The sequence below is a fragment of the Triticum urartu genome, chromosome 3 (genome assembly GCF_003073215.2).
Source record: "Triticum urartu cultivar G1812 chromosome 3, Tu2.1, whole genome shotgun sequence".
In the NCBI taxonomy this organism is placed as follows: Eukaryota; Viridiplantae; Streptophyta; class Magnoliopsida; order Poales; family Poaceae; genus Triticum; species Triticum urartu.
In genome coordinates this window covers 528,180,630-528,252,718 of record NC_053024.1, presented here as the reverse complement: position 1 = coordinate 528,252,718, position 72,089 = coordinate 528,180,630, and positions in this window count along the sequence as shown.

The following is a 72,089-nucleotide window of genomic DNA, read 5'->3' as shown; positions in this document are numbered from 1 at the left end:
CATGCTTGTTGTTTGTCTGTGATAGAATACCCGGAGTGCGCCGCCTGTTACTTCGAATCTCTAGGTTTCGCGGATCATCTGCAAGGCAAGTAACACTTTGATCATACCTTTTCTACAACCCAGTTTTATTGCATTAGGTCAATCCTCACACATTGCATGATTAGGATCTAATTAAATTGTGGGATGGGAAGTAGATGAGGTAGTACCTATTACCTGTTGATTATCAAACCTTTGGGAGTTACTTCTACGTTTGCTCATTATGCCATGCTATGCTAGTAGACGTGGATTGGGTGAGTGATATCCATGACAGATGTGAGATTGTTAATTAAGGGTTTATCTAAGGTGGCAACCTAACACACATCTGGGTGGATTGAGGCACTTGGGGTTCCCAGGACTTGCCTGTTTTCTTGGACCGCCACCCAGGCCCAAAGGGATCATGAGATTATTCATACTAGAAACTTCCGTGTGCAGCCACAAGCCATTATGGGCTCTGGCATAGTTGACTAAGTTGTGCGAACTCTTACGGGTAGACTAGCAGATGTAGGGGAAAGTAGGTGTACCGGTCTACCCACATGTAAGGTGCTAGCGCTTCTGAAAGACTGTGTCTCGGTCATCCGTTTCTCAAACACCCTGCAGTGCGAGAAACCAAACGGAGGAGATCGAGTCTTGTGGGGAAAAATGCGCAAACCTTTGCAGAGTGTAACAAACTAATCATGGTTAGCTGTGTCCCCGGTTATGGACATCTTGAGTATCTAGTACCTGGATTTTCATGTGAATCTCAACATGTTACCCTAAATTAATTTTGTGGGAGTTTAATGATGATACTTAATTGGGATTGAGGATGCTGTCAACCATTCTCAATGTTTCACAACCACCATGATAGTAATTAATTTTATTCCTTTGTAGTAGGGAAAAATTGGCTTTACGCAAAAATTGTAACCATAGAGCTTTCCACCAGCCAAATATGCATATAGTATAGCCATTGCATTCCATTATTCTCTATGTGTTATCTTGCCAGCATATTCCATGTGCTGACCCGTTTCGGGCTGCAACGTTAATGTTGCAGACTTTTCAGACGACGATTAAGGAGTCTTTAGGTCGTGGTTCTATACTCAGTGATGCCGTTGGAGTTGATGGACTCACTTATCTTCCAAGCCTTCCGCTGTTATCGTTATTAGATGGCCTTAAGCCATATTTATTGTAATAAGTTCTCTTTTGAGACACTCGATGTAATAAGTGTGTGATTGCTACTCTGCTATAAATCCTCCGAGTACTGTGTGGTGTCAGCATTACTGATCCAGGGATGACACCGGAGCATAGAGATCAGACTGTTTGAGGTCTGGTCGCTACAGAGATGGTATCAGAGCACACGCTGACTGTAGGACACGACCACTAAGCTAAAGACCTAGAACACTCTCTTCTCTTCTGACTTCTCATCTTTTCTACTCTTTAGGATGGCGGATGCAACGAACAAGTTCACCCAACCAGATGAGGATACACCCTTTGGACGCCACTTGAAGGAAGTCACTAGATACCTGAACATAGGAATACCAAGCTTCACGGGAACCTACAACGCCACTTTACCTGAAGAAGAGCGCTGGATGATACAAGTTCAAGTTCCAGGAAGGACGTTCATGCCAGTCACTGAGCCCATAGAGTTTTCTTTTGATGCACCAACTTGGAGTCCAGGAAAGAGCATGGCAGCTCACATCGCCATGGGACGCATTGAAGAAGTCTACCGCAAGGATCTCAAGGATACTATCTACCAGATTTGCGGACGCCAAGATGAACACTGGGAGATGATCAACACCAGGAAAGATAGATCAATTGCAGCTTTTATTCAGGAGTTAAACCAGCACATTCGACGCCAGGAGAATCAGATGTGCGCCGACATGATAGATCTGAAGAAGGCTAAGACTAGAATCAAGGAACTGGAGGAAGAACTCAAGGCTACACGAGAAGGTTATGAAGAAGAAATTGAAGTATTGGTGGAGAAGAATGACGATCTGATCAAGAAGATTGGAATATTTATGGGAGGCCCGACACCAGTAGATGAAGACGAGGAACCCAAGGAGATTAGTCCGGAAGACTACATCATCATTGACGCCACCGACTCGGAACAAGATAGTAGCGATGATGACTATGTGGATGAAGCAGGAGCGGACATCATGGAGTCTACAACCGTAGAATATTTTTAGTAGACCACCTCATCAGTAGTAGCAGTCCACCATGTAAATATAGTAGTCCGAGCACTTTTGCGATAGTTAGATCGATTGTATGCCTTTGTTTGATTGATTGAAGTGAATTGTGTGTTTTTGCCTCATGTGCATATGGGTAGTGTTTTCCCTTTAGACCCCCTCTATTCTTATATCTCATCTTCTCTAAAACCCTCAGATGCCTCCGAGACGTGACCCCGGATTTGCCTTTCCGCCGGAGCTCACCCAGTTGCTCCAGCAACAGAACACCTTGATGTAGTTGCTAGTTCAGAATCAGAATCAAGGGAACAACAACAACAACAATCCACCACCACCACCACCTGTTGTCCACTTAGCCCGTTTTCTTAGGCTGAATCCGCCGGTGTTTTCCAGTAGCACCGAGCCGATAGTAGCAGATGATTGGCTCCGCAAGATATCTAGGGAGTTGACCACAGCAGAATGCACAGATGTGGAGAAGGTTAAGTTTGCCGCACATCAGTTAGAGGGACCCGCAGCATCTTGGTGGGAGAATTTCACAGCCACTTTCCCAATCGACACTGTCACATGGGACCAGTTTCAGCAAGCTTTTCGTACTGCCCATGTTTCAGCAGGAGCAATGGCCATGAAGAAGCGTGAGTTTCGTAACTTGCGCCAAGGAGGACGGACAGTTGGCCAGTATGTGGAGGAGTTTAGTAAGCTAGCACGTTATGCCCCAGATGACGTTGCTACAGATGCAGCTAAGCAGGAGAAATTCCTGGAAGGATTGAATGATGAGTTGAGTATGCAGTTGATGGTAGCCACCTGCAACAACTACCAGGAGTTGGTAGATCGTGCTCTTATGATTGAAGGGAAGCAGCAGCAAATTGAGAACCGCAAGAGGAAGTATGGACAAGGAAAGTATAATTCAGGAGCTCAGCAGAAGCCTCATTTTACCCCTAGACCAGGAGGACATTTTCAGCATACCCATGGAGTAGGTAGCTCGCACAATCACAATGGCACCAAGAATGGTAATGGGAATGGAGGAAGTAATGGACAGAACCGCAGCACCCCATCAACCCCAGCCAAGAAGGATTTGAGCCACGTCACTTGCTATAAGTGTTCGAAGTCAGGACATTATGCAAATGACTGTCCTGAAGGACAAAACGGAAATGGAAGCTCTGGAAAGAAGCCGAACCCTTTCAATAGGGGACAGGTGAACCACGTTAGCGTGGAGGAGGTTGAAGCTCAGCCCGATGCAATAATAGGTAAGTTTTTGGTTAGGTCATTTACTGCACTCGTTCTTTTTGATACTGGTGCATCGCATTCATACATATCAAGGGGATTTGTGGAAAAGTATAGCCTGCCCACTAGGATTCTTAAAACACCTATGCTAGTAAGCTCACCAGGAGCGGAGTACATGGCCAGACAAGGATGTTTTCAAGTGCCATTAAGTATAGGAAGGCATGTTTTCCCAACGGATTTAATTATTTTGGAATCCCAAGGTTTGGATGTGATTCTTGGTATGGATTGGCTGTCGATGTATGGAGGAAACATCGATTGCGCCAGTAAGACAATTTTGCTCAGAACGCCAGAAGGAAGAAGGATCAAGTATGTATCCCGGCATGCGCCGAACAGGACACAAGTAAATTCCCTATCAGGAGTTGTGCAGGAGGAAGTACCAGTGGTAAAGGATTTTCCAGATGTAATTCCCGAAGAGTTACCAGGCATGCCACCGGATAGAGACATTGAGTTTTTAGTTGAGCTTTTGCCAGGCACTGGGCCAATATCGAAGAGACCATATAGGATGCCAGCAAAAGATTTGGTGGAAATTAAGAAGCAGATTAAGGAGTTACTAGATAAGGGATATATTCGCCCAAGTTCTTCCCCTTGGGGATCGCCAGTACTTCTAGTGGAGAAGAAGGATGGATCGTTAAGGATGGTTGTTGATTATCGAGGATTGAATGAAGTAACGATCAAGAACAAGTACCCACTACCAATGATCAATGATCTGTTTGATCGATTACAAGGAGCTAAAGTGTTTTCCAAGATCGATTTGCGATCAGGATACCACCATTTGAATATTCGAGAACAGGATATACCTAAGACAGCTTTTACCACCAGATATGGGCTGTATGAGTATACCGTTATGTCATTTGGACTGACTAACGCGCCTGCCTATTTTATGAACATGATGAACAAAGTGTTTATGGAGTTTTTGGATAAGTTCGTCGTAGTGTTCATTGATGATATCCTGGTTTATTCGAAGGATGAAGAGGAGCATAAGGAGCATTTGCGTTTGGTACTTGGAAAGCTCAGAGAACATCAATTATATGCCAAATTCAGCAAATGTGAGTTTTGGTTGAAGGAAGTAGGATTCCTCGGACACGTTATATCTGGAGAAGGTATACCAGTAGATCCCGCTAAAGTTGAAACCGTGACCAAGTGGGAAGCACCAACAACAGTTGGAGAGATCCGGAGTTTTCTTGGACTCGCAGGATACTACCGGATATTCATTGAGAATTTCTCAAAGATCGCAAAGCCAATGACGGAGTTGTTGAAAAAGGATACTAAGTTCAAATGGACTAAGGAGTGTGAGGCAAGTTTTCAGGAGTTGAAGAAACGTCTGGTTACCTCACCAGTGTTGATTTTGCCAGATCAAACCAAGGATTATGAGGTGTATTGCGACGCTTCACGTCGAGGACTTGGAGCAGTGCTTATGCAGGAAGGGAGAGTTGTTTCGTATGCTTCACGACAACTGAAGCCTCACGAATTGAATTATGCCACGCATGATTTGGAGTTAGCAGCCATAGTGCATGCATTGAAGACATGGAGACATTTCCTCATTGGAAATCATTGTGAGGTGTACATAGATCATAAGAGTTTGAAGTACATTTTCACGCAGAAGGAGTTGAATCTCAGACAAAGGAGATGGTTGGAGCTTATCAAGGATTATGATATGAAATTGCATTATCATCCCGGGAAGGCTAATGTAGTAGCGGATGCATTAAGCCGCAAGAGCCATGTCAATACACTAATGACGGAAGAAATACCTAAGGAGTTAGCAGAAAATTTCCGTGAACTATGCTTGGAAATAGTTCCGAGAGGCTATGTAGCAGCATTGGAAATTCAGTCAACTTTTATGGATAGAATCAGGGAAGCTCAGAAAACTGACAAAGAGATTGCCGCTATAAAGGAGAAACTGAGCAAAGGAAAAGCTAAAGGATTTCGTGAGGATGAGCACGACACCCTATGGTTTGAAGACCGCGTTTATGTGCCCAATGACCCGGAGATCCGAAAGTTGATTCTGCAAGAGGCACATGATTCACCGTATTCGATTCACCCAGGAAATACCAAGATGTATTTGGATTTGAAGGATATTTTCTGGTGGACCGGAATAAAGAAGTATATTGCGGAGTATGTAGCAGTTTGTGATGTATGTCAGAGAGTAAAGGCAGAGCATCAGAAGCCAGCAGGATTGTTGCAACAATTGCCGATACCCGAATGGAAGTGGGATAAGCTAGGCATGGATTTTATCACGGGATTACCAAGGACTCGTTCAGGCTATGACTCGATTTGGGTTGTAGTTGATCGATTGACAAAGGTAGCACATTTCATCCCAGTAAAGACCACTTACACAAGTGCTAAGTTGGCAAAGATATACATGACCAGGATCGTATGTTTGCATGGAGTTCCGAGGAGCATCGTATCAGATAGAGGAACCCAGTTTACCTCAAAGTTCTGGAAGCAGTTCATGAGACTTTGGGTACTAGGCTAGAATTTAGTACAGCTTTTCATCCGCAGACAGATGGACAGACTGAGAGAGTCAATCAGATTTTGGAAGATATGCTGAGAGCTTGTGCGCTAGATTATGGATCTAGTTGGGACGATAATTTGCCATATGCGGAGTTTTCTTACAATAATAGCTATCAGACCAGTTTGAAGATGGCCCCTTTCGAAGCTTTGTACGGAAGGAGGTGCAGGACACCGTTGTCATGGGACGAAGTTGGAGACCGCCAGTTGTTTGGACCGGATTTTATTAAGGAGTCTGAACGGAAGGTGAAGTTGATTCGCGATAGGTTCAAGGTAGCCCAGTCCAGGCAGAAGAGCTACGCAGATTCTAAACACAAGGAGACAGTTTACGAAGTTGGAGATAGAGCTTATCTTCGAGTATCCCCACTTCGAGGGATTAAACGCTTTGGAGTTAAGGGGAAGTTAGCGCCACGATTTGTAGGACCATATCGAGTTTTGGAGCATATGGGAGAAGTGGCCAACAAGTTGGAATTGCCAGAAGGATTGGCCGGAGTGCATGATGTGTTTCACGTTTCTCAGTTGAAGAAGTGTCACACGGAGATGGCTGACATACCATTGAGAGACACAGTGCCATTGGAAGCAATCCAGTTGGATAACAATCTGACCTATGAGGAGAAACCAGTCAAGATCCTCGAGTTTGCCAGTCGAGTTACTCGCAACAAGGTTATCAAGTTTTGCAAAGTCCAGTGGAGCCACCACACGGAGGATGAAGCCACCTGGGAGCGAGAGGAAGATTTGCACAAGGACCACCCTCACCTATTTTCTAGCCAACCCGAATCTCGAGGGCGAGATTCATCTTAAGGGGGGTAGGTTTGTAACATCCCAAATTTTCAATTTGGAATGTTATACACTAGGTCATCATGCATATCATATTTTATTTTGCTTTTGGTTTTGATCCTAGAAAATCCTAAGCAACTCAAGGACCCACGGAGAGAGTTGGGGATTTCATTATTTACATATTTGAGTTTTCTCAAATTATGTAAACAGGATCGCTAGATTTTATTTATTTTATCATCAGTTATTTCTATTACAAAAATATGAGAGCGGGAATAAAATGACTTTCCCAAAATATAGAAATATTGAGGATTTAATGAAAAAATCAAAAAAGTTTTATTTTGGAGTTTTTCGGTATTTTTATTTGAATTTAGGAAAATGCGCGTTTTTCAAAGTTGTAGTTTGGGCCCTGATAAATGTTCACTTTATCAGGCTTGATTTTAGGAACCCGGCAAAATTTATTTCGCGATTTTTGGAGTCCGTTTAGTATTTCTTTTTATTTTTCTACCGAGCGGATTAAAAAAAACCGGAACCGACTCCGGGCTGTACCCGGCCAGGACTCCCTGGCCTGGGGCCTTTATAAGCTGCCCGAGCCGGCCTGAGAGAGAGAGAGAGGCCCGCCGCCAGCCAAACCCTAACCCTAGCCGCCGCCCCGCTGCCGCCGTCGCCGGAGCGCGCCTTTCGAGGTTCGCCGCCGCCTCGTTTTTCTGTGCAGTTTAAAAAAAATTCTGTTCGTCGTTTTCTCCCCTCTTTTTCGTCGGATTTTCCGCGGTTATTTTCTGATTGCGATTTCTGATCCGATTTTCGTTTTAGTATAACTTTTCGCTCGTTTATCGGAATCAGGCGATTCAAGCGCCTGGAGTTTTGTCTCGAAACCCTCTTTCCGAATAATCAACTTAAACAAGTTTTTGCTACTGTAAAATTTCCCCAAGATCTAGATTACTAGAACGGAGTTGTTTTCTTTCGCCGTTTGATTTCTTTTGCTTCGTTCGATTTGATTCTTTTTGCCAACCGGAGTTCTTAAGTTGAACCTTTCTGGTTAGATCTCTTATTTGAGTTTTACCTGTGCATTAGATGAGTACTTGTTGCATGCTTGTTGTTTGTCTGCGATAGAATACCCGGAGTGCGCCGCCTGTTACTTCGTATCTCTAGGTTTCGCGGATCATCAGCAAGGCAAGTAACACTTTGATCATACCTTTTCTACAAACCCAGTTTTATTGCATTAGATCAATCCTCACACATTGCATAATTAGGATCTAATTAAATTGTGGGATGGGAAGTAGATGAGGTAGTACCTATTACCTGTTTATTATCAAACCTTTGGGAGTTACTTCTACGTTTGCTCATTATGCCATGCTATGCTAGTAGACGTGGATTAGGTGAGTGATATCCATGAAAGATGTGAGATTGTTAATTAAGGGTTTATCTAAGGTGGCAACCTAACACACATCTGGGTGGATTGAGGCACCTGGGGTTCCCAGGACTTGCCTGTTTTCTTGGACTGCCACCCAGGCCCAGAGGGATCATGAGATTATTCATACTAGAAACTTCCGTGTGCAGCCACAAGCCATTATGGGCTCTGGCATAGTTGACTAAGTTGTGCGAACTCTTACGGGTAGACTAGCAGATGTAGGGGAAAGTAGGTGTACCGGTCTACCCACATGTAAGGTGCTAGCGCTTCTGAAAGACTGTGTCTCGGTCATCCGTTTCTCAAACACCCTGCAGTGCGAGAAACCAAACGGAGGCGATCGAGTCTTGTGGGGAAAAGTGCGCAAACCTCTGCAGAGTGTAACAAACTAATCATGGTTAGCCGTGTCCCCGGTTATGGACATCTTGAGTATCTAGTACCTGGATTTTCATGTGAATCTCAACATGTTACCCTAAATTAATTTTGTGGGATTTTAATGATGATACTTAATTGGGATTGAGGATGCTGTCAACCATTCTCAATGTTTCACAACCACCATGATAGTAATTAATTTTATTCCTTTGTAGTAGGGAAAAATTGGCTTTACGCAAAAATTGTAATCATAGAGCTTTCCACCAGCCAAATATGCATATAGTATAGCCATTGCATTCCATTATTCTCTATGTGTTATCTTGCCAGCATATCCATGTGCTGACCCGTTTCGGGCTGCAACGTTAATGTTGCAGACTTTTCAGACGACGATTAAGGAGTCTTTAGGTCGTGGTTCTATACTCAGTGATGCCGTTGGAGTTGATGGACTCACTTATCTTCCAAGCCTTCCGCTGTTATCGTTATTAGATGGCCTTAAGCCATATTTATTGTAATAAGTTCTCTTTTGAGACACTCGATGTAATAAGTGTGTGATTGCTACTCTGCTATAAATCCTCCGAGTACTGTGTGGTGTCAGCATTACTGATCCAGGGATGACACCGGAGCACAGAGATCAGACTGTTTGAGGTCTGGTCGCTACATTACCTCTCAACCCACCTCTATGGTCAGGAGGCGAGGAAGGTTTTCATACAACACCCATGGTTCAATATTGAAGTGTTCCTGAAGAGGACGAAGGACGGACGGTCAATCATCCACATGCACTGGCCTAAAGTTGCAAAGACCTTCAACATGAATGAAGGCTCAATATTCGCCTCCCGCTTCAACAGTTTTCCAGATGAGATGCATCTGTCTATATACCATCTATGATGCTAATTTCGAAAGGTTCTACATGTTGCATATGAAACTTGGTGCTGGTGCAGTTGTGTAATGGGGTAGCTGTGTGTTGAAGCTATATCATGTTGTACTCTGGTGTATTTCAATTATGAAATTCCGCTTCCTTAATATGGAAATGAAACATATTATGTGCTTAATATGAATGTCAATTAGAGTAATAAATGGATTATTAATAATAGGGAAATTAGCCTGCTAATGACGAATTAGCCTGCTAATTGGGTTTTGCTATTGCAAACGGTTGTTGAAAAAATACCGTGGGTGATGACCTCAGGCAACACACACAGTTTCTAGGAATAAACCGTGTTGGATCAATGAACAATCACACATGACTTTCTCTTGAAAACTGTTTGCGTCAGGCCACCTTGTGCAAACGTTTACCACATAAAAACTATGTGTGATGGACAGCCTTTGCCACACAATTTCTTGTATGGACCGTGTGTGATACATTCAATAACGCAAACGATTTAACAGGAAAAATTGTGTGTGATGTACCTGTGAACGAAAACATTTTCCTTGGAGTGACTGTGTGGGATGTACATACGAACACAAATGTTTAGCGGGGACTGACTGTGTGGGATGTACTTGCGACCGGAAACAATTTTGCCGTATAATTGTATTTTTAGCTCTACTGTACGTATTTCTGTATTTGAGCTCACCGGTTGCACACAACCTCATTTTGCTGAGCATGTGTGCCAGGAGGGCATATCCCCGACGGTTTTTGGGTCGTGTGGGAAGGACCCCCCCTATCGCCCACACTCACTTGGCGACGGTTCCAAATGCCGTCGCGGAAAGGGGTTGATAAACGTTTGTTTAGGACCGACGCATACCAGTGATAGGATCTAAATTTATGACAAGCAAAAACCACTGCTAGAAATTATTTTTTAGTAGTAGCATAATTTCTTTATGCACTGTCTAGAGTTTTACTTGTGTAGTGAATAACATTCAAGCTATGTTTGATAGCAAAGTATTGTAAAACCAAAGTATTTAGAAACTGCAGTATTTTTTTCTATAGGCGTACGATACCACAGTAATAACATACTCGAGTATTTTGAAGTATTTGCAATACTGTAGACCTGTTTGGCTAGAACTTATATGTAATGTAAATTTGCAGTTAGCCATTTGTTAACAAGTCGCAAACACGCGCGTACGCAACTTGCTGACCGTTGCATACTGAACAACCAGCCGCATCCACAAACTTGAACGGACATGCACTAAACATCTATGCACTAAACTAGCTTACAATAAGATTAGGCAGCTGAACTAGTCTGAGGTACCATTGCATGCTGCCTGCAACTGGGCGGTCTTCAAACTCTGGAATGAGCTGTCACCGTCGAGAGGCACCAGTAGATGCACATCGAGAGACAAGGCACAGGATTGTGTATGGAGTTGTTTTTTCAGCGTGCTCAGTTTTAAAAAAAGAGGTCTGGAGTTCTTTTTTTAATACAGAGAAAAAACTGCGGTTTTGCAAATACTACAGTATTGGAACCAAAATTTTTAGAGGTGACCAAACAGCTTACTGTAATTAAAGCTGTGGTAATCTAAAAAACTGTAGTATTCATAAAATACATAGAAAATACTTTGTTATCAAACAGGGCCTCAGTTTCTTATCAACTCTTTGTCCTAGAACAACACCAACAACATAATCACTAGCATCATACATAATTTAAAAAGGCAAGTTCCAGTCAGGTGGTTGAACAATAGGTGCAGAAATTAAGGCTTTCTTGAGTGTTTTGAAGGCTTCTAAACAATCATCATAGAAAAGGAATATCCTTTTGCAAAAGATTTGTAAGAGGCCTAGAAATTTTAGAAAAGTCTGATAAATCTCCTATAGAAACCAGCATGACAAAGGAAACTACGAATACCTTTGATATCTTTAGGACATGGCATTTTCTCAATTGCATCAACCTTAGCTTTGTCCACCTCAATACCTCTTTCAGAAATTTTATGTCCCAAAACAATACCTTCGTTAACTAAAAAGTGGCACTTCTCCCAATTCAAGACAAGATTTGTTTGCTCACATCTCTGCAAAACTCGATCAAGATTTCTTAAACAATCATCAAAAGACTTCCCATAAACAGAAAAGTCATCCATGAAAACCTCAACAATATTTTCCCAAAAGTCAGAGAATATAGCAGTCATACATCTTTGGAAGGTAGCGGGTGCATTGAATAAACCAAAAGGCATACGTCTATAAGCATAAGTTCCAAAAGGACAAGTAAAAGTGGTCTTTTCTTGATCAGGTTGAGAAACAGGTATTTGTGAAAAGCCAGAATATCCATCAAGGAAGCAAAAATGTGTGTGCTTAGATAATCTTTCTAGCATTTGATCAATAAAAGGTAGAGGGTAATGATCTTTACTAGTTGCTTTGTTTAATTTTCTAAAATCAATTACCATTCTATAGCCTGTAACAATTCTTTGTGGAATAAGTTCATTCTTATCATTAGGAACAACAGTAATACCTCCTTTCTTAGGGACACAATGGACATGACTTACCCATCTACTATCATCTATAGGATAGATTATACCTACTTCCAGAAGTTTTAACATTTCCATTCATACCTCTTATTTCAACTTCGGATTTAATCGACATTGGTGATCAACAACGGGTTTAGCATCAGGTTCCATATTAATCTTATGCTGACATAGAGTGGGACTGATGCCCTTAAGATCATCAAGAGTATATCCAATGGCAGCTCGGTGCTTCCTTAGAACTTTCAATAATCTTTCTTCTTCATGTTCTGAAAGGTTAACACTAATAATAACAGGATAAATCTTGTTCTCATTGTGAGATAAGCATATTTCAAAGTGTCAGGTAACTGTTTTAATTCAAACACAGGATCACCTTTAGGTGGAGGAGGACCTCCTAGAGTTTCAATAAGCAAATTGTGCCTAAGCAGAGGTTGTTGTTCGAACAAGATTCTATATATTTCATTTCTTTCGTGCATATGCAAATCATTTTCATGGTCTAGCAGATTGTTCTAAAGGATCAGTAGGAGGTACAACAATAGAAGCAAGACCAATAATTTCAACCTTACTAGGCAATTCTTTTTTATGAGGTTTTCTACTAAACTTGGAAAAATTGAACTCATGAGACTCATCACCAAAGCTAACACCGATAGTTCGTTTCTCAGAATCTATTTTAGCATTAACGGTGTGCAATAAAGGTCTACCAAAGATAATGGGACAAAAGTCATCCTGTGGGGAACCAAGAACAAGAAAATTAGTAGGGTATTTTATTTTCCCACACAAGACTTCAACATCTCTAACAATCCCAAGTGGTGTGATGGTGTCTCTATTAGAAAGTTTAATAGTAACATCTATGTCTTCTATTTCACCGAGTGCTTTGTCATTCATAATTTCTTGATATAAGGGAAAAGGAATAGCACTCACGCTAGCACCTATGTCACATAAACCATGATAACAGTGATCTCCTATTTTAACCGAGACAACGGGCATGCCAACAACGGGTCTATGTTTATCTTTCCCATCGGGTTTGGCAATTCTAGTAGCTTCACCAACGAAGTAAATAACACGCCCATCAATATTATTGACCAAGAGATCCTTAACCATTGCAACAGTAGGTTGTACTTTGATTTGCTCAGGGGGTTTAGGTGCTTTGATACTACTTCTACGGACCATAGTTGAAACCTTAGTGTCGGTGTCAAAACCAGCGGATCTCGGGTAGGGGGTCCCGAACTGTGCGTCTAAGGTTGATGGTAATAGGAGGCAGGGGACACGATGTTTTACCCAGGTTCGGGCCCTCTTGATGGAGGTAATACCCTACGTCCTCCTTGATTGATATTGATGAGTATGAGGATTACAAGAGTTGATCTACCACAAGATCGTTGTGGCTAAACCCTAGAAGTCTAGCATGTATGATTGTGATTGCCTCTACGGACTAAACCCTCCGGTTTATGTAGACACCGGAGGGGCCTAGGGTTATACAAAGTCGGTTACAGAGAAAGGAAATAATACATCCGGTCGCCAAGCTTGCCATCCACGCAAAGGAGAGTCCCATCCAGACACGGGGAGAAGTCTTCTATCTTGTATCTTCATAGCCCACTAGTCTGGCCCATGTTACATAGTTCGGACGCCCGAGGACCCCTTAATCCAGAACTTCCTCAGTAGCCCCTGAACCAGGCTTCAATGATGATGTGTCCAGTGCGCAGATTGTCTTCGACATTGCAAGGTGGGTTCCTCCTCTGAATACTCCAAAACGGCCTTCGAATACTGAAAACATGTATGGCTCTGCAAAACGAGTACCACACACACACACACACACGTAGAGAGTATAATATTTCACGAGTCCAATCCACTAACAACTTTTCTAGCGTGACATCACATCACTGCCCGGTCATTATTCGGAGCTGTGGTTTTATTGGCACGTCTTGTCGAAGCAGAGATCGTGTCCCCTTATTGCGGGATTCTCATCAATACAAGCGTGGGTAATCCAACCAAGCCGTCTGCACGACGCTTGGGGAATAGGCGAGTTTTAAGGCGAGTGGGAAGGCGCTTGATATTCGCAGCCTTTATAAAGGGATAAGGATTTCACCCTTTCACCCACGCCTTCATTCTCTCCACCCATCCATTCTCGAGCTCCAGCGCCCAAGCTTCCATCCTTTCCACCTCAAAAAAGCACTCCAGCCATGTCCGGATCTAGAGCGCAGGGCAAGTGGATGGTTTCCTATGTCAAGGAGAAGGACATCACCAAGCTCCGGGAGGCCGGGTACTTAGCCAAGGAAATCGCCCACCGGCTTCCAGCAAAGGGGCAAATCATCCCCACCCCGGAGCCCCATGAGAGGGTAGTATTCATCCCCCACTTCGTCCGCGGATTGGGATTCCCTCTCCACCCATTCATCCGCGGACTCATGTTCTACTACGGGCTGGATTTCCACGATCTAGCCCCCAACTCCTTCCTCAACATCTCGGCATTCATTGTCATGTGCGAGGCCTTCCTCCGCATCCCACCCCACTTCGGATTGTGATTAAAGATCTTCAATGTGAAGCCGAAGGTGGTGGGTGGTCAACACGTAGAGTGCGGATGCGGCATGGTGAGCAAGATGCCCAATGTCTCATGGCCCAAAGGTACCTTCGTGGAGACCGTCAAAGGGTGGCAACAGCAGTGGTTCTATGTCACAGAGCCTCGCGATGCCACCTGGGCCGCGGCTCCCGAATTCCAGTCCGGAGCCCCGATGCGGCTCACCTCCTGGCTAGAGAAGGGCCTGGACTGGTCTTCGTCGGACGAGCTGACAGCGCTCCAAACGCGCGTCATGAGCATGGGTAGACAAGAACATCAAGCCTGTCAATGTGATCCAGGTGATGCTTGTTCGCCGGATCCTTCTGTGCCAAAGCCGGACTTGCCATTTTTGGGAGTTTGATCCGGCCAAGCACCATACCTTGCAACAGTTCTTCGGCACTACGCACAAAGACATCTGGAAGGTGCTCTTCAAGGCCAACGAGACGTGGCCGACGGATACCGAGGACCGTGGGCACGACCTGGCCCATCCCGCCAGTTCAGTAAGTTTTCCGTATTTCAAGGTGTATCCTTTACTTGCATAGTCAAGGAAGAAGCCTAAGCTTCCCTGTTTGTTTTTTCAGGGCTGGACAAAGAAGGCCGAGCAGATCCAGTGTCCGGCTTCGCTGCCCAAAGACCCAGCAATCCCTGTTCTGATGAAGATGCTGGTTTCGGCGCCCTACCAAGCGCCGGAGAAGAAGGCCAAGAAAACGGCCAAGGAGACCAGGAGTGGTCTCCGCCGTAAGGGCACTTCGGACGTGACGTCCGAAGACGCCGAGACCCACTCCTCCCACACCGAAGACGAGGAGGAGGAGGAGGAAAACATCTCGCCCCCGGAGGGGGGAAGGAAGAAAAGGGCGGCCTCCATGCATCTGGAGGCAGAGGCGTCCAAAAAGGGGAAGGTTTCCCTCACGGACAACCCCGCATGGGACATCGACAATAGCTCCGAGTGGCGCCCCAGGGATAAGCCCCTCGCCGAATCGTAAGTACTCAAAGACGCACACACATATCCGGCTCCCTTACTTCATGGTTTTAAAATGTTGAATTATGCGTTGCAGTCCGACTCGTTCCGACCTCCAGCGATCCTCATCTTCGGGGAACTCGCTGGATCCGAAGGTGATGGATAGCGGGTCCCTTCCAGCGGCCTATTCTCCCAAGGCCATGGATAACACCGAGGTGCTGTCCCGAAGGACCTCCCCAGGCCAGGGAGAGCCGTGGAGGCCGTCAGGGTGGCGCCAGAGGGTGAACCCTCGGCCGCCGAACACATGGGGGAGCAAATCCCCATGGAGACCGGTGATGGGGGCCATATCCAATCCGACCCCCAGCCGAATACAGTTCTGGAGACCTATACGGATTCGGAATCCGGCAAGCAGCCTCCTTCGATAGAAGGAGGTGCACCGATTCCACCGGTGACCTCTGTCCATCCAGAGGCACCAGATACTCTACTGGAAGCACCGCGAAGAGCTTCCGTTGTTGAGGAACACTGTACCCTCATGGGTACGGTGGTTGAGAGGATTCAGTCCGTGAAGAGCGGACTGACCGAAGCCTGTACAAGCCTTCTAACAGGCTTTGAGGTATGAAAATGCAATTTATGCAAAAGGAATGTCATAGTATAGACAGTAGCCCTTGAGCCACTGTCCCGTGTTTGAAAAGAAAGGCCGGACAGAGGATCAACTTAATTTTCGCAGGAGACTAACCATACATGTCTATGTGAATAAGCATGCATCTTTCCTGGCTGCGACCCTCAGAAGGTCTCCTGACTGAAGCAAAGTCTGGAGCGGACCGAGGAAGAGCTCGGCCGCGTGGAAAAACATCTGGAAGACCATCAAGGTATGCAATGACCTTGTGTAGATTCAGAAAGGATGAATAATTTGTGTTGACCATAGTGCCATAATATTTTGTAGGAGCGGCGACCGAGGTGGAGACCCTCAAGAAGGTGCTGGATAAAGCCCAGGAGAGAGCAGCGAAGGAACAAGCCGCTCGCGAGAAGCATGAGGACAGGGTTGGTGAGGTCCAGCAGGAGCTCAAGGACACCATGAAGAAATGCGAGTCCTTGGAGCGCAATATTTAGGATCAAGAGTATGAACTTGCCAAGGCCCGCCAAAGCGCACACGATGCCCAGGTTGAAGCCCAGGGCGCCCTCCAGGAAATCCAGGAGGCCAGAAAAATCGCGGCGAGTAAGGCCTTTATTATGCAGAGCAAGGATGTGAAGAAAAGGTTCCTGTTACTGACCCAGATTTGGAGTTCTCCAGGGGCATTTGCGGATCTACCACGTAGTGTTGCCGATGCTGCAGAATTTTTCTGAGCCGAAGAGGGAAGCTCAACAGAGAAGCTGCTCTGGTCGCAATACCTTGCGCCAGAGCATCCGATGCCCTTTAGCAATCAGCTGAAACAGCTGACCGAACTGCATAGGGTGGCCAAAATGGCCATGAAGGATTTGATAATCCGTCTATGGCCTACCGACGCCATACCCAGCAGCAACTTCGGGGTCATGAAGCGGCTGGTCAATGCCTGCCCTCGGCTTGACGCCATCAAGAAGTCGGTCTGCATTGAAGGTGCACGGATGGCCTTCGCCTGTGTCAAGGTGCAGTGGGCGAAGATGGACGCCATCAAGCTCGCGACGGAGGGACGCCCGCGGGCAAGGAGCACCGCACGCCCGAGCGGTATTTTGATGATGTCCTAAAGGGATCCCGCATTGTAGAGGGCCAGTGTTCGAAAGACATTATCTTTGAAAGAAGTCATTCATGTTATCCCTTCCTGTATTATGAAAAAAAGCCGTTATGTAATATAATGTTTGTTGTTTTGAAATTTTATCTCCTATGCAGCCGTTTTGTTAAATCTGAGAGTTGGCCAGTCGTCGGCTTTAGCCCCCACGTAGGTAGTACGGGGGTGTTCAGAATGGAATCTAAACACTCTTGATACAAGAGTTTGGTCCTTGAAGGAGGTGTTTAGCGCAACGAACCAGGCAATCGGACTATGTGGCTTTATCACCCTCACTTAGCCATAGGAGTTTGACAATAGAAAAGTAGGCGCATCCCCTAGTTAGTATTTAATACGGACTAGGGTGCTGTAGACACTTGATCGGGTAAAGGACGATTCGTCGCATAATGCAGAAAAAATCATAAAAGATTTGTAACCTCCCAATAGCTGACTAGCTCTCGCCGTATCATGACAGTCAGTTTTTGGCTTTCTCTACTGAGGTGTTTGCTCGAATAAACCAGAAACACAATCATAGTAGTTCTCCATTTACTACCCTAGCCGATACGACGAAACGTAAGGTAGCAAGCACTGGAGCCGGGCAACCCAACTATTGACCAAAGACATGATTTGGAGCCGATGCATATAATGCTAAAATTCGGGGTGCCGAACTGTACTGTAAAAAGTGTTCGGACTTTGTTGCTGTAGTATGGAGCACAATGAAGCCCCTGGCGAATTAAAGCGTACGAAAGTGTACGGGTGCAATCGATAAGAATAATAAAATGAAGTAGTAAGCTAGTGCCACGTAAGTTGGGCTGCAAACTGTTTCCATTATAATTTGATTGATACGTCAAAGCGTACTTATACAAATAGTGCGATAGGAAGCCTGGCTATTTAACATGCCAAGACCAAGGGGGAGCTGCGTGCGGGTCCTGAAAACAGGTGGGATGATCGTCAAGAAGAACATCTAGGGATTCCCCCACACATCTGTGCTCCTTGCCGCCTTGGTATATCCGTCCTTCGAAAGGACCGGTGATCAGGCCATCGAGGGGGGCCTGTAGAGATGAGACCAAAAAAATGGTAAAAAGGAAAAGGAAAAATTATGTGTGGGAGCCGTATGATGGACCACAATCAAGTTACGCCTCTGAGGGAGTCCTGGATTGGGGGGTATCCGGACAGCCGGATTATATCCTTTGGTCGGACTGTTGGACTATGAAGATACAAGATTGAAGACTTCATCTTGTGTCCGGATGGGACTCTACTTGGCGTGGAAGGCAAGCTAGGAAATATGGATATGTATATCTCCTCCTTTGTAACCGACCTTGTGCAACCCTAGCCCCCTCCGGTGTCTATATAAACTAGAGGGTTTTAGTCCGTAGGACAACATACAATCATACCATAGGCTAGCTTCTAGGGTTTAGCCTCTCCGATCTCATGGTAGATCAACTCTTGTAATACTCATATCATCAAGAATAAATCAAGCAGGACGTAGGGTTTTACCTCCATCAAGAGGGCCCGAACCTGGGTAAAACATCGTGTCCCCTGCCTCCTATTACCATCCACCTTAGACGCATAGTTCGAGACCCCCTACCTGAGATCCGCCGGTTTTGACACCGACATTGGTGCTTTCATTGAGAGTTCCTCCGTGACGTCGCCGTAAGGAAGGATGCCTCGTCTCGTTGTTAAAAGCAACATTACCACCGGGGGAGCTCTGGCTGTCGGCCAAACTCTCCGGCTAGGCAGCTTCGTCATGACTGCCTGTTCGGCCGCTGCACCGACGATGACTTCTCGGGTCATCAAAAACAACCTCCACATCGGCTTGGAAGTTGCCGAGAAGATGGATCCAATGGAGCTCTCTTCCCTAAACGAACTCTTGGATCACATCGCCACCTTGGGAGTCGCTACAAACTATGATCGGATTGGGCTTAAACCCGATCAAAGGGAGATTAACTCTCCACCTGTCACCCATCACGTTGCGGTGGTGGAGGAACAATGTGGCAACTCTTCCTCTATTTTGAGGACCAACTATGTCCGGATTCCTGAGCTCTCCGAGCCGGATACCCGCTTACGGGAGGACATTACCCAAGCCCTGAACCTAGAATCAGGCAGTGGGCCAAACTTATCGGGTAACACTCCGGAACCCGAACTTCCAAGATTGGAAACTCCTCGGCCCCTGGGTCTCAGATCGGGTAGGGGTTCGGACTCAAATCCACCCACCCACCCAGACATAAACGATCTTTCCCACATCAGGCAAGAGCCCCATGAAGCAGTACATCATTATTGGGCGAGATTCCTCCTTGTGATGAACAAGGTTAAGGACTGTCGCGAGGAAGATGCAGTCTCACTTTTCTGCAATAATTGCATGGACAAGGGAATCCTTAACGCCTTAAGTCGCCGTGACATATCACACTTCGCTGACTTGGCGTCCATAGTACGAAAGTACTGTGCGATGGAAAGCGCCTGGAAAACCGAAACGAAATTTTGGGATAATCCGGCTCCAAATATACACCCAGTCCGAATTAAAAGGGTGCACTATCATAAGACGCCCGAGCTAGTTGCAAAGAAACAAAAACCCTCTACAGGGCATGGAACCGTACTGGAGGGATGGCTTAACGGACCCTGCAAAATTCATAGTACAACGGATACAATACCAACACACAGCCTTAGAGCATGTTGGATACTCCGGCAGGTGGCCAAAAGTGGTGAGGATCTTCTTATCCCAAATGCCACAGAGCACCATCCCGTGGATAACAATACGGTGTTAACAGTCTTTGAGACCTTTGCGTCAAATAATAGGCGCAAGCGAGCACTCCGCAGCATGGCCGAAATCTGCCACGTAGCAGCAACAAATCCATGGAGTGACACGGCTATTACCTTCAATGCCAGTGACGAACACTACAAAAAAATACACTTCCGTGATGATACGTGTTTGTCACAGTAAGTCGCTTTTTTTGTCATGCATGTACATCCATGACAAATTTATGACAGAATCAAGATAGTCATACCTGTGCTGTCATAGAAGTGTTCCATGACATTACCAAAATTATCATCATGGAAGTGTCCACTTCCATGACAATAAAGCACGCGTCACAGAAGTGCTTTCGTCAAGGGTGACCGACACGTGGCATCCACCGTAACGGAACGCCGTTAAGCTATCTGTTCGGGTTTTGGATCCGATAACCCATTAACAGCCCCGACCAATGGGGATTTTCCACATGTAAAATCATCATTGGCTAGAGGAAACACGTGTTGGCTCATCGTTGGGACAGATGTCATATACTCACTGGACAAAAGGCGCCTATGATACGTCGACACGTGGCACGGCCTAACAGTGGCCCATTCCTGTGAAAAGGCCGGCCCATTTGACTTGGTCAAAAGCTGGCGGGCCGGCCCATGGAAAGCCTGTTAACGACCTGTTCGCATATAGCCCATTTACAGCCCGCTAATCCAAGGCCCGTTACGCCCTATCCGAATTAGGCACAGTAGCGTCATTTGGGCCGTCCAATATGATTCTAGCCCGTTTTCACTTCTGGCCCATGTATAGCCCATGACGTTTTTCGGCCCATATGAGGCCCTTTGTAACTCTTGGCCCATTAGCGGCCCGTGCTGAAACTGGCCCATAATGAACAATGTATTACTTTACACCCATTAACGACCTGTGATGAAACTGGCCCGTAATGAACAGTGTATCACTTTATACCCATTAACGGCCCGTTATTTCGTTGGGCCGTTTCCAGCCCAAGTTAACCTTCGGCCTTCTGAGGGCCCATTTATTCTTGGGCTCATTTGCAACATTCGGTTACTTACGGCCCGTTACTGTCATTTTCTGTTTGTGGGCCAAGTTCAGCCCGTCGTTACAGTCGGCCCATTTGCGGACCGTTAGCCTCTTGGGCCATTTTCATAGCATCACCAAATACGGCCTATTAACGGCCCATTATGGTCAGCCCATAAAACGTATGATTTCCATTAAAGGCCCATCTACGGCCCATTAAAGGCCCGTACAAGACCCATAAATGAGCCAGCGGCCCATGGATCCTACGAGATGTACAAGGCCCATGGATCCTACGAGATGTAGAAGGCCCATGGATCCTACGAGGCGTAGAAGGCCCATGGATCCTACGAGACGTAGAAGGCCCATGGATCCTACGAGACGTAGAAGGCCCATGGATCCGACGGCCCGTGAAGGGCCATGGTCGGGCGAATTGGCCCCCGTTTGAACGATATAGCATATTCAAAGAATTATCCTACTCAATACTATCACCTCTAAAAAGCCTACACTATTACAACAAAGAGATCAAGGCATAGAAAGGTAGAATAATCCTACACTATACAATAAAGAAATTACAGCCAATTATACCCACTGGGCATTATGGTTCAGCACAGGTGATAATAAAGCATACACAAACAACAAATTACATACACTGGGCAAATATAGCTCATACATCATGGACGCGCATCAACTTAACTCCATTTGAACTATAATCTCTTCAGAAAATAGGATTGGCTGGATTCAGATAGCACAAATTTCAGTCTGCAAAATCTCCAATTCCTTCATGGTTACCTCAGTGTCTTATTTCATTTTTTTGACTCCTGCATCTGATACCTGCATGTCCAGTCTCAACTTGTTGATTATACGTTGACAATGATGTACACATTGTCTTGCCACCTCTAGTTGATGCTTGAGAACATCAACACATTCCAATTCCAATCCATAATCATTCGTTAACGGCCATGCCGCACTGCTCGCAGATCTTTGTGTTGATGTCACTCCATCCTGAAATGTTTCTGTAAGTACACATGACTAGGGCAAAAATATAGTTACAACAGTGAAGTGAACAAGACACTATTTTGTACTACATGGCAAAACAGGACTAACAATAATGTTACATGTCACTTTCAAAAAAAATGTTACACGTCATGAAGCATAAGCAGGTGATATTTTAAAAATTATAAAAAAGATAGTCTGTGCAGCCTGCATACAGAAATCCCTCTTAGCTCACCAGAGGAGCATGATGTTGGGGCCCAATCGAAAACACAGACAAGTTACAAATTTAGACAACATGTTGCGTATAAGTAAGAAAGCAGTTGGCCATTCTGTGCCTCAATTAAAGTCTTAGGGGAGCATAATGAATAGCAGAGGGTTTCATACAAACATACTACAGTAGGCAAAACTATGCAATCATTAGCGTAGTATAAACTAGATTGTGAGCCTCATGCAATAATAGTTGGTTAATAGACTTCAAAGCTTCAGGCACACTTCGGCAGAGTAAATTAATGGTAAGGCCTTTAATTATGTCCACTAATATTGATACAAGTACCGAACATCAGGCATGATTATTTGGGTATCTCATTAACTGAGGACAAATAAAGCAATTGAAAAGAGAAAATTAACTATGCCTGAAACAAACTGTGACGCCCCGATTCAATCGTACACTAATCATGCACGCAAATGTGTACGATCAAGTTCAGGGACTCACGGGAAGATATCACAACACAACTCTAAAACATAAATAAGTCATACAAGCATCATAATACAAGCCAGGGGCCTCGAGGGCTCGAATACAAGTGCTCGATCATAGACGAGTCAGCGGAAGCAACAATATCTAAGTACAGACATAAGTTAAACAAGTTTGCCTTAAGAAGGCTAGCACAAACTAGGATACAGATCGAAAGAGGCACAGGCCTCCTGCCTGGGATCCTCCTAAACTGCTCCTGGTCGTCGTCAACGGCCTGCACGTAGTAGTAGGCACCTCCAGTGTAGAAGGAGTCGTCATCGAAAGTGGCGTTTGGCTCCTGGGCTCCAACGTCTGGTCGCAACAATCGGGTATAGAAAGGGGGAAAATAGAGGGCAAAGCAACCGTGAGTACTCATCCAAAGTACTCGCAAGCAAGGAGCTACACTACATATGTATGCATTGGTATCAAATGGAATAAGGCTATCATATGTGGACTAAACTGCAGAATGCCAGAATAAGAGGGGGATAGCTAGTCATATCGAAGACTACGCTTCTGGCCACCTCCATCTTGCAGAATGTAGAAGAGAGTAGATGGTAAGTTCACCAAGTAGCATCACATAGCATAATCCTAACCGATGATCCTCTCCTCGTCGCCCTGTGAGAGAGCGATCACCGGTTGTATCTGGCACTTGGAAGGGTGTGTTTTATTAAGTATCCGGTTCTAGTTGTCATAAGGTCAAGGTACAACTTCGGGTCGTCCTTTTACCGAGGGACACGGCTATTCGAATAGATCAACTTCCCTACAGGGGTGCACCACATAACCCAACACGCTCGATCCCATTTGTCCGGACACACTTTTCTGGGTCATGCCCGGCCTCGGAAGATCAACACGTCGCAGCCCTACCTAGGCACAACAGAGAGGTCAGCACGCCGGTCTAAATCCTATGGCGCAGGGGTCTGGGCCCATCGCCCATTGCACACCTGCACGTTGCGAGGGTGGCCGGAAGCAGACCTAGCCTAGCAGGCGTTCTAGTCCAATCCGACGCGCGCTGCTCAGTCGCTGACGTCACGAAGGCTTCGGCTGACCACGACATCGAGTGCCCATAACTGTCCCCGCGTAGATGGTTAGTGCGTATACGCCAGTGGCCAGACTCAGATCAAATACCAAGATCTCGTTAAACGTGTTATCTTGAAATAACCGCAAACGCCGACCAGGGTCAGGCCCACCTCTCTCCTAGGTGGTCTCAACCTGCCCTGTCGCTTCGTCACAAAGATCCACATAGAGGGCCGTTGGGACAAAGGTCCTTTCAGCCCCCAATCCGTGAATCACTCACGGGTGCTCCACAAGCCGACCCGACTTTAGTCACCACATGTATCATGTATAAAGTATATAGTATATACCCATGATCACCTCCTGAGTGATCACGGCCCAATAGTATAGCATGGCAGACGGACAAGAATGTAGGGCCACTGATGATAAATTAGCATCCTATACTAAGCATTAGGATTGCAGGTAAAGGTAACAACAGTAGTAGCAAGGACAGGCTATGCATCAGGATAGGATTAATGGAAAGCAGTAACATGCTACACTAATCTAATGCAAGCAGTATAGAGAAGAATAGGCGATATCTGGTGATCAAGGGGGGGGCTTGCCTGGTTGCTCTGGCAAAAGAGAGGGGTCGTCAACACCGTAGGCGTACTGGATAGCAGCGGCGTTGGTCTCGGTGTCTAGCGAGAGAAGAGGGGGAAGAAACAATAAATATAATGCAAACAAAGCATCACAAAACATAATGAGGCAATAGGCGGTGCTAGGTATGCCCTAACGCGATAGGAGGTGATACCGACGAAGGGGGGAAACATCCGGGAAAGTATCTCCGGTGTTTCACGTTTTCGGACAGATGAACCGGAGGCGGAAAGTTGCGTGTTCGCTATGCTAGGGATGTGTGGTGGACGAACGGGCTGTGTTTCTGGATTCGTCTCGTCGTTTTGAGCAACTTTCATGTACAAAGTTTTTCCATCCGAGCTACGGTTTAATTTCTATGATTTTCAAAGATTTAAACATATTCTAAAATTGCTTTTATTAACTAATTCGAAAAAGGGCTGGGTGCACCCGGTGCAGTGCACCCAGCGGTGCACCAGGGGCTGACAGGTGGGGTCGGATAGCCCAGTTGACCCGGTCAACGAAGACTGGTCAACACAGTGAATAGTGTGTGCGGGACCCGCATGTCAATGTCACATGTGTTTTATCAATTTGTTTAAATCAGTCTAATTAGTGGTGGGGTCCTACTGTCATTGACACATCAAGCCAATCACATGTTAATTAGCTAATTAAGTTACATTAATTAGGTTAATTAATTCCGTAATTAATTAATTAATCTATTTATTTAATTTTAGTTATTGTTTTTTTCTTTGTTTTTTTAACCAGGGGCTGGGCAACCCGGGGCGAGCGTGGGTGCCCGTCGGGGCCGAAGCCCGGTGCGGCGGGGCGAGGCTCGCCGGCCGGCCGCAGCTGGCGGAGGCGGGCGCAGGGCGATGGCGCGTGGGCACTGGGGGCGGCGGCAGGCGGGGCAACAGCGGGGCGGCAGGAGCAGGAGGCCGGGCCGAGCGGCGGACTGCACGCGCCGGCAAGGCAAGCTGGACACGCAGGCGGCGGGGCACCTGCAGCCAGCAGGGCGGCCAGGGGCGGCCGCTGGCGGCAGCGGCAGCGGCAGCGGTGCAGTGCGCCGGGGGGGGGGGGGGGGGGGGGGGGGGGGGGGGGGGGGGGGGGGGGGGGGAGTCGGGCGCGGGTGCCGACGGCCAGGGGGTCGCGCGAGCGCCGGCCGGAACAAGGCGGCGGGGCGGAGGAGAGGTGGCCGGCGGCTGTAGGCGCACGCAGGGCAGCAGGGGCGCGCCGACTCGCGGTGAGCAGGGGCGAGCGCGAGGAGTGCGGCGACGCTGCACGCGCAAGATGAGCGGGGGCGGCCGGTTCGACCCGAGGAGAAGAAAGGGAGGGGGTCCATGCGCGAGCACGCACGGTGGCTCGCGGCACCGGCGACCATGGCGGCCAAGCACGGGCGCATGGCCAGGGCTGCAGTCGGCGGGCACGGACGGGCGTCGCGGCTGGAGACGTTCATGGGCGAGGCATGCAGAGCAGGCGCGACGCGAGCACGCGCGAGGGCACGACCAGGGGTATGGATGGGCCAGGTCCGGCCATGGCGACTGGTCCTCGTGGGGCGATGCATACGGCGACAAATCGAAGGGGAAAACAGGGGGATTGGGAGAGGAGCTCACTGCGAGCTCAATGGCGAGGTCGGGAAGGCCGGGGACGCAGTGAAGGCGACGAATTCGTCGATGGTGTCGCAGTGGCCAGAGATTGAAGACCACGTCGATGACGATGGCAGAGACCTCCCAGGCTCGAGTGGAAGGGTGGGGCTGATGTGGACGACGACGGTGGTCCCCTTGGGCGTCTCACGATGGCGAGGGCTGGCCAATGGTCACGGCAACAACGACGCAACGGCGACGATGGGGTTCGGTTGAGCTCGGACGCAGGCGGGGAGGAGAGCAACGACACGAGGGGGAGAGAATGAGAGAGTTAGGGTTTCGGCTAGGGGCGCGGGGAAAGCCTTGTAGCCGTCCGGGACAGGGGAAGTCCGCGGGATGGCCGGCGCGTGGCCGGTGGCCATGGCGGATGGCCTCCACGCCTACTGCCTCCACTGTAGCAAAGGTGGGAGGTGACCCATAGTTGGGCTGGGCCTCCCTGTGCACTTGAGGTCCAGTCCAACAGTAGATAGGTTTTCCCTATTTTTCTATCTGGTTTCATTTTTCTTTTTATTTGACTATTTCCTATTTTCTTTGCTGTTTTGCAATAGTTTGAGCTACCCATTGAATTTTTCTAAACACGAAACTTAGCACATAATTTATTTACAATATGGTGGGGTGTCACAAAAAGTTTCAGAGCATTTTTAATTGTTGAAGTATTTCTAGAAATTGAAAAGGCCAATTAATTTGATGCGGGTCCACTGTCTTAATTCCTAGGGTATTTTGTGAATTCAAATGATGTTGATATCTACATGATAAATCCTTAGTGAATATTGGCAACACCACCAACATTTTTATTTTACTTTTGAAGTTTTAAATTATTTGACTTGCATTTTAAATTTGAATTTTACTTGGTTTTGAACTAACGGTAGATTAGTAACAGTAATCGTGGTGATGTGGCACCATTAGCGTGGTCTTACTGTAGCTTGATTACCCGGGCGTTACAAAACTCCTCCACTACAAGAAATCTCGTCCCGAAATTTTAAGAGGTGGAGTAAGGGGGAAAGATCTGGTTAGGAAATTCTAACGAATCTTCTTCGTCTTGGTTGCTCTTCTCGAAGAATTCGATCCATTTCATTGATGTCTACATTCCTATGCTTCAATCATCATGATGAAGCCGGCATCCCTTCTTCAGGATCGCCATCGTACTTATGAAAGAATAGAGGGTGGGTATTCCAGAAGAACGGACCTCTGCAAGGTTGACTATCTGGTCGATAACATCAGGGAAGGTGGCGGAAAGTAACTCTCGAATTGAAACTTAAGAAGATGTCGAGAGTAAAGTAAGGAGTTTTCAAGCAGGTAGGCAATTGTTCGTTGCCTGAAACAAAGTGTGAAAGGGGTCCAAAGAAACTATAATAAGTATTGCGTGTGTTACCGAATTAGATCACTAGGAAGGTGGTCCGTGAATTATATACGAGGCCATGCACGAGGAACAACCTTGCTAAAAGGGGGTGTACAGGAGAGTCAGGTTTCGATCCTGTGGAACTGTGGGTTATGGGACCACCATGTGGGTTAATAGTAGGAAGAGGGGTGACGTCTTGCACGATCATGCAAGCAAGGCATGTCAGAGAATAACTGGTCAGTTATGTTGGCAGCATCGTTGGTACCAAGGGCGAGGGACGAAGAGAACCATTTTCCTGCTCGTTGAATGAGGCAAACCTATAGGCAAAGTTCTCGTCCATCAGTTGCAACCGAAATGTCATCAACAATAGTAACAGGGTCTTGCTGACATAATTGTACAACGAGGTGTTTACATAAGCAGGAGAATATTACTGCTTAGATTATATAGATCACAAGAAATGTTAAACCAACCAATGGAAAGCAAAATGTGTTTAAACACATATTTCAAGGGTATATCCTTCCCAAGGACAAGCAGAGTATGATATCCATGACAGGATATAATGTAGAAAACTCTTTAGATAAGGGGAGAGAAATTGCAAGACATTACCCATACAGCGGTGTTTGGATAATTGAGTAGGAAACATTTAACATTAGGCTTTAAATGTTCTTGTTGAAAATTGGAGTACCATATATATGCTTTGAGATAGCATTGACATGGTCTTCAGGCAAAGGTCAGACTTTGGAAACACAAAGGATCCATTTGGAATAACTTGTAGAATAAGTCTTACAATTTCCTCATGGAAGAATGGATAACCTTGCTGAAAAGGAATCTATAACCATAGGGCCTCCGGCCGGGTGTGCTAAGCACGACATCCTTGATATAAAAGATGGTAATACTCCAAGGTAAAGAAGAACAAATGTTGGATAGCAAGGAACTCAAGGTATAACACAGAACACGAACAAGTTTGTGTTGGAGGGAAGGCAATAAAGTTGTCGATGATGATACAATTCATCGAGGGGCAAGGATGGTATTTCTTATCATGAATTCGATTGATATCCTAGAAGAGCTCATAAGATTGATGATGATCACGACACAATTGTTGAGAGATTTCATGAAGATGTAATCCATCGGCGATGACATCAAGTCAAATGAATGATGAAGCGAAAGGTTATTGGAACCATGGGTACGGCACAAACTCGAAACCAAGCTTGTGGTTTAAGGAGAAATGATATGATGAGGAAAATCGACGTAAGCTTAGCTCATCATCGAAAATTGTGCTCCGGGAAGAAGGACCAGGTAGCACAGTTAAGAGTAGCACGATAATGATATAGCCGATCAAGCTAGTAATGACTTGAAGGATTATTTAAACTCATAAGCAACGGAAATTATTTAGGGTTATTGAATCGGAGTGTGGACTCGATTCACTATTTGGTGTTCTCGATTGACGACAACCCAGAACATAGGAACAATTGGATCCGGTGAGTAATAATAGTTGATGAAGAACCCATAAGAAGTTACGATGTCCCATGATATCTCGAGATACCATGGGGTAATACTCGACGACAGACCAAAGTAGAGATTGGACTGGGGTATTGCTCTGCAGAAGACAAATGCTTAAACTTGCATGAGTAATGGTATTTAAAAGAGAACATGGTCGGAACCACGTTCACAGATACAAGATGAACTTATAACAAGGGAATAATTATTTTAAAAGAAGCTTCCATGATAAGGTATACATCGTGTCCATGGGCATGAACACAGGGTTCAAGGTCGACTCCCACTTCTCCAATGCATAACCTTTCATTCACTTCTTTTTTTCCGAAGAAGTTGTAGTGTTGAATTATCTGGCAAAATACCAGACGAGTATGACTCGTGAAAAACTTTCGAGTTCACACATAATATGGAAGGCATAGGTTCAACCCATCAGGGCATCTTAGGAACATACACCACAAATTTCGGAGTAAATAGTACAAGCTCGAAAGTAGAGTATGGTTCACAAAGCAGAGGATACAATTTACCAAAGGCATTATATACCCATAGAAAGGCTCACAAGGTTATTCAATATGAAGGACATTGTCAGATAAAATCTGACAAAGGGTCTGGTTGTCACACCCTAGCTAGTTCAAGCATTAGAGTGTGCATCATGTTTAAATTTCTCTTAAATTTGAAATGGGGAAAGCAGAAACCCCCAACACCCCCTGGAAACAACTAGGGTTTAGTAAAATTATTTTCAATGAACCTGAAATGCCCTTCTAAAAAGTTCATCCTCTTTGTCTTGGGTTAAAACCTCTGGCAAAATTGGTGCACAATTTTCTAGGTCAATAGAAGGTCATTGAATTAAATCATAAGTATTTGAATTTAAATGCTCAAATAATTATGGAAATAAATGTTTGCTGTTGGAAATATTCTAAACAGAGCCCAAAATTATTTTCAGGACTTTTGGAAACGTTTTAGTATTTTAATTAAAGCCCAACATTTGCAGTTAAATAGAAAAACAGAAACAAATAAAAATAAAAGAGAGAGAGGGAAGCTACCTGGGCCTTACCTGTGCTGGCCCAGCCCACCTGGCTCGGCCCAGCCGACTGGCTGCCAGTCGTCATCCTCCTCCCGCCAGAAGGACGCGGAGCGCGTGGCCGGCGTCCGCGGCCACACGCCGGCCACCTCCTGCTTCTACCGACGTCCTAGAGACGTCCAGGGATGCCACGCGACCCCCACATCCCCCTCTCATCTTCGCTCACTCTCCCCCTCATCTTCCTCACTCTCTCCCGTGATGCCCTAGCGCGTTCCTCGCCGCCGTTCGCCGTAGACGACGCCAGAGCCACCCCCTCGCCCCTCCTACAAGCCAAATCGCTCCGCCACGACGCCCTCGCCCTACCCACCGAGCCACGCTTCGTCGGAGGCCCTGCATCGCCGCTATCGCGCCTTCTTCAACCTCGGTACCCGCCGGACGCCGTTCATCGATTCGCCTCGCTCCGGTCGCCCCCGAGCCCACTGATCTGCTCATCGACCTCCCTGTGAGCTCCGCCGCTTTTCCCCTCTTCTTTCCCACGCGTTTGCACCCTCTAGGCCATAGTTCCACCATGGCCGAAGCTCGTCTCCGCTCGAGCTTGTCGCCGTCGTCGCTCCGGCGACCATTTGGTCATCCCGTGCTATGCAACATGCTTGCCGCATTGCGTAGTGCCTCGCTAGCGCCTCACTTTCCGTGTTTGCACGCCGCAGCCCAAACCCCGCACATGGCCGAACTCCGGCCGCCGCCTTGGAGCTCGCCGTCGTTGTCTCCGTCCACCATAGGCCCGGCCTCCACCACCACTAGATGCGCGCCTGCAAGAGCTCTCCAACGAGCCCAAGGACGGCCTCACCCGTGCCCTGTGGGCGTTTTCCGAGCCGCGCCACCGTCTCGGGCCTCGCCGGCGTCGAGTCGCCGGCGGGATTAGCCCCGCTGACCAGGGGTTTGACCCCAGTTTGACTCCCCTGAGTCAATGACAAGTGGGCCCCCCTCTGCTAACTAAATCAAATTAGTGTTAACTAAAAATAATTAGTTTAATTAACCACTGACACGCGGGACCCACCAGTCAGGTTTGACCTGGACGTGCCCGTTGACCACTGACGTCACCCTGACGTAATGCTGACGCAGTAATTAAATTACTGGATTTATTCTTTAATAGGAAATTCCAGAAAATAGTCAAAACTTCTAAAAATCATAGAAAATCAACCATAGCTCCAAATGCAAAGATTTATATATGAAAAATGATCAGAAAAATTCAATCTATCCATCTGTAATGGTTTTATGCATGACAAAACAAGTTTATCTTGCTGTTTAAGCATAATAAGGAAATGCACTATTAAGGCCATGTTTAATGAGCTAATATTTGAGTCTTTGATTCAAATGAGTTCATTCCTTTCTGTTATAACTTGCATTAGGCCAAGACACATTCATATTCCCATGTCATAGCATGCATCATATTGTTGCATATCGTCCTGTGTTGATTGTGTTCCGATGTGTTCTTCGTGGTAGGTTCTGCCTCCGAGGATATTCACGAGTATCCAACTGAAGGGCAGTATCCCACTACCACTCCATCAGGCAAGCAACCCATTGATCATTTCGATACAAACCCATGTTCTCGCTTCTGCTCTGGTTTACTGCATTAAGACAACGCGGTTCAAACTGCTGTGTGTTACGGTAGTTGAACCCTTATCCTCTGCATGACCTGTCATTGCCACAGTAACTAGATGAAACCCACTAGCATGTGTAGGAGTTGATTGAGCCATGTATGTGATTCCTACCTTGCTATGCCTGCTATGCTTAGAGTTGTGTCAGGTCTGGTTCATCTGGGTGATGGGCTAGAGTGAAATGCTTGTGTCGGTAATATGAGGGATGTGTTGAACATGTTTTGGTAAAGGTATCGATGAGAGGCCATATAGGAGTACATGGTGGGTAGTTTCATTGAGGCCGTCCATAAGAACTGAGATCTGTATGTGTGATTTAAGATGTAGTTACTACCGTACATTGGGCCCGAAACGAATGGACCCTCTCGGCTTCTTAATCACCCTAGTACTCTGTCCAGGAGTTGCAAATAGTTTCTGGTGTTTGTAGGTTATGTGTTGGCGGCCGTGCGTAGCGCTGACCCTAGGGGTGGGCTATGTTGCGGTAGATACACCGTGGCACGGTGTACCGAGTCACCCGTTTGGTGTCTCGGGAACCCTGTACACATCGTTCGGGGCCGTATGTGGAAACCTCGGCCGGACTCCCTGCGGATGGAACCTGGATAGGCGATAAACCTGGACTAGAGACTTAAGTGTTTAGGTAGGCCGTGGCCGACACCCTCGCTGGGCTTCCGCTTGAAGGTTGCCGAGTACATGTCGTGTAAACGGCGGTAAGTGGTGAAAGCGTGTATGAAGAAGTACACCCCTGCAGGGTATAAAACTATTCGAATAGCCGCGTCCGCGGTAAAGGACTACTTGGTTGCCTATACAGTTCATAGACAAGTTAATGGATACTACTAAAAGACTCAAGATAAGTGTGAGTACCGAGGATGGCCCTCTCGTAGGATGACGAGGGAGGATCCCCGGTGGAGTATTGTGTTGGTGAGTAGTGGACTCGTGTGCGAAAACTATTTTACTGGTGGAGTTCCGTAGGATAGCTTAGCCAAGAGTCAAAGCTGGCTTGCTGCATTAACCCCACCACCTTCTTGAGAATAAGCATGTATAGTAGGTTCTGATGTAAGACTTGCTGAGTACCTTTGTACTCATGTTTGCTTAATTACTGTTTTCAGACGACAACACCGCCCCCTCCGATGGGTTCTACGTAGACCTTGACGTCGACGAGTGACTAGCCACCCAGGTGGTGATCCTGGCCATGGAGGGCCCTATGTAGATAGACAGGCTTCGAGAAGCCTTCTTTCTTTCTAGAGTCTGTACTCAGACTAGTTGCTTCCGCATGTGCTTGTATGTTTGTATGACTTGAGTGTCGGGTCATGTGACCCCTATCTGTATGAACATGTTATGTATGGCTCTCTGGAGCCTTTAAATAAAGTACTTGAGTTGTAGAGTTTTGTTGTGATGCCATGTTATATGTACTCATATCAGGCATATTGTGTGTATGATTGAAATGCTTGGTATGAGTGGGATCCGACAATCTAGTTTTTTATCCTTGGCAGCCCTTCTTATGGGGAAATGTAGTCTAGTGTTCCTCGGAGCCATAGTAGTCCGCTACAGCCCGGTTCACCGGAGTCCTGCTAGCCCAGCACTACTGCTCAGGACACTTGACTGGCCGGCATGTGTTTCACTTTGTTCCTATGTCTGTCCCTTCGGGGAAATGTCACGCGGTGATATCCGGAGTCCTGCCTAGCCTGCTACAGCCCGGGTTCCCCGGAGTCCTGTTAGCCCAGTGTTACAGCCCGAAATCACTCGCTGATGACCGACATGTTTGATGTGATTCATGTATGCCTGTCTCCATAGGTCTATGCCGCTTTGGGTTCACGACTAGCCATGTCGGCCCGGGTTCTCTGTCATATGGATGCTAGCGACACTATCATATACGTGAGCCAAAAGGCGCAAACGGTCCCGGGCCATGGTAAGGCGACACCGTGGGATACCGTGCGTGAGGCCGCAAAGTGATATCAGGTGTTACCGGCTAGATCGATGTGACTTGGAATCGGGGTCCTGACAGCATTGGTATCAGAGCCGGACTGCCTGTAGGTTCGTTGAGCCAAACTGGTCGATGTCGAGTCTAGAAATGCTTTAGTTATATGTAGGGGAATTTATTGTGGGAGGGAACGTAAGGCTCTTTTACTCCTTTACCCTATGCCTCTGATCTGAGTCATTCTCTTCTCATTCAACGTGGGTTAAGGACTAGCCTCTCTCCTTCTATCAGGTTCACGTGTTACTAATCCGTAGTAGCTTATAGGATTGTTGATACAAGTCCCAGTTCAGTTTCTACTATTCTTAGTATGTTGCTAATTGGATCAGAACCTTGATATGATGTTGTTGAGTGGTATTGCGAACTGTTGTGGATGTCTCAAATCTTTTTCTGAGCATTTACAGCTGTTATGCTGTCCAATTTTCCCTAGAAATTCTGATGTCTTTGCATTGTGGTTGTGCTTTCAGATGGCCAACCATGTTCAAAACCAAGTGGTTCGCCTGACCCGGTGCCTCGACGTGCCCGGTCATACTGCTATGTTAGTCCGGGTAATGATCGAGACGGGTTACCGTTGGTATCCCGAATACACCGTCGAAGAGAAATTCCCAGACTTTAATCAAAGCCAATATTTCTGCACCGTTAGGATATTTCCTTCTTATCCTGGATCTACCGAGCCCCTTCACTGTTCCTATGGACTGGGGGTTACTGTTGAGATGGTTGTGCAGGATGCTGCCTATTCCATGATGACCATCATGCGAGTCCGGACTGGCCTGCTTCGGAACACCGACTTCCGTTACATGCCAGCTTCACTTCCGGGAGCTCAAGGGTATCTTCAGGCTAACTATGCTGACTCCACTCAGGAGGACTCATTAACTCGTACCACTGCCGAGATGCTCGAAGATAAGGACCGAGAGAATCGGGCCTTGAGGCTGGAGCTTTTCAATACCCGTGCTGATCATTGGGCCACATTGACTCGGTTTGCACCTGCGGTGCAAGCTGGATGTATGGATACAAGGGATCTGTATCCTGTGAGATCAGCTCTGCCAGACATGGTGGATTGGCGTGATGTGGGAGGCATCACCCCACCCCGTGGTCCCCGCAGGCCACCGTTTGTTGGTCCAAGACCTCATCCTAGTCCCTATGGTCCACAGGCTCCTCAGGACCGTCTGTTCCCGGATGGTCACGTTGAACTTCCAGGCTATGGAGGTGACTTCTATGAGGACTACTACGGAGCTGTTTGAGTTAGTAGTAGTATCACTAGTATTGTAATAGTTGTATCTTCACTGTCCCGCGTGACTGGTGGACTACAACTTAGTGTGTAATCAATTCCGGAGGTGTAGACAAATAATGTATAGGAGCTTGGAATGCCTCCGATGAGATGTAACGTCTTTCATCATAGTTGTACTGTAGCCTGGGCTTGTACTAAACTATGTATGATGTGTATGACCGATGGTATATATATGGCAGTTTTATATTGCCATGACATACGGATGAACATCTCTGCATTCCGTGTTATCCATTACATACTGCACTTCCTTGCTAAGTTTGATCCATCCTTATCTAAACCATTGTCTTGTTTTCTCCTAGGATGGTCAACACCCGCAGCAACCCTGCTGCCTTGGAGCAGGGGGAAGCCAGTGCAGCTAGGGGTGAAAATCTGCCTCACCCGCCTTCTCTGGCCGAAGTGATGCTGGAGGTGGAAAGAAACAAGCGTGAGACTAACCGTCTACTAGAGCGGATTGAACAGAACACTGCATGCCATCTGCGAAATGACTTGGTGTCAATCAATGACTTCATCAAGCTGTACCCACCAAAGTTTAACCATTCCGTCGAACCCCTCGACGCGGATGACTGGCTTCGCAGCATCACTCACAAGCTACGTTCTGCCAGCGTAGCCGAAGCCGACAAGGTTACTTATGCTGCCTATCACCTCGAAGGCCCTGCTAGCCTTTGGTGGGAAAACTTCGAAGCTATGCGCCCGGTCGGCCAAATCACTACTTGGGCTGAATTCAGTGAGGCTTTCCGTGAGCATCACATCCCGGAAGGTCTCATGGATCGCAAGAGGGAGGAGTTCTGCAACTTCACCCAAGGAAGACTGACTGTGGATTCATATAGTCGTGAATTTGGGAATCTGGCACGCTATGCCCCTGAAGAGGTATCTACTGACGCTAAGAAGCAGACAAGGTTCCGCAAGGGACTTAGCCCTGAGCTTCGCCGCGATCTCCGTCTGCACGAGTGCACATCCTTTCAAAAGTTGGTCAATAAAGCCATCAGCGCTAAGATAGGCCAGACTGATTATGACGCTTCACGCAAGCACTCCCGTGATTTTGGCTCTTCATCCGGCTCTGGAACTCAGAAGCGCCGGGTGTGGATTCCAAGGACGGCACTGCCACCCAGGTTCATCCCGAGGCCATCCTTTGAGGCACCTCGTCCCAACCAGCAATTTGCACCGCCCAAGCCCTATGGTGGCCCCGCTGCTAATGCTGCTCCATGCCCCACTATGGTGACATGCTTTAAGTGTGGAGAGCCGGGTCACTATAGTCGAGAGTGTCCCCAGAACAACAATCCCATTCAAACTGGAAAGTCTGTTGGCCATGGTAAGCCCGCGGGAAAGACATTCTACGCCAAGCCGGTCACTACTGCCCGTGGCCATGTCAACTATGTTTCAGCCGAGGAGGCTCATGAGGATCCCAACGTCGTCCTTGGTACGCTCCTTGTTAACTGCCATCCGGCATCTGTTCTTTTCGATACTGGAGCATCTCATTCATTTATATCTGAGAACTATGCTCGATTGCACAACACGACATTCTGTGACATGCCCACTTCCATGGTAATTCAAACTCCGGGTTCCAAATGGCAAACTTCTAGAGTAAGCCATGGGAACGAAATTCTTGTCGATAGACTTGTCTTTCTTGCATCATTAATAGCTCTCAAGTCCACGGACATAAACATCATCTTGGGTATGGACCGGATGTCAGCTCATTATGCTAAGATCGATTGTGCCACTAGAACTGTTCAACTTACTCACCCATCGGGCGAGACAGTCAATGTCTTAACTCGAGTGGCCAAGCGCCAGCTTTACTCCCTAAATGCCAACCCTCTTCCAGACCTTGAGGATGTTCCGGTAGTCCGAGACTTTCCGGATGTCTTTCCAGAAGAACTGCCAGGTGTTCCACCTGACAGGGATGTTGAGTTTGTGATAGACCTTGTTCCAGGAACCGTTCCAATTTCTAGAAGACCCTACAAGATGGCACCCTTAGAACTAGCCGAGCTTAAAAACCAACTCGATGAGTCCTTGAAAAAGGGTTTCATCCGTCCTAGTTCCTCTCCTTGGGCTTGCCCCGTCCTCTTCGTTAAGAAGAAGGATGGAATGGATCGAATGGTTGTGGATTACCGACCTGTCAATTTGGTCACCATCAAGAACAAATATCCGCTTCCCAGGATCAACGATCTGTATGATCAGCTCGCTGGATCCTCAATCTTTTCCAAGATGGATCTGAGGTTGGGCTACCATCAAATCAAAATCAGAAACGGGGACATTCCCAAAACGGCCTTTGTTACTCGTTATGGTCAATACGAGTACACCGTTATGTCCTTCGGTTTAACCAATGCCCCAGCCACCTTCTCCCGGTTAATGAACTCAGTTTTCATGGAGTACTTGGATAAATTCGTCGTAGTATACCTCGATGACATACTCATCTACTCCAAGAATGAAGAGGAACATGCCGAACATCTAAGGCTGGTATTGATGAAACTTCGAGAGCATCGCCTTTATGCCAAATTCTCCAAGTGTGAATTTTGGTTGCCAGAAGTGACCTATCTAGGCCATGTAATTTCTGGTAAGGGTATTGCTGTCAATCCTGAGCGAGTTCAAGCCATCCTTGATTGGACTCCACCTGAGACGGTCAAGCAAGTTCGGAGCTTCCTTGGCTTAGCGAGCTATTGCCGCCGCTTCGTCGAGAATTTCTCCAAGGTTGCTAAACCTCTAACTGAACTCCTCAAGAAAGATAAAAAGTTTGAGTGGACTCCACAGTGCGAGTTCAGCTTTCAGGAACTGAAAAGACGCCTGGCATCTGCTCTCGTACTGGTACCACCAGATTTCTCCAAGGACTTTATTATCTATTGCGACGCCTCGCGACAAGGACTAGGTTGCATACTCATGCAAGATCGTCAGGTAATTGCCTATGCTTCACGGCAATTACACCCACATGAGGAAAACTATCCCACACATGATCTAGAGCTTGCAGCTGTAGTCCATGCACTTAAAACTTGGCGACATTACCTTCTCGGTAATCGTTGCGAGATCTTCACCGATCACCAAAGTTTGAAATATATCTTCACCCAACCAGATTTGAATCTCAGGCAAAGACGTTGGGTTGAGTTGATCTCGGATTATGACTTAGGAATAACTTACACCCCGGGCAAAGCCAACGTCATGGCTGATGCGCTAAGCCGTAAGTCCTATTGTAACAACCTGATGTTACAACAAAGTCAACCATTTCTCCATGAGGAATTTCGTAAGCTAAATCTTCACATTGTTCCTCGAGGATTCCTATCCACCCTGGTGGCGAAACCTACCCTTACGGATCAGATCATCAAGGCACAGAAGGTAGATCCGGGAATCTCCCGTATTAAGAGAAACATTAAGAAAGGAGTCGCGAATTGTTTCTCCATTGATGATCAAGGTGTTGTATACTTTGGGAATCGCCTAGTGGTTCCAAAGGCATGAAACCTGAGGCGGCTGATCCTTAAGGAAGCTCATGAATCCCCTCTCACCATTCATCCCGGTAGTACCAAAATGTATCAAGACCTACGCCAAAGGTTTTGGTGGACTAGGATGAAGAGGGAAATCGCTCAAAACATTGCTAATTGCGACGTTTGTCGTCGTGTTAAAGCAGAGCATCAACGACCTGCTGGCACCCTTCAACCTTTGGCTATCCCTGAATGGAAATGGGATAAAATTAGTATGGATTTCATCACTGGGTTTCCCACAACCAAGAGAGGGAATAATGCCATCTTCGTCGTGATCGACCGACTTTCCAAAGTAGCGCATTTCCTACCTATTCGTGAGAGTATCACCGCTAGCCAGCTAGCCGATTTATACATCTCCCGAATAGTGTCTCTTCATGGTGTTCCATTGGAAATTAACTCAGACCGTGGGAGTCTCTTCACCTCTCGATTTTGGGAAAGTTTCCAAAATGCTATGGGAACTCGTCTCTCTTTTAGCACCGCCTTCCATCCTCAATCAAGTGGTCAAGTAGAGCGAGTCAATCAAATTCTGGAAGATATGCTCCGAGCTTCTGTCATCTCGTTCGAAATGAGTTGGGAGAAATGCCTTCCCTTCACGGAGTTTGCTTATAACAATAGTTATCAAGCTAGCTTAGGCAAAGCTCCTTTCGAAGTTCTTTATGGACGAAAATTTTGAACGCCTCTTAACTGGTCAGAAACCGGGGAAAGACAACTCTTTGGCTCGGATATGATTCAGGAAGTAGAAGAGCAGGTTCGCGTTATTCGTGAGAAATTGAAAACAGCCCAATCTCGTCAAAAGAGTCAATATGATCGTAAACATAAGCCTATGATCTATGAAGTCGACGAGAAGGCTTACCTTCGGGTTACTCCGTTAAAGGGAACCCATCGTTTCGGTATCAAAGGCAAATTGGCTCCTCATTACATTGGACCCTTTCGCATTCTTGCCAAACGAGGAGAAGCTACCTACCAATTGGAACTACCTCCGCATCTTTCCAGAGTTCATGATGTCTTCCACGTTTCTCAACTCAGGCGTTGCTTCGCGGATCCCATCCATGGAGTGGACCACGAAATGCTTGATCTACAAGATAACCTCTCATATCAGGAATATCCCGTTCGTATCCTTGATCAAGCCGAGCGTACCACTCGACGTCATAATATCAAGTTTCTCAAGGCTCAATGGTCACACCATTCCGAGAAAGAAGCCACTTGGGAAAGGGAGGATCGTCTTCGACTCGAGTACCCCACCTTCTTCCCGGAGGATCCTAAATCTCGGGACGAGATTCTTTTGAGTGGGGGTGAGTTGTCACACCCTAGCTAGTTCAAGCATTAGAGTGTGCATCATGTATAAATTTCTCTTAAATTTTAAATGGGGAAAGCAGAAACCCCCAACACCCCCTGGAAACAACTAGGGTTTACTAAAATTATTTTCAATGAACCTGAAATGCCCTTCTAAAAAGTTCATCCTCTTTGTCTTGGGTTAAACCTCTGGCAAAATTGGTGCACAATTTTCTAGGTCAATAGAAGGTCATTGAATTAAATCATAAGTATTTGGATTTGGGCATTTAAATGCTATAAAATAATTTAAATTCTCAAATAATTCTGGAAATAAATGTTTGTTGTTGGAAATATTCTAAACAAAGCCCAAAATTATTTTCAGGATTTTTGGAAGCGTTTTAGTATTTTAATTAAAGCCCAACATTTGCAGTTAAATAGAAAAACAGAAACAAATTAAAATAAAAGAGAGAGAGAGGGAAGCTACCTGGGCCTTACCTGTGCTGGCCCAGCCCACCTGGTTCGGCCCAGCCGACTGGCTGCCAGTCGTCGTCCTCCTCCCGCCAGAAGGACGCGGAGCGCGTGGCCGGCGTCCGCGGCCACACGCCGGCCACCTCCTGCTTCTGCCGACGTCCTGGAGACGTCTAGGGATGCCACGCGACCCCCACGTCCCCCTCTCATCCTCGCTCACTCTCCCCCTCGTCTCCCTCACTCTCTCCCGTGATGCCCGAGCGCGTTCCTCGCTGCCGTTCGCCGTAGACGACGCCAGAGCCACCCCCTCGCCCCTGGACCCCGCACATGGCCGAACTCCGGCCGCCGCCTTGGAGCTCGCCGTCGTTGTCTCCGGCCACCATAGGCCCGGCCTCCACCACCACTAGATGCGCGCCTGCAAGAGCTCTCCAACGAGCCCAAGAACGGCCTCGCCTGTTCCCTGTGGGCATTTTCCGAGCCGCGCCACCGTCTTGGGCCTCCCCAGCGTTGAGTCGCCGGCGGGATTAGCCCCACTGACCAGGGGTTTGACCCCAGTTTGACTCCCCTGAGTCAATGACAAGTGGGCCCCCCTCTGCTAACTAAATCAAATTAGTGTTAACTAAAAATAATTAGTTTAATTAACCACTGACACGCGGGACCCACCAATCAGGTTTGACCTGGACGTCCCCGTTGACCACTGACGTCACCCTGACGTAATGCTGACGCAGTAATTAAATTACTGGATTTATTCTTTAATAGGAAATTCCAGAAAATAGTCAAAACTTCTAAAAATCATAAAAAATCAACCATAGCTCCAAATGCAAAGATTTATATATGAAAAATGATCAGAAAAATTCAATCTATCCATCTGTAATGGTTTCATGCATGACAAAACAAGTTTATCTTGCTGTTTAAGCATAATAAGGAAATGCACTATTAAGGCCATGTTTAATGAGCTAATATTTGAGTCTTTGATTCAAATGAGTTCATTCCTTTCTGTTATAACTTGCATTAGGCCAAGACACATTCATATTGCCATGTCATAGCATGCATCATATTGTTGCATATCGTCCTGTGTTGATTGTGTTCCGATGTGTTCTTCGTGGTAGGTTCTGCCTCCGAGGATATTCACGAGTATCCAACTGAAGGGCAGTATCCCACTACCACTCCATCAGGCAAGCAACCCATTGATCATTTCGATACAAACCCATGTTCTCGCTTCTGCTCTGGTTTACTGCATTAAGACAACGCGGTTCAAACTGCTGTGTGTTACGGTAGTTGAACCCTTATCCTCTGCATGACCTGTCATTGCCACAGTAACTAGATGAAACCCACTAGCATGTGTAGGAGTTGATTGAGCCATGTATGTGATTCCTACCTTGTTAGGCCTGCTATGCTTAGAGTTGTGTCAGGTCTAGTTCATCTGGGTGATGTGCTAGAGTGAAATGCTTGTGTCGGTAATATGAGGGATGTGTTGAACATGTTTTGGTAAAGGTATCGATGAGAGGCCATATAGGAGTACATGGTGGGTAGTTTCATTGAGGCCGTCCATAAGAACTGAGATCTGTATGTGTGATTTAAGATGTAGTTACTACCGTACATTGGGCCCGAAACGAATGGACCCTCTCGGCTTCTTAATCACCCTAGTACTCTGTCCAGGAGTTGCAAATAGTTTCTGGTGTTTGTAGGTTATGTGTTGGCGGCCGTGCGTAGCGCTGACCCTAGGGGTGGGCTATGTTGCGGTAGATACACCGTGGCACGGTGTACCGAGTCACCCGTTTGGTGTCTCGGGAACCCTGTACACATCGTTCGGGGCCGTATGTGGAAACCTCGGCCGGACTCCCTGCGGATGGAACCTGGATAGGCGATAAACCTGGACTAGAGACTTAAGTGTTTAGGTAGGCCGTGGCCGACACCCTCGCTGGGCTTCCGCTTGAAGGTTGCCGAGTACATGTCGTGTAAACGGCGGTAAGTGGTGAAAGCGTGTATGAAGAAGTACACCCCTGCAGGGTATAAAACTATTCGAATAGCCGCGTCCGCGGTAAAGGACTACTTGGTTGCCTATACAGTTCATAGACAAGTTAATGGATACTACTAAAAGACTCAAGATAAGTGTGAGTACCGAGGATGGCCCTCTCGTAGGATGACGAGGGAGGATCCCCGTGGAGTATTGTGTTGGTGAGTAGTGGACTCGTGTGCGAAAACTATTTTACTGGTGGAGTTCCGTAGGATAGCTTAGCCAAGAGTCAAAGCTGGCTTGCTGCATTAACCCCACCACCTTCTTGAGAATAAGCATGTATAGTAGGTTCTGATGTAAGACTTGCTGAGTACCTTTGTACTCATGTTTGCTTAATTACTGTTTTCAGACGACAACACCGCCCCCTCCGATGGGTTCTACGTAGATCTTGACGTCGACGAGTGACTAGCCACCCAGGTGGTGATCCTGGCCATGGAGGGCCCTATGTAGATAGACAGGCTTCAAGAAGCCTTCTTTCTTCTAGAGTCTGTACTCAGACTAGTTGCTTCCGCATGTGCTTGTATGTTTGTATGACTTGAGTGTCGGGTCATGTGACCCCTATCTGTATGAACATGTTATGTATGGCTCCCTGGAGCCTTTAAATAAAGTACTTGAGTTGTAGAGTTTTGTTGTGATGCCATGTTGTATGTACTCATATCGGGCATATTGTGTGTATGATTGAAATGCTTGGTATGAGTGGGATCCGACAATCTAGTTGTTTATCCTTGGCAGCCCTTCTTATGGGGAAATGTAGTCTAGTGTTCCTCGAGCCATAGTAGTCCGCTACAGCCCGGTTCACCGGAGTCCTGCTAGCCCAGCACTACTGCTCAGGACACTTGACTGGCCGGCATGTGTTTCACTTCGTTCCTATGTCTGTCCCTTCGGGGAAATGTCACGCGGTGATATCCGGAGTCCTGCCTAGCCTGCTACAGCCTGGGTTCCCCGGAGTCTTGATAGCCCAGTGCTACAGCCCGAAATCACTCACTGATGACCGACATGTTTGATGTGATTCATGTATGCCTGTATCCATAGGTCTGTGCCGCTTTGGGTTCACGACTAGCCATGTCAGCCCGGGTTCTCTGTCATATGGATGCTAGCGACACTATCATATACGTGAGCCAAAAGGCGCAAACGGTCCCGGGCCATGGTAAGGCGACACCGTGGGATACCGTGCGTGAGGCCGCAAAGTGATATGAGGTGTTACCGGCTAGATTGATGTGACTTGGAATCGGGGTCCTGATACTGGTGGTCCACAAGGGATCTGATGTGAGCATCGGTACTCAACCAGAGGAAGAAAGAATGCAAATGAGGTCAGATTATAGAAACAACTGACTAACTCAAAGCTCAAATGCAAAAGAATTAATATTTCCAAATCAATGAATTAGAAGCATAGGCTCTGATCAAAAGATAAATGAGTTGAATAGTCATAGATCGGCAATCAATCAAGGTTTGAATTGCCGAGAACCAACTCATGTTCAGGGTGACGTCTGAGGCTGGAAGAACAAATTCTAAGGATTGCGATTATTCGCAACATATTGAATCAACGGACTCAAATGATGATGATAAAGGATGCTAATAAGATCACCACACTTATGGGAATAATCATAATGAAAGCAAGCAAGAAATTCCAAAGCAATAGGTTGCTGAGGATCGGAAGATCGAATGGTATTTCGAAGACTTCTGTGAAACACATGAACAACTAGGACGAGTGGATACTCGGTAAGTGCGAGAAAGTATCCGTAGGGGTAATTCTGCGGCAAGGAACTACAAGACAGTGGTACAAGGGGTTCTTAAAAGTCAGAGAGCAATACGATGCATCTTGTAACAACAAGAGAAACCCAGAGTAATGGTATGAACAACAAGTGTATGTCGTTATCCATATGGATATATCGGTAGTAGGGAATTGAAAATGCAAAGGGCACAAGGGTCTCGGGAATGATCGAAGAGTATCTTCAAAATCTTCTGGTGCAGTAGACGATCATCTGTAATAAGGGGATCTCCGGAAGGAAGTAATTACGAGAACCTAGAGTTAGAGTTAGCAAAACCTTTTAACCTGACTAGAAGAGAAATCAGAGTAGAGTATAGGTCGAGGAATAAAAGATCCTAATACCACCCAATGGTGACGTGGGCCCATGGGCCGCACAGCCATGTTAGTAAAACAATTTTCATCGACTAGACTCAACTTCGGCCAAGGAGTGGGGAAGGGGGATTCCTACAGGCAATCGGCTCTAATACCAACTTGTGACGCCCCCGATTCAATCGTACACTAATCATGCACGCAAATGTGTACGATCAAGTTCAGGGACTCACGGGAAGATATCACAACACAACTCTAAAACATAAATAAGTCATACAAGCATCATAATACAAGCCAGGGGCCTCGAGGGCTCGAATACAAGTGCTCGATCATAGACGAGTCAGCGGAAGCAACAATATCTAAGTACAGACATAAGTTAAACAAGTTTGCCTTAAGAAGGCTAGCACAAACTAGGATACAGATTGAAAGAGGCGCAGGCCTCCTGCCTGGGATCCTCCTAAACTACTCCTGGTCGTCGTCAGCGGCCTGCACGTAGTAATAGGCACCTCCAGTGTAGAAGGAGTCGTCATCGACGGTGGCGTCTAGCTCCTGGGCTCCAACGTCTGGTCGCAGCAATCGGGTATAGAAAGGGGGAAAAGAGAGGGCAAAGCAACCGTGAGTACTCATCCAAACTACTTGCAAGCAAGGAGCTACACTACATATGTATGCATTGGTACCAAATGGAATAAGGCTATCATATGTGGACTGAACTGCAGAATGCCGGAATAAGAGGGGGATAGCTAGTCATATCGAAAACTACGCTTCTGGCCACCTCCATCTTGTAGAATGTAGAAGAGAGTAGATGGTAAGTTCACCAAGTAGCATCGCATAGCATAATCCTAACCGATGATCCTCTCCTCGTCGCCCTGTGAGAGAGCGATCACCGGTTGTATCTGGCACTTGGAAGGGTGTGTTTTATTAAGTATCCGGTTCTAGTTGTCATAAGGTCAAGGTACAACTCCGGGTCGTCCTTTTACCGAGGGACACGGCTATTCGAATAGATCAACTTCCCTACAGGGGTGCACCACATAACCCAACACGCTCGATCCCATTTGTCCGGACACACTTTTCTGGGTCATGCCCATCCTCGGAAGATCAACACATCGCAGCCCTACCTAGGCACAACAGAGAGGTCAACACGCCGGTCTAAATCCTATGGCGCAGGGGTCTGGGCCCATCGCCCATTGCACACCTGCACGTTGCGAGGGCGGCCGGAAGCAGACCTAGCCTAGCAGGCGTTCTAGTCCAATCTGGCGCGCGCCGCTCAGTCGCTGATGTCACGAAGGCTTCGGCTGATACCACGACATCGAGTGCCCATAACTGTCCCCGGGTAGATGGTTAGTGCGTATAGGCCAGTGGCCAGACTCAGATCAAATACCAAGATCTCGTTAAACGTGTTATCTTGAAATAACCGCAAACGCCGACCAGGGTCAGGCCCACCTCTCTCCTAGGTGGTCTCAACCTGCCCTATCGCTTCGTCACAAAGATCCACATAGAGGGCCATTGGGACAAAGGTCCTTTCAGCCCCCAATCCGTGAATCACTAGCAGGTGCTCCACAAGCCGACCCTACTTTAGTCACCACATGTATCATGTATAAAGTATATAGTATATACCCGTGATCACCTCTCGAGTGATCACGGCCCGATAGTATAGCATGGCAGACGGACAAGAATGTAGGGCCACTGATGATAAACTAGCATCCTATACTAAGCATTAGGATTGCAGGTAAAGGTAACAACAGTAGTAGCAAGGACAGGCTATGCATCAGGATAGGATTAATGGAAAGCAGTAACATGCTACACTTATCTAATGCAAGCAGTCTAGAGAAGAATAAGCGATATCTGGTGATCAAGGGGGGGGCTTGCCTGGTTGCTCTGGCAAGAGAGAGGGGTCGTCAACACCGTAGTCGTACTGGATAGCAGCGGCGTTGGTCTCGGTGTCTAGCGAGAGAAGAGGGGGAAGAAACAATAAATATAATGCAAACAAAGCATCACAAAACATAATGAGGCAATAGGCGGTGCTAGGTATGCCCTAACGCGGTAGGAGGTGATACCGACGAAGGGGGGAAACATCCGGGAAAGTATCCCCGGTGTTTCACGTTTTTAGACAGATGAACCGGAGGAGGAAAGTTACGTGTTCGCTATGCTAGGGATGTGTGGTGGACGAACAAGCTGTGTTTCTGGATTCGTCTCGTCGTTCTGAGCAATTTTCATATACAAAGTTTTTCTATCCGAGCTACGGTTTAATTTCTATGATTTTTCAAAGTTTTAAACATATTCTAAATTGCTTTTATTAACTAATTCAAAAAAGGGCTGGGTGCAACCGGTGCAGTGCACCCAGCGGTGCACCAGGGGCTGACAGGTGGAGTCGGATGGCCCAGTTGACTCGGTCAACGAAGACTGGTCAACACAGTGAATAGTGCGTGCGGGACCCGCATGTCAATGTCACATGTGTTTTATCAATTTGTTTAAATCAGTCTAATTAGTGGTGGGGTCCTACTGTCATTGACACATCAAGCTAATCACATGTTAATTAGCTAATTAAGCTACATTAATTAGGTTAATTAATTCCCTAATTAATTAATTAATCTATTTATTTAATTTTAGTTATTGTTTTTTCTTTGTTTTTTTAACCAGGGGGCTGGGCAACCCGGGGCGAGCGTGGGTGCCCGTCGGGGCCGAAGCCCGGTGCGGCGGGGCGAGGCTCGCCGGCCGGCCGCAGCAGGCGGAGGCGGGCGCAGGGCGATGGCGCGCGGGCGCTGGGGGCGGCGGCAGGCGGGGCAACAGCGGGGCGGCAGGAGCAGGAGGCCGGGGCGAGCGGCGGAGGGTGTGCGCTGGCAAGGCGAGCTGGGCGCGAGGGCGGCGGGGCACCTACAGCTAGTTGGGTGGCCAAAGGCAGCCGCCGGTGGTAGCGGTAGCGGTGCAGCGCGCGGGAGGGGGGCAGTTAGGCGCGGGAGCCGACGGCCAGGGGCCGCGCGGGCGCCGGCCGGAACAAGGCGGCGGGGCGGAGGAGAGGTGGCCGGCGGCTGTAGGCGCACGCAGGGCAGCGGGGGCACGCCGGCTCGTGGTGAGCAGGGGCGAGCGCGAGGAGTGCGGCGGCGCTGCACGCGCAAGATGAGCGGGGGCGGCCGGGTCGACCCAAGGAGAAGAAAGGGAGGGGGTCCGTGCGCGAGCACGCGTGGTGGCTCGCGGTGCCGGCGACCATGGCGGCCAAGCACGGGCGCACGGCCAGGGCTGCAGTCGGCGGGCGCGGACGGGCGTCGCGGCTGGAGACGTTCAGGGGCGAGGCATACAGAGCAGGCACGGTGCGAGCACGCGCGAGGGCGCGACCAGGGGTATGGACGGGCCAGGTCCGACCATGGCGACTGGTCCTCGTGGGGCGATGCATACGGCGACAAATTGAAGGAGAAAACAGGGGGATTGGGAGAGGAGCTCACTGCGAGCTCAATGGCGAGGTTGGGGAGGCCGGGGACGCAGTGAAGGCGACGAATTCATCGATGGCGTCGCAGTGGCCGGAGGTTGAAGACCACGTCGATGGCGATGGCAGAGACCTCCCAGGCTCGAGTGGAAGGGCGGGGCTGATGTGGACGACGACGGTAGTCCCCCTGGGCGTCTCACGATGGCGAGGGCAGGCCATGGTCATGGCAACGACGACGCGACGGCGACGATGGGGTTCGGTTGAGCTCGGACGCAGGCGGGGAGGAGAGCAACGACGCGAGGGGGCGAGAATGAGAGGGTTAGGGTTTCGGGTAGGGGCGCGGGGAAGGCCTTGTAGGCGTCTGGGACAGGGGAAGTCCGCGGGATGGCCGACGCGTGGCCGGTGGCCATGGCGGATGGCCTCCACGCCTACTGCCTCCACTATAGCGAAGGTCGGAGGTGACCCATAGTTGGGCTGGGCCTCCCTGTGCACTTGAGGTCGAGTCCAACAGTAGATAGGTTTTCCCTATTTTTCTATCTGGTTTCGTTTTTCTTTTTATTTGACTGTTTCCTATTTTCTTTACTGTTTTGCAATAGTTTGAGCTACCCATTGAATTTTTCTAAACACGAAACTTAGCACATAATTTATTTACAATATGGTGGGGTGTCACAAAAAGTTTCAGAGCATTTTTAATTGTTGAAGTATTTCTAGAAATTGAAAAGGCCAATTAATTTGATGCGGGTCCACTGTCTTAATTCCTAGGGTATTTTGTGAATTCAAATGATGTTGATATCTACATGATAAATCCTTAGTGAATATTGGCAACACCACCAACATTTTTATTTTACTTTTGAAGTTTTAAATTATTTGACTTGCATTTTAAATTTGAATTTTACTCGGTTTTGAACTAACGGTAGATTAGTAACAGTAACCGTGGTGATGTGGCACCATTGGCGTGGAATTACTGTAGCTTGATTACCCGGGTGTTACACAGACAAGGAATTGAACTGTTGAGTTGCATACAGTGACTTACCTTAGTAGGTTGAAGAGGCTCAGCGTAGCTCCTACTTCTCTTGCAAGGCTCCTTCCTAACATCTTGTACTTGTAAATCCTCAATCTTATCTTCATTGCACCCCTCTGCAAGGTGACACAAACTAGTTACTCGTCTCCTTGGAAGATGAATATGCATACTTTCCAGTCTGTGAACACAAAAGAATGAGATTATAACAAAACAACACCACATAATGAAACGTGCCGCATCTCTTGCACTTGCACACAATGAAATGAGCATTTACTATGTCTGCACTATGTAAAAACTAGGCATACCTTCGAACTGGATCTCCAGGTACTCTTGGAGAGCCTACTGTAGTGTACAACAAACCTTTATGTCACCTATGAGTTAGACAAGGCCCCACTACAACAACCCTTAGTGTTTAAATCATTGACAAGCTCTGTTAGAGTGTTATGTCAAGAACAGCAAGTAATCAAAGTAAACAGTCCTAGTATGTCTGGCTGATGCAAACAAGCAATTGAACAGATGTGTGAGCAAATCTTACATATCAAGAAAAGAAGCAAAGAAGGAGGCTTAAAGACCATCACTTGACTGACCAGATTTAAGGGGCATTTAAACATCATGTGCAACGTATGAACTAACATAAACATTGCATATTCCAGATTCTACAATGGGATGCACATGTATTAGCTTATGCCATGTATGATGATGCCTAAATGTACAGATAGCAGGCAGGAGTGATTGATCATTGCACGCATAATTGAATTGCAGGTTAAGGGCCAGTTCGATTCCGCCTTTTCAGGGCATATTGTCAAAATAAGCCATAAAAGATGTAAAGAAGTCATTTTTGAGTTATGGGCTTGGGCTTAACTAATTTCACTTTGGAGGGGGTGTTTCAGGTAGAACCTCACTAAAAATTAAAGGGAAGGGGAATAGTGAAATGACTCTGTTGTCTGCCTATATTACACTCAAAATGCAACTGCTAACGCCCGTGTCACACCTGACCCTCAAGTAAAAACAAACACGCAAGCATTGATTGCCCTGCCCGCTTGCATCTCCTCTCCCCTTTCCACTATACAATGAATTGCTATGAGCTGCTTCTGCTGCTGCTATATGATGCATTGCTATGAGCTGCTCCTGCTGCTGCTATATGATGAATTGCTATGAGCTGCTGCTGTTGTATGATGAGTTGCTATGAGCTACTGCTCTTGCTATATGATGAATTGCTATGAGTTGCTGCTGCTATATGATGAGTTGCTACAAGCTGCTCCTGCTGCTGCTATATGATGAGTTGCTACAAGCTGCTCCTGCTGCTGCTATATGATGAATTTCTATGAGCTGCTCCTATTGCTGCTATATGATGAATTGCTATGAGCTGCTCCTGCTGCTGCTATATGATGACTTGCTATGAGCTGTTGCTGGTATATGATGAATTGCAGACTGCTGCTGCTGCTATATGATGCTTTCAGGTGGTGCTGCTATACGATAATAACCAGCCACTTGGACCATCGAATTTCAATAAATAATTGTTCTTCATTTAAATGTGGGTCATGAGTTCTTCGTTTAAATTAGGCAATGGGATCTCTATGGAAAACATTGACCAAAGTAGATTTTGCCAAGTAGATGGTATCTTTGTATTTGCATTTTGAGCAAATAGTGATGGTCTGTTTTCCTATCATATTAATTACTGCATTGGGTTCAATTTGTGATGTTTGCAAGTCAAATTAATTTCCATATGGGCAGCAAAATGAATAAAATATAATGCAATCTAGACTTTCCACTGATCATACCAAAGATAAGTTGAAAACGCAATGAAAAGAACTGGTTGGCTTATTACATGGAGCTTATATTCACAGGTGCTTATTTTCTTAGGATAACTCGTAATAATTGTCCCTAAGAAACTTGGCTAATAGAACTGGCATACAAATAACATGTCACGATGATTGCAATGGAGGAGTGACGTACCATGGCACACTGTATAGGCTCACCGCTGCCTCTCCTTTTTTTTGCGATGTTCCATGAAATTGCCACATACATCTTGTACTTTTTCATTGTGTAACCCTATCTGCAAGTTGACACGGCTAATTTCAGACATCTCTACATGATACTACATTGCATATCCCTTGCGCATATTTAAACCACCAATTAACGATTGTGTGCGTACCATAAACTAGCCATGACTCTGTATGCTGAACTAGCAGGCACTCTAAGGGAGCCTAATGTAGTGCACTTGAATTCCTACATGCCACCTACGATTTTGTGTAATGTACTGCCCCTGTTCCTAAATATATGTCTTTGTGGAAATTCCAGTATGAACCACATACAGATGTATATAGATGCATTTTCGAGTGTAGATTCACTCATTTTGCTCCCTATGTAGCCTATAGTGGAATCTCTAGAAAGACTTATATTTAGGAACGGAGGTACGAGGTAGTATCATGTATGACATCTACATATCTAATTTAGCAGCCAGTAGTAGAAATCATTGTCTGCACAAAGGGATTACTGGTCGAAAATCCTAGCAAAGCATGCTGGCAGGCACAGAACAATACAAGAGAGAGAGATGCGCTTACAAGATCATAGCAATGCCTCGGTCCAGGATCTTGGTTGGCCAAGCTGTTAGATCCATAAGAAACATCGTCCTTGTAGTTTTTGCTAGATGCATAACAGGTAACAGCGACCGGTTAGTATATTTGAAGTACATCGGGCAGGTGATGCTGGACGGGTTTAAAGGTGACAAGTACCTAGGCCGTGGCGGGTGCTTGGCATCTCTCCAGACTGTGGGAATCTGGTTAGAAACGTAGAGGGTGATGACGTTGCGTTGGCTATCGGGGTCCGGTAAGGATATCTAGAACCGTCGAGTAGGGTGTTTGTGGAGCGGCTCCGATAGGGTGGACTACGGTGTGGGCGAAGCGGATCTATGGCCGTGGACGAGGGCATAGGTGAAGCTGCTCCGGTGGTTGGGTTAAGGATGGTGTCGACGATGCGAATCTGCGACCGTGGACGGGGCGTCAGAAGCTGCTCCGGTGGTTGGGTTAAGGGTGGTGTCGACGATGTGGATCTGCGGCCGTGGATGGGGCGTCAGAAGCTGCTCCGGTAGGTTGGATGAGGGTGCGAGGAAGCGGATCTGAGGCCGTGGACTTGTGAGTTGGCAAAGCGGCCCTGGTAGGGTTGAGAATGATATAGGCGAAGCTACTCCGGTAGGGTTGAGGAAGGTGTCGGCGAAGCAGCTCCGGTAGGGTTGAGGAAGGTGTCGGCGAAGAGGATCAGAGGCCGTCGACGGGGGCGTCGGTGGGGCGGCTCCGGGGGGTGTGGACGAAGCGTCTCCGGTGGGGAGTACGAATGAGCCGCTGCAGATGCGCGGCGGTTGACGAGAGTACCGGCGAAGCAGATCCGGCGCCGTGGACAAGGCTGGCACTGAATGGGCTGGGGTATAGTGGTGGATGAGCAGTCTACTTGTTTCTAGGGGAGGTGGGAGTGGTAGATGCGGCCGCAGAAGCAGATCCGGCGAGGTGGACGCCGCTGGCAGTGAATGGGCTATGGTACACTGGTGGATGAGCAGTCTAGGGTTCCGAGAGGGGAGGGGAGAAAGGGCGATGAAGTATGGACGGCGTGAAGTAAGATGCTCTGGTGCTGTGGAGTTAGTCGTTTTTGCGGGAGGGGGAGAGGAAATGGGGGTGCCGTGTAGTGGGGGAACCGGAAGTTACCAAAGCAGCCCCGACCTATCATGTAGATGAGGGCGGTATTGTAACTATTGGTCTCCGTCCACCAAGGACAAAAGGGGGATTTCGCATGCTAAAGACTAAGGTGGCGGAAATTTTAGAAGGAGGCGGGAGATTTTGCCGCCCGCAGGATCGTTCGTATCCAGTTTCAACTAATTTTGGACCGTGCTAGCGGGAAGGTCATGCTAGACTGTGTACACGGGGCACGTGTCAGCAGTTAATAACTGGTGTGAAGTCCACCCCAGAAAAAAGACAATAACTCGGGATGATGCGCCAATAACTTGGACGTTCACACGGGCACGGCCAATCGTACGGGTGTAGTGGCGCGTTCACAAAAAAGGGATCAAATGCTCAGCCTATGTATTTCTCGTGTAAATAGATATTTTAGTGCCATTGGTTATTTACTTTAAACATAATGCACTGACGTGTTAGTGTAGAGGCGCACAAAAAGAAATGGATATTGTAGTCAGCTACTTAAAACTGTTACCTCATATGATTACGTAGCCTCCATTTCATAAATTGCGTACCCGTTGAATTCATATATGAATATTACATATGTTACTTCAAAATAGAAACTTAAATCATCCAAGACTAATTAATTTGAATGCAAGAGTAACAATGGTGCATGTTCATGATAGCTACATTGGTTGTTTGAAGAAACATCACTGTAACTTTGGCATGCACAACTAAAAAGGCTTATTTAAATAGAAAAAAAATGTGATATGTGAGTGTCCAATCTTTATAGCGTTGAATCGATATTGTACCTTTGGCCACGATACGAAGTAGATATTGACTTATGTTCAAGCGATGCACGTCCACGATCGCTAGATAGTGATACGTGAATGAATTGTGCAATCTCTCTCACACGCATACATATCTCATTTCCCTGTGGGCATCGGAATCACACACGCGCACTTCATGTATTTCTCTCCCTCCGTCAGGGTTAAATTCGTCTTTCTACCCCGTCCTACAAGTCTCTCACACAGAAACACACATGCTCTCTATGTCTAACACGCCCACCCCTTTAATTCCGCCCACCCACAGCCACTAATGTCTCTCACACATATGCTATCTACCTATCCCTTAATATAGCTAGACATGTGTCACACAAACTTCTTCTCCCTACTAGCAAGATGCTCATGCGTTGCACGGAACATCAAGATGCATTTGTATGAGAAGTTTATCTTGTGGGAGAAAAACATGAACGAGGGAATGCCTTATTTGCAAATGCGGAGAGGGGTGTGGGTATCTTTTTGCAAAATTGCCATAGTTTCCTTCCTGTCCGTCGGATATAAATTGGATGGCCTATATTGCAGGATGGCAGGAAAACACCATCATCACCAACACTGTTTTTTATAAGAGTAGAGATATGTGAGTGTCACTGCCCACACCCCCCACACACCCACACTTCCCAACACCGAAGGAGTAGGGTGACACCTCGATCTTGATACTAATCTATCGACTGGCTTCTCTCACAAACACACACACACTACCCGGCACCGAAGGAGCTAGTAGGGTGGCACATCGATCTTGATAATAATCTATCTACTCCACTTTCAAACACACACACACACACACACTCGCTAGTTGTGCCTCTGTGCCTACCGCGCACACTCTCGATACGTCTTTCTCTCCCTCCCCCCAACAATGACAGCGGAAGGGTGACAACTCGATCTGATCATAATCTGTCAATTGGTTTCTCTCTCAAACATTGTGTCTCGGTGCCTCGCTCGGTAGCCCCCTCGATATGTAGACTTCTCACGCGCGCACAGCTGTAGTGACGATGACGCTGAACCCAGTGTGCCTTGTTTTTACCGGCCTCATGTGATAGTTTTCATCCTATTTTCTGTTAATTAACAAGGCAACCTTTTCTTTGTTACTACTAGTGAATCTGAAACCATTCGGGGCAGACATAAAATATATCACTTCAACCCAATTATCGCAGCAACTATTTTAAAAGAAATAAGCTAGCTGCCCGTGCGTTGCACAGAACATCAAGATGCATTTGTATGAGTAGTTTATCTTGTGAGAGAAAAGGTTGAACGAGGGAAGGCCTTATTTGCGAACGTGGAGAGACGTGTGGGTATATTTTTGCAAAATTGCCATAGTTTCTTTCCTATCCGTTAGATATAAATCCGACGGCCTATATTGCAGGATGGCACGCACACCATCATCACCAACTCTGTTTTCTACTCCCTCCGTCCAAAAATACTTGTCATCAAAATGGATAAAAAGAGATGTATCTAAAACTAAAACATGTCTAGATACATTTCCTTTTATCCATTTTGATGACAAGTATTTCCGGACGGAGGGAGTATTTGTCTTTTTAGAGATTTCAACAAGTGACTGTGACCAGACCTTACCAACATACTCAAAAAAGTAGTCCATAATTTTGATGTTACCCTCTTTTCTTAGCGGTGCAGTGCCATCTGGATACCTCATAAATAAATAAAGTACTACATGATACTAATATATGATACATGGAGCAGGAGTACTAAGTATTATTAATACAATTTTGCTAGAACTCATCTAGATGAGATATAATTTGGTCTCATTCATCTTTTATAGCCATTTGATGTGATGCTATATAAGATGCGTGTGTGCTGACGTGGGTTGTATTTGTTCTTGTGCAACGAACTGACCACTACATGTCATGTTTGATAGTCTCAAGTCATTAAAAGCATACAAGCCCCACATCTCTTCTTGGTTGATTCCTCTATTTATGTCAAAAAATAAGAAACAACATGAGAGTTAATGCACCACGCCTATGTGTTTACTATTTGGTTTTCGTAAGATGACTTAATACTCACCTAGACGGAGGGAGTATTCGATTTGACAGCGGGCGGCGCAGTTCCCGATACGGCTTTAATGCAGACGAGGGAGGGAGTAGCGGTTCCCGATATGTTGAACGGCCAATGCATCCTTCTTCAATTAATGCATGAGGGAAGTAATGGGAGGAGGTCCGGGAAAAGAGGCTGCACGATGTGAATGCAACGCAGTTTGCCCTCATTGCCCTCATATAAAGGCGCCCCTCCATTCCAATGCATCTACCACATCGTACGCACCTAAGAATTTGCCTAAGCACCTACACTAAGCGCAAAAGAGCTCACTCCAGACCCATGGCGGCGATGCTCGTGAGCGGCCAGCGGCTGCGCCAGATGGTCCACGACGCCGGCCTGCGGCATGGCGCCGAGGATCGTCTCCAGACGGGTTGGAGACCGGCTGGTGGATGGCCGCCTTCGACGCCAACTACAACTCTCAGTTGGACCAGATGATCATTGCCACTAGCAACAAGTTCACCGTCCTCAAGAAGCTCGCGGACGACATCGCCGTACTCCTCCATCCCGCGCGCCCGGGCTCCTCATTGCCTGCCACCCTAATCGGCCTCCATGGTCGGAACCTCTTTCAAGCACTGGTGGCCCTGCGACTGCCCGCCGGCGCCACGAAGAATGTCCACCTGGAGGTCGTGCTCGCCACGAGGCGCCTCGCCCTGCAAGAATTCGTTGACCTACACATCCACATGTACGAGGAAATCGTGTACATAGGTATCTACAAGGCCAGTGAGGACACTACGACGTTGGCCTTCCTCAACCGGCTGGAAGCCTTCGATGCCTTTGCTGAGAAGCACCTCCACCTCGCCACAAAAGCCGCCGCTCCTTAGCCGTCGGTCGGTGGCCCGGCGCACTAAGTTGAGGAGGAGGAGGTCGTACGTTCGTGGATCCATCTTTCTTCTTGCCTTCTGTAACCACCACTGCGATTGCATCATCGTGGCCTTAATTCTTATTGTGTTGTTGCATTCTCGTTCCAGTCAATACCGACATGTGCGATCCCTTTGCTTAATTATATGCATCACTGTGACTAGTACTCCATCCGTCAATTTATAAGTTGTGGTTAACTTTTCCATCAACTTCGTGCAACGCGCGGGCATCTTGCTAGAAACACTAGAATATGTCTATATAATCCGTATGTGATAGTCCATTTGAAATCTCAAAAAAGACAAATATTTAGGTACGGAGGGAATAATATATTAGGAGTATATCAAAACAATAGTGATTTCTTTCAAGTTTGTGAACAAATACTACTATTCTACTACTTTGGATCCGTCGCAACGCACGAGCACATTGCTGGTAAAAGGAAAAGGCCTGCCGCATTCGTGTCGCACCCCCACACGCCCGGGAATCGGGAGTACAACACGAACCGTCCGGCACGAAACATGGCTTAGGGATGGCGTGTTGCCTAGCATTTTCACTTTCATGTGGGACCGCCGTTGAGCAAACCGACACCCCGCCCGCCGCCGGGTTGGAAAAAAGAAACGAGGGGAAGATCTAGCTGTAGCACGGAAGCCAAGAAATTTGGTGTCAGACGGGGCTCGTTGATAGAGTAGGAGCATTCCGTACTGTACTACTCCTACTAGTACCAAGTTTGTACTCCTAATACTATATTACTAGTACTACCACTATACAACTAGTAGGTACGTGCACAACACAACATCGTAGGAACAAAAAACGGGAAGATCTTGTTTTGGGTGATTTATCTTTTTTTCAATCAACGTAGTATGAATAATATGATGTGGGGGGGCACCCATGAAGCTTATGTGGCTTGGTTGCATGGCTACAGAAGGTTAGAGAAAAATAAATAGATAATGTGTTTAGAGTGCACTCCACTAAATAGATATATATATATACTTTGGATCCATTGCAACGGACTGGCACATCTATATCTATACCCCCTATATAGTGTGTGAAAAACTTTGAAAGTTGGTCGTTGGATGAAGCCAATCCGACGGTACAAAGATGGAAAATCCGAGCACTACTAGCCGTTGGATATCATCCACCAGATTCTGCCACATGTATAATCTAGAAGACTCCATGGTTGAACTTAATTCATGACTAAGGGCCTCTTTGATTCATAGGATTGCAGAAACACAGGAATAGGAAAAAAGTAGGATTGGAATGGCATGTTCATTGGATCCCTATAGGATTTGAGTTTGTTTGATTGTGTCACGTGAAAAACAAAGGATTTCTTTCAAGAGGTTGGAGTGCATGTGAGAATTCCTGTGAAATGTAGTACAAATGAATCCTTAGGAAAATATTCTACATGATTCAATCCTACGAATCAAACGACCAACGTAGCAAAAATACCTAAGGATTCTAATCCTTCAAAGATCCTATGAAAATCCTTTGAATCAAACAGACGCTAACTTTGCCACAACTAAGCTTAGGCAAAGTTATTAGTTCTTCAAAACGAGAGAAACAAGTTGGCAAGCCTAAGGGAATCTTGCCACATTTTGTGTGTGTATGTCATGTGGGGCCTTAGTGTGGCTTGCCTAAGGTGTGGCTTGAATCAAACACTCGCCTAAGTTAATCAAACTTGCCTAACCTTACATTCCACCAGATTTTGCCACATGTTAGAATCCAGAAAGCTCCACATGTAGAAGCATAATGCACAAACCACCAGAATCTCATGCGTGCAATGCACGTGTACCTTACTAGTACTAGTTGGTAGTAGTAAGAAACAAATTCCAGTTTTGGCACGAGCTCGTACTGCGGGAGCACCACAAGGCCTGCCGCAGGAGTTACATTTCCCTCTCGGGGCCCACGGGACCGAACTTTAGTGGCTTAGTGGTAGAAACAAGAAACGTGATGGTCGCCGTGGTTCAACTTCCATGGACAAGCTGTCATGTCTGCTGACACATGTATATCAAAACTAGAGTGTTTATATTTCAAGCACGTGAACAAGTATTATTTTACTACTTTGGATCCATTGCAACGCATGGGCCAGCACATTGGTAGTAGCAGTGTCCATCTCTATCTCTAGAGGCCTTCCCTCGTTCATCCTTTTCTCTCACAAGATAAACTACTCATACAAATGCATCTTGATGTTCTATGGAACGCACGAGGATGTTTCCTTGGGGGTCTCTCCAGTGCGGCGTGGCCGTAGTTGCAAGTTGACGCCCCTTGAGATGCCGACATTGAGGGGCACTCGGATTTCCTCCGATGAGTAGGTAAGATGAGTTTGATAACGTAGTAAATGCATTCTAAAGACTACTTCCGTGTCCATTTCCTAATTCTCCCCCTGCCCACTATTTCACAGGTTAGGCTCGGTGCGAGTGGAGATTGGCTTGCATATGTACGGGAGGGTACCAACATCAATTTGCACAACATTTACAACGGTGAAACTGTTCCTGTAGAACCTTTGTCCAACATTGGGATCATCCATGTAATGGGCCATCGCATGAATTGGTACGATGGAACCACAGTGAGATTGAATAAGATAGCACGAACCTTGCACATGGCGGTCAAAGGCGGACCATGCTGTCTGCGGCCGATTTGTTGCCGTACGAGTAGAAAGACATTGTGCTCCTTTCTAGCCGCATCTTCGCGGTGACAAACCAGGGGACTTATTTTGTATGGGACACATCCTACGATATACTCCCTCTCTCCCAGTTTGTTTGTTTTGAATCTTTTCATTTTATAAGTTCAAATTCAAATTTAGAGCTCCCCATCACATGTTGAGATTACAATGTCCATTAAATCGTTGTGTGCATGTATAGTAAAGAAACAAATCTTGAGTTTGGCACGAGTTCGTGCTGCGGGAGCACCACAAGCCCTGGCGCAGGAGTCACATTTCCCTCTCAGGGCCGTCGGGACTGAGCTTCAGCACCTTACTACACCTACCTTTGAGTCAATAACATGTGGACCCGATAGGTGACTGGTCCACATGTAATGCTCCCGTAGGCAGAGGGGCAGTGGGGCCAAGAGGGGTAAGCCGCAGGTCGGGGACGTGTGGTTTCATGGGTTCGAGCGGCGTCCTGGGAATCACGGGTGGATGTGGTAGAAACTTGATGCTCGCCGCATTTTAGGTGGCCCACATGTCATGCATACAAAGGCAGAGGGGCGATGCGGCCGAGAGGGGTGAGGCGCACATCGGGGGGCGTGGTGTCGTGGGTTGGAGAGGCGTCGTGGGAATCGCGAGATGAAACGTGATGGTCGCCGTAGTTGAACTTCCATGGACAAGCTGTCATGTCCACGGACACATGCACTGCATACCGATCACTGGAAGGAGTAGCAGAGAAAGCTATATATGTGGATAAATAGTTCCTTATAGTCAAGCGGACCCATGCTACTACTCTGTTCCAAAGACATGCACACCATCGAAATAGTCCATCTATATCAATATACACCGAGAGGGAATATTTTTTTTACAAGAGAGGAAATAGTTCATCCATCCATAATTCCCTCCTACTGGTGCAGCCTTTTCTTCTTCTTCTTCTTCTTCTTCTTCTTCTTCTTCTTCTTCTTCTTCTTCTTCTTCTTCTTCTTCTTCTTCTTCTTCTTCTTCTTCTTCTTCTTCTCTGTGGGAGACGGCTTCGCAACAAGCTCTTTGGACCTTGCAGCTATCTCGAAACTCACATGGGCATCGAGGGCAGCATATTTTATCTGCTCGTACGTCAAGGGATAATTCTCCCATCCAGACGACCTTAATGCCACCGTCTCGTCACCCTTCTGAAGATTTGTACTGAGCACAAAATTTGCTATGTCGAATAGGGATGGTGTCTGTTTATCACAAACTTCTACAGGAATTTTGATTCTGGTTTGTAGGTCAGCGATGCTATTCAAAACAAGGTTGTACGGCTCCAGCTTCTGTTTGTCCCCTTCGATGGCTGCCCCACAGAAGTATACATCCTCCCGAGACAAGAAATCGTGAAGATCACCTGGTATGAAGGGCGAGTGTATGATGTGGTACACCAAAACATCATCTTCGAAGCACAGCTGGAGGACGGCGGCGCGCTGGATCTTCCCAGGGGCACGCTCCGTGTACTCTGCGTCGAGACCGATGACCCTCGTCTCTACCTTTTCGAGGGAGTTGGATACATTGTTGATCCACTGTCGAACAACCCTTGGGTGGACGGTGACGGTGGCAACTATGCGCATCGAGCCTTCGACGAGGACATGTTGGACGCTAAAAACCTGCATCTCGATCTCTATCGCCATTTGGAACCGTTGGAACGGAGGGCTATGGTTTGGAGAATTAGGATTAGATGTCTAGTCTAACTGAAGTAGTAGATGATTATTTAAAGAGGTTAAAACAATGTGAAGGCAGTGGGGTTTGGATGCAAATGAAGATGAAGAGGAGGTGAAGAAGCCGAGGAGAATCAGTTCCCGATGGAGAAGTAAATGGGATAAGTGGCGTGTAGGCAGTTGATTAGACGACTAGGTAGACTAAACGAAAAGGCTATGTGGGTAGACTGATGAGTCGTACTTGTTCGTGTACGTGCCCATCCTTCCTGATAGGTGGGACCTATGCAAACAGATAAAAAATGTGTCGTAGTTTTTTTTGAGCGTGTGAGTGGGAGACACAACATTCTCTGGTTAAGGAATACTCCCTCCGTTTAGGTGAGTATAAGTCACCTTATGAAAATCAGGTTTTCCCCAAACCTTTAGGCGAGGAGCATTAACTTCCTGGTCGATCCCCTCCCAGCCTCGTTAGCCAGCGTTCTCTTCCTCTGCTGCCGCGTTCTACCTTTCCATTTTTCCTCTTCTCAAGTGTGGAACGATCTGCATGCCGTCCTTGATGCACCAGAACGACCACTGCATGCATCGCGGCAGAGTGTTGATTGGGCATGCACAAGAATTTGGTTCTACTCGCAATATGGATGATACCTGAACGATGAAGTGAATAGGCTTGCTAGCACGGGAGACCTATTTACGCTATACAATACTGGAGTACTCATGTACCTACTACTACTAGTAGTAGTACAACTGTGGTACACTTGATGGTCAAAATACTATTCATCCGGTCCTCACAGTGAAGTGACAACACCCTGCGCCTGACACTAGTCCAGGCGGCATGTTCGGGTTACCAAAGTGAGCCTCACCCTGTGCACAGTGCAGTCTGTCACCACCGATGTACAGCACATTGGCGCCTCGCCTCGTCTCCCTCTCCGCTCCCATAGCACCACTCCATCTCCATCTCCTTCTACGTCTCCATCTCACTGTGCCCCCATGTACCGTCACCTCACTCGCCTCCCCCAGTACCACTATTCCCTCGCTAGCCGCTCCAGCACCGACATCCTTCTCCCCCGTAAATCAAGCCCCCTTCCAAACTCCACCATGGCGAACGCGAACCGCACAGCATCCATATGAGCCGCGATTGGAGCAATCTCCCCAGTGACATCCTCGACCTCTGTTGTTCGTGTATGGATATGTTGAGCGCCCTGCGGCTGGCTGCATGCTCGAGGGACATGCACACGGCCATCGTCGAAGCGAGGCCTAAGCTTTTCAAGACACCCTGCTTGCTGCTATCTGGTCTTGCGAGATTGGCTCACCATGATACGGAGGCGTGCATGATGCCCCTCGACTTCAATCCGATCTCCATTAGCCGAAACTTCTTTGCAGGTATGTAGTGGGTCGCCGTACATCATTTCCCTCGATCGATCCGATCACCATCGCCCGAAACTTCTTGGCAGGTATGTACTGGGTCGGCATGAACTCCCACTGGATGGCTGCCTTCAGAGAAGACGGTAAAAAGTTGGTGCTCGTGAACTTCCAGACCTCCCATGAGATTATCCTTCCTCCGTTGGATTATATAGAGTATTACCATCGCGGTCCAAGTCATCTAGATTACTACGTCAGTTGGACGGACCTTGTTTTGCAGAAGATTGTAATCTGCCAAGTGCCCACACGACATGCGAATTACGCAGACTTCAAGCTAATTGCCTTGTTCGACCGCGGACTCGCCTATCTTTACGCCGGTGCCTTCTTTAGCTGGAGACAACTCGGCTCGCAGTGGATCATCGATCAAAGCTGATACACACTTCTGTGATGCTATTGAACACAATGGCATCATCTACGCGATCGACAAAGCAGATGGCACCACGTATTGCTGGGACGGCGCGTGTAAGTTGTTTCCTCTCATGTTAATGATGACGCCATGACACTGTTTGAACTTTTTGTGATGATTGGCATATCTCTGTTTGAGCAGAATTTGAGTAGAACTATGGCAATGTATTAGAGACGCCGTAAATCAGCTATATTTGGAATGAGTTAATTCATGCGATTGTGACCATGTCATTACAGCCAATTTGTACCCTGAATAATCAAACGGTTAGGAATATATGGATATTATCCTTATTTTACAGTAATCTATATACTACTACTAAATATGAGTGTGTATCAATGGCCATGTTAGTTTCCTCATTTTCATGATGTAGAAACATGCACCACACTGTTGGTTTCATCTAACCATACATTAGGGAAGTAAATGTGCATATGGAGAACTCTATATTTGGAAGTAATGAAATCCTGCAATGCTTACCATGTGTACATACCTATATTCGCCCTTCAGCAATCAATGGCTAGAATAATATCCTCACAAAATTTTTCACAGAACACGAGTATATAACAATGCATGGTCTGTTAGTTACCTTGAAGAATTTGTTTGTGAGGACAGAACATGATTACATAACATGCATGACATGGTAGTTTCCTGTGAAGAATCGATTGCGAGATAACATGAGTATAACCATGCATGGCACTTCTATATTTTCGAACCCAGTATACATTTCCCTGTATTTTCCTCCCAGTTCCAACAGGGACATATCAATGTATGTTTCTTGCATTATCCTACTCATACTCTGAACAATGCTGATCTTACATTAACAATGCCTGTCCTTTTTGATATGATGCAGTGTCCCTACAGTTACTGCCCTTTGTAATCACACCACCTTTGCCAAAAACAGGGAAGCACAACTGGTTCCTCGCTCGATCAGACGACGGAAAAGACTGATGATCATTCAGACACATGAGCCGGAAAAGTTATATTGCAAAAACCCCACTGTATACAAGCACCGTGTAATACGTGAGTATCCGGACAGTGGCTGTTACGTCTATGAGCAGGATACCAGCTTGTTGGGGCCTTTAGGATTTTTTAGTTGGAGGCGGGTAAACAGCCTTGGTTCACACTCTCTGTTTCTCGGACTCAATTATCCGATTAACCAGGAGATCACCGTTGGCAAGGACCTTGATGGCAGAGAGGCTCTGTTTGCTATGGAAAACTGTGTCTACACGGCGAGCCCTAGGAGTTCGGGAGCAAACTCCCCTGATTGTCAACGATACAGCCTGCAGCCAAAAGAAGGTGAGAATGACAAAGGCATCCGGATTAACTTTGATCCTTGGATGTCTCAATTACGACAGGCAGTGATGTGGTTCGAGCCTTCAGGTTGATAGGTAATTGGGCTGTTGCATCGAAAGGGTGGAGTACTGGTGTCTCCGGATCACTGGTCGCTGAAGCGGGGCTGCAAATTATGATGGTGTTGGATCATCTCTTCAAATGACTTTGTTGTCTTTGCTGCTGGTTCTGGATGGGTAGTTCTTTCTTTTGTTATGCATATTCCTTGTCATTTGGTCATCCTCGTCTATGTCACTCTTACTATGTAATAGTTGCTTCGGTTTGGAATGTCATTCTCGTCTGGATCACGAGAGTCTGAGCGCTGCAGATGGGTGCGTTTTGGTGGTGTAGCAAGACTTCTTATGAACTATCATGCCTTGCTGTTTATGTCAGTAGTAGTCACTAGTCAGTGTTTGAATGTTGTATATATCATTGTTTCGAACTGTTTATTGTCTCGAACTACTGGTGGGCTAAATGAGGGCATCACCATTCTCCAGTGTTCAGAGTATATCTCCTTTTTTCAAGTTATATAATTTGAGCTCGGTGTCTTTTTGATGATGTACACTTGTTTGGCCCACTGAGGTGTCGTTGAATATGGGCCGAGTAGTAACACATGTGGGCGCCACCGGTGTTTTCGTGCACTTGCGCGCCGAGAGCATATTGGCGCGTGCTCGAAATTCATGCTACCTGAGGGAGTCCTGGATTAGGGGGTGTCCGGATAGCCGGACTATACCTTCGGCTGGACTCCTGGACTATGAAGATACAAGATTGAAGACTTCGTCCCGTGTCCGGAAGGGACTTTCCTTGGCGTGGAAGGCAAGCTTGGCTATACGGATATGTAGATCTCCTACCATTGTAACCGAGTTTGTGTAACCCTAGCCCTCTCCGGTGTCTATATAAACCGGAGGGTTTAAGTTTGTAGGACGAACAACAATCATACCATAGGGTAGCTTCTATGGTTTAGCCTCTCTGATCTCGTGGTAGATCTACTCTTGTACTACCCATATCATCAATATTAATCAAGCAGGACGTAGGGTTTTACCTCCATCAAGAGGGCCCGAACCTGGGTAAAACATCGTGTCCCCTGCCTCCTGTTACCATCCACCTAGACGCACAGTTCGGGACCCCCTACCCGAGATCCGCCGGTTTTGACACCGACATTGGTGCTCTCATTGAGAGTTCCTCTGTGTCGTCACTTTTAGGCCCGATGGCTTCTCCGATCATTAACAGCGATGCGATCCAGGGTGAGACCTTTCTCCCCGGACAGATCTTCGTATTCGTGGGCTTTGCACTGCGGGCCAATTTGCTTGGCCATCTGGAGCAGATCGAAAGCTATGCCGCTGGCCGTCAGGTCAGATTTGGAAGTTTAAACTACACAACGGACCTCCGCGGAGACTTGATCTTCCATAGATTCAAGCCGCAACCGAGCGCGCCGCACTATCACGATGGGCATGATCTAGCTCTGCCACCGAACAGTGTCCTGGAGGCCGCACCCGCATCAGCCCCGACCCTTAATTCGGAGCCAACTGCGCCAATTGAGGATGGGTGGTTGGACACTGCCTCGGGGGCTGCAATCTCTATGGCGATCGAGCCGAACACCAGCCCTATTCTCTGCGAAGCCCGTGACTCCAAGGAGCCGGGACTCCTCTCCAGACTCCGAGCCCTCCGTGCCCCTACCGATCGAACCCGATTGGGCACTGATCATGGAGTTCACCACCCCAAAAGAAGGCAATGGCGATGGAACAACGGAGGATGACCCCTCCAAGAAGCAGCCTAAGCGCCGGCGTCAGCGGCGCCGCTCTAAATCCCGCCAAAGAAAAAACGGTGATTCTGGCACGGGAGATAATAACACCCCGGACAGTGCCGAAGACAACCACCTCCAGCAAGATTCAGCACGGGAGGATGGAGAAGCCAGCCCTCATGAGAGAGCGGCAGACAGAGAGGTCGAGGACGATAATTATATGCCTCCCTCCGAAGACGAGGCAAGCCTCGACGACGACGAATTTGTCGTGCCGGAGGATCCCGTCGAACAAGAGCGTTTCAAACGCAGGCTTATGGCCACGGTGAGCAGCCTCAAGAAAAAACAGCAACAACTTAGAGCTGATCAAGATTTGCTAGCCGACAGATGGACTGAAGTCCTTGCGGCCGAAGAGTATGAACTCGAACGCCCCTCGAAGAGCTACCCAAAGCGCAGGTTGCTACCCCGACTAGAGGAGAAAGCACCTAAACCTACATCACCAATGCATGATGCGGCCGATCGGCCACCCCGTGGCCACGACAGAGAAGCCTCTCGGCCCTCCACTCAAGCCGCACCCCGGCGCTGCTCAAAAAATACCAAGGCATGGGAAAATGCGCCAGACCTGCGACATATATTGGAGAACAAGGCAAGGCAAACAAGATCAATCTACGGATCGCGTGGGCGCCGCACGGCACGAGACGGTAATCGTCACTCCGGATACAACCAATCCGGCCGGGCCGAACACAGTAGACAAAGCTCATTTGATCTGCGTCGTGATATAGCCCAATACAGAGGCGCCGCACACCCACTATGCTTCACAGATGAAGTAATGGATCATCAAATCCCTGAGGGTTTCAAACCCGTGAACATCGAATCATATGATGGCACAACAAATCCCGCGGTGTGGATCGAGGACTATCTCCATATCCACATGGCCCACGGTGATGACCTAAACGCCATCAAATACCTCCCACTCAAGCTTAAAGGACCAGCTCGACATTGGCTTAACAGCTTGCCAGCAGAATCAATTGGTTGCTGGGAGGACCTGGAAGCCGCATTCCTCGACAATTTCCAGGGCACTTATGTGCGACCACCAGACGCCGATGACCTTAGCCACATAATTCAGCAGCCAGAGGAATCGGCCAGACAATTCTGGACACGGTTCCTAACCAAGAAAAATCAAATTGTCGACTATCCAAACACAGAGGCCCTAGCAACCTTCAAGCATAACATCCGCGACAAGTGGCTTGCACGGCACCTAGGACAGGAAAAGCCGAAATCTATGGCAGCGCTCACGACACTTATGACCCGCTTTTGCGTGGGAGAAGACAGCTGGCTAGCTCACAGCAATAACATGACCAAGAGCCCTGGTAATTCGGATACCAAGGACAAAAATGGCAGGTCGCATCGCAATAAGCAAAAGCGCCGCATTAACGGCGACAATGCTGAGGATACGGCAGTTAATGCCGGATTCAGAGGCTCTAAACCCGGTCAGCGGAAAAATCCATTCAAAAGAAATACTCCGGGCCCGTCCAGTTTGGACCGAATACTCGACCGCTCATGCCAGATACATGGCACCCCCGAAAAACCAGCCAATCACACCAACAGGGATTGTTGGGTGTTCAAGCAGGCGGGCAAGTTAAATGCCGAAAGCAGAGACAAGGGGCTGCATAGCGATGACGAGGAGGAGCCCCGGCCGCCGAACAACAGTGGACAGAAAGGTTTTCCCCCCACAAGTGTGGACGGTGAACATGACATACGCAACCCACGTCCCCAAGAGGGAGCGGAAGCATGCGCTAAGGGACGTATACGCGATGGAGCCAGTCGCCCCAAAGTTCAACCCATGGTCTTCCTGCCCGATCACTTTTGATCGAAGGGACCACCCCACTAGCACCCGTCATGGCGGATTCGCCGCATTGGTTCTAGACCCAATTATTGACGGATTTCACCTCACTAGAGTCCTTATGGACGGCGGCAGCAGCCTGAACCTGCTTTACCAGGATACAGTGCGGAAAATGGGCATCGATCCCTCGAGGATTAAACCCACTAAACGACCTTTAAAGGCGTCATACCAGGTGTAGAGGCCAACTGTACAGGCTCAGTTACACTTGAAGTGGTCTTCGGATCTTCGGATAATTTCCGAAGCGAGGAGTTATTCTTCCACATAGTCCCATTCTGCAGTGGCTATCACGCACTACTCGGGCGAACCGCATTTGCCAAGTTCAATGCGGTGCCGCACTACGCATACCTCAAGCTCAAGATGCCAGGCCCTCGAGGAGTCATCACGGTCAATGGAAACACCGAACGCTCTCTCCGAACGGAGGAGCATACGGCGGCTATCGCAGCGGAAGTACAAAGCAGCCTCTCAAGGCAATTCTCCAGTCCGGCCATTTAACGTCTGGACACTGTCAAGCGCGCCCAGAGTAACCTACAACAAGACCGCTGGGCACGTTCCGAGCAAGCTTAGCAATGCGGCCCCAACCCCAGCCCTCGCGAACTTGCGAAACCAGTGTTGCACATACATAACTATGCTCTGGAAATACCATGGGCAAAAGGGGAGGGGCACCATCACGGCACGCCCGAAACACGGCTTAAACCGCACTAGGGGCTGCCGATTTCTTAATGTTCTCTTATTTTCAGGACTCCAATCTTCGGAAGGCTTGTCCGACAGTACAATTGCCGCACAAACGATACAACTAGGGAAGCAGAAAACTACGCCGCACTATGGAACTCTAAGGTGGTCTCTATAACGAGCAGTATACCTGTTTCACATAACATTCCGCAGCTTGCCCCTGGAAAGGACATGTTAAATAGTCCCATCTTTTGCTTATTGCAGTATTTGTATCGTTCTGCTTTTTTAAATAAACAATGCATAGCTTCCGTCTACTATTGCATTACTTTTTTACGAATATATGTTCATTAATGACATGTTGCACCCGTACACTTTGGTACGGCCAATACGCCAGGGGCTTAAGTACCCCACAATACGGTGTGAGAAGTCCAAACACTTTCACAAGTGCGGCACCCCGAACTTATAGCATTATATGCATCGGCTCCGAATCATGTCTTGGGTCAATAGTTGGGTTTGCCCGGCTCCTATGTTTTGGTACCTTACATTCCGTTATATCGGCTAAGGTAGCACTAGGAGAACTGATGCGATTGTGCCCCAGTTGAGCTGGGCTAAGCACCTTAGTAGAGAAAGCTAAAACTAACCGTCATGATGAGGCGAGAGCCGGTCACTGTTCGAGAGGTTTTCGAGTCCCTAAAGACTTATGCCGCTTAGAGCGAGGAGTCGGCTTTGTCCGGCCTAGGCGTGGATAGCGCCCCGAACTCGATCTTTCGAACACTAGGGGCTTCGCCGAAATTTAAAATTATAGAATTCTATGGCTAAGTGAGAGTGTTCAAGCATTATAGTCTGATTGCCTTGTTCGTTGTGTTGAGCGCCTCCCTCGAAGGACCCAAGAATGGGAAAAAGAGCGCTCATGTTTATCGGCACGAGTGCAGAAGCCGACGACTCGCCATCTCTCAAATTTGATAAACGGCCGCACAGAAGGTAATATTTTAAATTCAAAAAGCATTGCTTAGCGCACATGAACAAGTTTTCAGCGCACAGGACAAAACGAGCGAGTTTACTGAAAAATTACATCCATCGAACATTCATCCGCCACAAGGCGGGCACCCTTCAAAATGCCCTCATAATACATCTCGGGCTTGCGATGCTCCTTGCCCGGCGGTGGCCCGTCCTTCACAAGCTTCTCAGCATCCAGCTTGCCCCAGTGCACCTTCGCACGGGCAAGTGCCCTGCGGGCACCCTCGATGCATACGGAGCGCTTGATGACTTCGAGCCTTGGACAAGCCTCCACCAGCTGCCTCACCAGCCCGAAGTAGCTCCCAGGCATGGCCTCTCCAGGCCACAGCCGGACTATGAGGCCCTTCATGGCATGTTCGGCCACCTTATGGGGCTCGATCACCTTATGAAGTGGCTCCCCTCCTCGGCTCAGTAGATGGCGGCGGCATCCGACACGCTACGGGGAAAGTCTGCGAATGCTCCTGGAGAGCTCCGGATTCGGGTAAGTAACAAGTAATTCACTTTTACGTGCTTGCTTTGCATAAATAATGCCTTACCCGCCGCTGTCTTTTTTATTGCCTCAACCTCCTGGAGGGCCTTCTGGGCTTTTGGCCTTGGCAGACTTGGCATCTTCAATGGCCGCCGCGAGCTCAGACTCTCGTGTCTTCGAGTCAAGCTCCAAACTCTCATGTTTTTTCATGAGAGCGTGGAGCTCTTGCCGCACCTGGACAGCCTGCGTCTCATGCTTCTCCCGCTCGGTGCGCTCCGTGGCCGCCCTCTTCTCGGCCTCGGACAACGCTTGCTTAAGGGTCGCCACCTCAGTTGTGGCCCCTACAATAGCCGCGTTAATCCTGTCACTTTTTGCAATTGCACCTTTCACATATTTCAATAAGGTATTTATTACCTTCCGTCTCCTCGAGTTGCCTCTTGGCATGGCCGAGCTCGTTCTCGGACCGCTCGAGGTTCTACTTCAGCGTGCCCACCTCCGCAGTCAGTGTGGCGGATGCTAGCAACAAAGCCTGCATACGCATATTGACTTACTTTTGTTAGACTCATGTGAACGTTATTAGATCCCCTATTCGGCTTTTCTTTTCGAACGCCGAACAGAGCATCAGGGGCTACTATCTATGCGGTAATATTTTTACATATTATTTACTTACCTCGAAGCCTGTTACAAGGCTGGCACAGGCTTCAGTCAGTCCGCTCTTGGCGGACTGAACCTTCTGGATCACCGCACTCATAATAGTGCGGTGCTCCTCATCGATGGAGGCGCCGTTAAGAACCTCCAGCAAATTGTCCGGTGCCTCCGGTTGGACGGAGGTCACCGGTTCGGTAGGCTTGCTCCTCTTGGAAAGAGGCTGCCTACCGGAGTCTGGAACCGTCGAAGGTTCCGGCGCGGTGTCCGGCTCAAAGCCGGACTTAGACCCCTTGGGAGTTCTATCCCCTTCATGCTTGGAGTCCGGGAGGTCGCCTTGCGGCGCCTCCAGGACCACCTCCTCCTGGCTCGGAACTTGTTGGGACTCCGCCTCGGCGTCGTCCGTAGGATGGGGGGAGGTAGCCGTCGGAAGCGAATTCACATCTGACGAATCCAGGGAACCGCTTGACGACATGTCAAGCCGGTCTTTGGGTGGACTGCATAAACATGTTCGATGTAAGGAAAAGCTGTGCAATGAGGGAATACTATGAATCACTCTGGTATCCGGATACTTACGATCTCGCCAGGGGATTGGCCCTGTGCGGCCACTCCTCTTCGCCGTCGTCGGCGTTGGTGGAGTAGTCCGGAGGAGGGGTCTTCCCCTTCTTGGACCCTTCGGCCTCCTAGTTGGGGCGGCCTTCCTTTTCTTCCCTCCCCCGCTGGAGGGGGAGAGGTCTCTTCTTCCTCCTCCTCGTCTTCATGGGAGGAGTGCGCCTTGGAGTCGTCGGATGATGAATCCGACACCTCCTGGCGCCGGGCACTCTTTCGAGTCCCCATGGCCTTCTTCTTGGCCTTCTTCTCCGGCACCACATAGGGTGCCGGGACCAGCAGCTTCGCCAAACGAGCGTCTGCTGGGCCTTCGGGCAAAGGAGCCAGACAGTTGATCTGTCCGGACGTCTCCTGCCAATCCTGTCAAAAGTAAGAGAGCTTAGATCCCGCATGGAGTCAAACTATGAAAAACTAAATACCCTGTAAAAGGTAAAAACAGCTTACCGCACGAGCGTGACGCTGCGTGCTGAATCCGTAATCCTCGGTAGCGGATGCGGGGGCCTCGGCGCCCTTGAAAAGCACCTCCAGGCATCTTCGTACGTCATGTCTAAGAGCCTGCTCAGAGTTCGGTGCCGCGCCGGGTCGAACTCCCACAGGCTGAAGGCCCGTTGTTGACACGGGAGGGTCCGGTGGATGAGCATAACCTGGACTACGTTGACAAGTTTGAGCTTCTTGTCCACCAGGGTTTGGACGCATGTTTGGAGTCCGGTCAGCTCTCCTTTTTTACCCCACGACAGGCCCGTCTCTTTCCAGGAGGCGAGCCGCGTAGGGGGCCCGGATCGAAACTCGGGGGCTACGACCCATTCAGGGTCGCGTGGCTCGGTGATGTCAAACCACCCCGATTGCCACCCCTTTAGGGACTCCACGAAGGAGCCCTCGAGCCATAGGACGTTGGGCATCTTGCCCACCATGGCGCCTTCGCACTCCGCCTAGGTGCCGCGCACCACCTTCGGCTTGACATTGAAAGTCTTGAGCCATAGGCCGAAATGGGGGCGGATGCGGAAGAAAGCCTCGCACACGACGATAACGCCGAGATGTTGAGGACAAAGTTCGGGGCCAGATCGTGGAAATCCAGGCCATAGTAGAACTTGAGCCCCCGGACAAATGGGTGGAGAGGGAAGCCCAGTCCGCGGAGGAAATGAGGGAGGAACACCACCCTCTCATGGGGCCTAGGGGTGGGGATGAGCTGCCCATCTTCGGGAAGCCGGTGCGCAATGTCGTTAGACAAGTATCCGGCCTTCCTCGGTCTTTTGATGTGTCCCTCCGTGACGGAGGAGACCATCCACTTGCCTCCCGCTCTGGACATGGCTGGAGAAGGTTGAGGTGGGGTGTGCGGACTTGGGCGCTGGAGCTTGAGTGCGCGGAAATGGATAGGCAAAGGAGGAAGAAGGCGTGGATGAGAAGGTGGATCCTTATCCCCTTATATGGGTGGACGCGACTATGCGTCCCCACCAGCCTGGTAAAACTTGCTTATCTCCCAAGCGTCGTAATCAATGGCGTGGTTGGGTTACCCACCCCCGTATTGATGAGAATCCCTGAATAATGGGACACGATCTCTGCTTTGACAAGACGTGCCAAGGAAATCACCTCGCTAAACGCGCTGAGGTAGAACAGTAAAACGATTCGAATAAAGACTTGGCCGTGGTGTGATGTCACGCTATGGAATACGTCAGCAGATTAGATTTGTGTAAATATTATTCTCTCTATGGCAATATGTGGAAACTTATTTTGCAGAGCC